The 70,572-nt window shown below is 45.8% G+C and overlaps 2 protein-coding genes across 4 annotated transcripts; both read left to right on the top strand.

The window, feature by feature from the left end:
• Window positions 1-17,235: 17,235 nt before the first annotated feature.
• DDX3X (DEAD-box helicase 3 X-linked) lies at window positions 17,236-36,111 on the top strand. Of its 3 annotated transcripts, none has more exons than XM_075714128.1 (17): window positions 17,236-17,394; window positions 19,977-20,031; window positions 21,068-21,118; window positions 26,394-26,517; window positions 27,697-27,837; window positions 27,922-28,021; window positions 28,589-28,724; window positions 29,147-29,232; window positions 29,868-29,966; window positions 30,042-30,202; window positions 30,458-30,602; window positions 30,712-30,856; window positions 31,173-31,354; window positions 31,445-31,562; window positions 32,008-32,164; window positions 33,115-33,239; window positions 33,588-36,111. In XM_075714128.1, the coding sequence occupies exons 1-17, from the start codon at window positions 17,350-17,352 to the stop codon at window positions 33,668-33,670; spliced, it is 1,953 nt and encodes a 650-aa protein (XP_075570243.1). In that variant the 5' UTR covers window positions 17,236-17,349; the 3' UTR covers window positions 33,671-36,111. The 3 variants fall into 3 exon arrangements, with proteins under 3 accessions (XP_075570243.1, XP_075570236.1, XP_075570228.1); XM_075714121.1 differs by having other exon boundaries at window positions 19,977-20,034; XM_075714113.1 differs by having other exon boundaries at window positions 19,977-20,034; window positions 33,112-33,239.
• A 28,954-nt stretch (window positions 36,112-65,065) lies between these two features.
• Window positions 65,066-69,948, top strand: NYX (nyctalopin). The gene is made up of 2 exons (XM_009488822.2): window positions 65,066-65,087; window positions 68,482-69,948. The coding sequence occupies exons 1-2, from the start codon at window positions 65,066-65,068 to the stop codon at window positions 69,876-69,878; spliced, it is 1,419 nt and encodes a 472-aa protein (XP_009487097.1). The 3' UTR covers window positions 69,879-69,948.
• The last annotated feature ends 624 nt before the right edge of the window (window positions 69,949-70,572 follow it).

The following is a 70,572-nucleotide window of genomic DNA, read 5'->3' as shown; positions in this document are numbered from 1 at the left end:
CTCACAGGGCATGCAGCCTTCATTTGATGATGCCAAAGATGGCAAATTCACCTTTCATCCTGATGGTCTTTTAGCTTTTGTCTCTCATCCCACTGTTTCTTGATCTCTTCCCATTTTCCCCTGGCTCCTATCGCTTCCCGGTGGTAGCAGCAGACTTCAGTTTCTGCTCCAGAATTGGCAGAGGCTTTTAACTCTGCATATTAGTCTGGTTTTGCAGAGGCTGCAGTTTGTAATACCTTGACTCCTCATTCACTGGTTGTTGGAGTTGAATTTTGTCCTTTCCTGTCTTCTGGACCAGCGCAAGGCTCCTTAGTGCAGCTCACTCTGCAGTAATGAAGTTATGGGCAAATGTTACAAATCTTTTGATTAATCTAAGTATTGTTATTCCATAATAAATGCATTATGAGTTTACACATTTATAGGGATTATCTTTACTTATGTTGTATGTTCAAAATAGAAAAGTACAAATATTACAAACATAAAATACGCTGAACTTGGCAATAAAGTATTTCTCAGCTTTGCTAACTTCTGATGGAAAAGAGATTAAATAGACTGAGAATTTAGCAACCTCATCTACAAATTTAAGACTGATTTGGTGGTAGGAGATCACATAGATACTGATGGTTTCTATGCGATCACTTGGATTAGGTGGCATCTTGAGTATTTTTTCAGGCTGTACTAGAAACCAGTATAGCATGGTTGTATTTGTTCTTGAGCTTATACTCGAAGTTTAACATGTATACGTCTCAATCTTGAAATGATTTTCAATGTTTCTATTGAAAACATACGCAAGTTAGGCACGGTCAACCGTGGTATGATTTCTCTGAGACATATCTTAAGCGCTGGGATTCCTGAAAAGCTTTCAGGCTGTTCTGAAGGGAAACACACAGCTCCTCTCTACAGCGCACGTCCCCCCTGGCTTCTGCACATGCATGTGGGTCTGGAAGGCCAAGTTCATAAAATGCAATAACTCTTGTCCTCCCAATTTGTGTCTGCTCAGTGCTTCAAAACAGTTAACTAGTGTGGATTTTCTTCACATCGCTAATTCTATGTTGGCTTTCACAGGCTTGGGCATCCCCTCTGTAGCAGCCAGAGTAACTTTCCAGCCCTTGGTATTTTCAGCACACGTCTAAAAGTCTGGAATGGGGCAGTGAATTTAAGCCCTAATGGTTCCTGCATGCTGTAATTGTTGATTTGGACGTATTCGCTACTTTTCTTTTCTACCCCAATTTTGTATTTTGTATAAAAATTAAGAATCCTGGCAGATCTTTTTAGTGCAGTTTCCAGGGACTTTGTCTTTTTCTCAAGGGTTTAGATGGGGGACTCTGAGTTCTTTGTTAGCCAGTGCATTGTCGGTACTGTTGCCATACGTTAAAGGAGCTGGAATAAAATTGGCGCACTATCCAGTTTCACCCAAATGAGGTTGTTGAGCAGGATCCAGAAGATCTGTATCCACGGAGGGCAAGCACAGTATTTAAACAGAAACCAAGGCTGTGATTTTTTTCATTATTTACTAAGTGCTGTCATGGTACTCAGTACTATATAAACATTCTCTGCCCCGGGTTATTAATACTACAAGGCACAAGCAGGTTCAAGACTCAAAACACTTTACATGAAATATTCCCAGAATAAAAGCTTTAAGGACAAGTTAAAAGGACAAGTTATCCATAGAGGAATCATGTTAATGAAACTTCAGACTTCAAAAATAGCTACGTGTTCCAATAAGAAGAAATCTGCACTTGAGGACCTAACTCTCTACCTATCCTCGTATAACCACCCCTCACTGACTATTGCTATAATACATTTCTGCCCTGTTGAGTGTGTGAGTGATGCCAGTCTGGTCTTGTTGTTTAATAAGGAACATCCACCCCTCCAACGAATATGGAGAACTAGTAGGAGATCAGATTTTGGGGGTTACACTACATCATCATCCCATATTTAAGAAGAACAAGAAGGTTTTGGTCTTTAGACTGCTCAGCTCTGGTAATGCTAGGGAGTCACTGCAGGGTCCCCAGCCTGTGTCGTGAGTGAGTGGACAGTAAAATGGAAAATGTCGTGCTGGAAGAAAGATGGTATGAAAGGACTGTTAAAGAGCATGTCTTTAACTCTTAGAGAAGGACTAAAAGAGACAAGCCTTTTGGAGGCATACTGGCAGAAGAAAACTAAAGAGTGTTTTACTTACAGGTAACTTACACACATTATAAAATCTTGAGAAAGGCTGGGAAAATTGTACTTTTACCTAAATACATCAGGTTGAAATAACCCCAAAGGTATATGATTCCTTGATGAAAAAATCAGTGAGTATAAAAAAATGTGTCTGCATGCCTAGGTCAATGAAGATTATATCTCATGTAAGGCCACTTAAAGATAGAGCTCTCTATAAGATTTACAAATTATTCTGGGCCCATGAAAATCATCCTGGGTTTGATTACAGCATTAAAGACAAATCCACAAAGTTATAAGTTCTGCTGGCATGGCAAGCAATCATTATAAATCTGGACAAGACATTGCACAGAAATTGTAAATAATGACTGTGAGAGATTTCAGTATTAGCTATTTTTATCTTTAGAAATGTTTTTCATTTCAAAAAAGTCATTAGCACTTGTGCTCAGCCAAAACTTGCTCATAAGACTAACCAGGAGTTCTTAACATAAACTGTTCTTAAAAGGATACTGCCAAATCCCAACTACTCAGTTTTTCAGAAGAATTTTAAAGATGTTTCAGTACATGAATCCCTGGGCAATGCCTGTCCTTTTGTCACAGTACTATACCTTTTTTTTCAGTGCTTTACCTTGCCCTGTTGCAGCATCAAAGGCTCCACACAAGCTCAGGGAACCAGAAAATAGGGAGGAAGCAGTGAAACTGCCTGGAAAGCACTGTCAAAAGCTGAAAATGAGCCAGGGGAGCTAAACAAAGAACTGAAAATGTATATCTCCTTTTATTAATTTTCAGTTCCAGGAATTGTTTGGAAAATAGAGAAAAATGTCAGGTAATGATGTCCCTGTAATTTAATGTTTAATTACAGCCAATACTGCAATAAAAAGAGGAAAGACAGACAAAATGAAAATTCTCTTCTGATATTAAGATGACTTTTAAAAAAGAAAAAGATGTTTTAAAAGACAAAAAAACCCAACCAAAGCAAGAGTGCAGCATGTTGTGGAACAGTCATACAATACAGTTCCTCTGCCTTGGCACTTTAAAACAAAAGTTTGTTATGAATATCATGATCCAATGCCAGCATGAGTTGCTGGAGATGATAGTTACACTGACTTCAGTGGGTACTGTGGGCCAAACTGGGAGAGGAGTCCCTCAGATCATCAGACGAGTTGTACAAGTCTGTAATGCATTTTATTATATTACATTTGTTTCAGCAGCCCTATGCTGCCAGTGGGATATGTGTAGGCGGGTCCTTCTTCTTGCAGGGACCCTAAATGATAGCAACAGAAATCTTTCAGTAAGGATGACACTACGAGGTTTTGGCCTGGATGGTGGAACAAGGTAGTAGCTGAACAGGTTGGAAAGTCTTCTAAAGCTAAAGCTGCTAGAGTTTAAACTACACTGCTTCTGCCAGGTTTATCTCAGTACTAGTGTCGTGGTTTAATCCCAGTCAGCAACTACGCACCACACAGCCACTTGCTTACCCTCCCTGCCCTGGTGGGATTGGGGAGAGAATCGGAAAAAAAAAAAGTAAAACACGTGGGTTGAGATAAAGGCAGTTTAATAGGACAGCAGAGGAAGAGAAAGTAATAATAAGAATGATGATAAAAGAATACACAAAACGAGTGATGCACAATGCAGTTTCTCACTACCTACTGACTGATGCCCAGCCAGTCCCTGAGCAGCGATCGCTGCCCCCCGGCCAACTCCCCCCAGCTTCTATACTGAGCATGACGTCACATGGTATGGAATAGCCCTTTGGCCAGTTTGGGTCAGCTGTCCTGGCTGTGCCCCCTCCCAGTTTCTTGTGCACCTGGCAGAGCGTGGGCAGCTGAACAGTCCTTGAGTGGTATAAGCAGTACTTAGCAACAACTAAACCATCAGTGTGTTATCAGCATTATTCTCATACTAAATCCAAAACACAGCACTATAACAGCTCCTAGGAAGAAAATTAACTCTATCCCAGCTGAAACCAGGACAATTAGTCATATAATTAATACCACATCAGGAAAAAAAACCCTCTGACTTTCTGATTCTAGCTACATAGCCATTTTGCCTGGAGTGTGACAAGGATAGATGTGTGTTTATCCAATTTCTGGTGATGACTTCTTGGAAAGTTATTTGCAAAGATGGAAAAACCCTAACTCTTCCTGTTTGTTGGAACAGAGTCTAGATGCCTGGAAATTTGTGACTGACTAGACAGACACTTGTACAGCGAGACCTGTGTAAATAAGGAGCATTAACTGATAAGTGAGAATTCACACCATTAAGAATCAGTTCCTATGCAAGTGGAAGGCAGAGGTGGGTGAAGAGGTAGAACTGCTGACGGTGGGGTGGATACATCTGCTGTGTAATCCTTTCCCTTCTCTTAGCCCCTTTTTAGCAACTTCCTTGTCAGAATTCAAACACTGCTGCCCCGCTTCTGGTGCTAGGTTTGCATGAACATGAATCCTACTGGGACCTTCATTTGGCCTTTTCTCACCTTCTGCATTTGTTGAGAAGGGCTGCAAGGACAGCCCTAAAAAACAGCCACTACAAGCCCCTGCCCAGTCCAACACCAGCTTTACTCTAGATGCAGAGATTTGGATCTGGTACTCCAGATCATCCATGTAAGATGAATTTCATACATAAATGAGCATGCATATGAGTCTGTCATTATAGGCTCATACCACGTAACTTTAGCTGTCTAACGTTAGATGACAAGTAGGCAGAAGCACCCTTTGGAGGTGCTTGTGTCTCCTGTTGACTCAGCAGGATGACTAACCTCCTCACTGGTGCCTACAGTCAGGCTGGGCATGTTCCCCCTCCCACTGTGCCAGACCCTCAGTAGGCAGTTTTCCATATACAGCAGGCAACTCACGTGCTCCACAGACGTCACTTGTGGTGTCTGCTGATATCTTAAGGTACAATTATAAAACAGTTATTTGGAAATGGCAGAGTTTCTTAAAAAGACAGCCTAAGTTTAAAGCTTGGGATGCAACTCTTCTCCTCTGCTTTCTTCTTTCTGTTTGTTTTCTCAGCTGCTCTCATTGCTGTCTAGCATTTGGCACTGCTGTAAAAGTTGTTGTGCCAGAGTGTTTCAAAAAATAAGATAACCTTCTGCTGTGTTTTATACTGGGTGTATTCATGAAGACCAGAACTTTCTCTCCTGCAATGGCAAAGAGTTAATATCCCTGAGATATTCTACTATTCTACAGCTGTAAAAAAGAAGCCAAATCAAACCTAAAAGAATTTAGTATGGCAAACATATTCCAGCTTTAATGACACACTGGGATTTTGTATAGGTTTCTTTATTATGATGATTCACAGTATGTAAACTTCACATGCAGTTACCGAAGTCATGTGTCTGCCTTACTTTAGCTTTGGAAACAGCAGCAATGCCAACATCCTTTGCTGCCTTTGAGAGGGGACTTGAGAAGTCCTGAAAAACAACAAAGTTATGGTACCCTAATGTGTTGCTTTTTCACCTTTTGGCTAGAAAATAAAGGGGTAGCTTCTCTAGACGAGTCCTCTCCGCATTAAGTCTTCCTATAAACACCTTGGCATTGCTAATGCTGGCTCAACTCCGCTGGTGTCAGCAACGATGGGATGCCCGTTTGGGATGGTCTGACCAAAGCATGTCTCGTTCTGTATCTATCTGGCCCGCCTTAAACAGAAGTGAGCCATACACAAGTAAAATTAGCAGAGCTCTGTTAGTACTGGTAGTTCCACTGCTACTTTTATTACTGGAGCTGTGCCAATGAGAAATTCCTTCAGAAGGGCTAGGGTGAACGGAGTCCAAAACCACCTCCCCGACCCTCTCATTACCTCTCAGCTAGGCCCTACAGGGGACTTAAACTAAGCAGAGAGATTTCCACTGTTCTCATTCATCAGGTGAGTTTCCTGCAGAGCGCCTCTGCAGTCCTGCAAACAGACTCACAGAGAGGGGTAGAAAGGAGACAGAAGACTTCCTTGGTTCAGTAAGTGCAATGCCCATTCTTGCAGGTATAAAAGGGCAGCATGCAGTCATCTATATAAAGAATGTTCTTCAGATGGGTTATGTATAACTCCCTGATGGCAAGGGTATCAAATGAAGGTTGAACATCAGAGACCTTTAGGCTATTACGAAATATGACTCATGGATTAGTTAACTGTCTGTCAGATTTTCCATTACGAAACCTTAACCACAGCCCATATCTGCACAGCACCAACACCTGTAGAAGTATAAACAAACAAGTGGTTATGTATGCATTTGCACTGAAGTGGGTCAGGAGATGTGCTATGGTATCAAGAGAACCTTTTTCCTTAATTACAAACTATTAACAAAGGAATAAAAATTAGGGGAGGGGGAGAAAATTCTATGGTAGTAAAAAACATTGTTTTGAAGCACATATTTTCCAAAGATTCTGCAAGATAAATCTTTACAGTTCAACTGTATCAGATGAATCCAACCTAAAAATCCCTCTTTGCAGAATATCATTATTTTAGCCATGATGAACATCAGTGCTTCCTAATGCAAGCATCTGCTTTTCCAACTCCACATGCTGGCATGAGCAGAAGTGAAAAAGCAACTATTCCTGTTCTGAAAAATGATTATTTAAATACTAAACTAAAACAGAAGGATGGATTTTTTTTTATTATTTTGAAAATCAGTAAGAAGATTCAGCCATTTGGTGGAAGACCCTCATATGTCTCTCAGCAGCCATAACATCTGGCTGTTTTGAGGTGGCTGTAAATTCAAAAAGGCAGAAAGTGTGCTCTGAAAATTCACCACAGGAAGTGGGGCTTTTGACCTGTGCGTCACCAGTTTAATGGACTCCACAGGTGAGATTCAGCTCACCTAATTTTATGTCTAATTAGATGTCTACAGTGTTTATCTCTACATCTGAGCCTGTTGCCCCATAGGCACTTTAAAGATATGTCTTATCTGGCCTGTTTTAAATATCTACCTTAGGATGAGATGATTCATGACCTCAGAGTGTCTTTTTCTCCGCTGAGGCTGTAATAGGGGCTTGAGGTGAGTAGCTTGGCTGGAGAGCCTTCCATGTAGCCATCTACAGATGATTAGATGAACCCTGCCTGAATGCTCTGCCTCCACAAGGCTGGCAATTTATGTGGAATGAGTTGGTTAACACTCTTCATTGCTATTGCAGTGTTTTGTCTGTATCACAAAAACACAACCACATCTGGCACAGATGAATCCTAGCAGGCTGAAACAGCCTGGAGGCTATTGATTAAAGAGGAAATCTGAATCACTTAGATAAATTTCATTGCTACATTATCTTCTTGCCTCTAGAGATGTTCCAGATCACAAGTTAGGTATGGAGTTCTCACTACACCTACCACTGTGGTATCTAATCTGTGAAGACAGAAGTCTCTGTTTCCATGCCTGTTAGTCCACCTCATTTCAAAAACACTGTATTCATTTAAATGTTAAACCACTGCTGTACTGGAAGTTCAGAAGATATGAACTGTAAGGCACAATGAAAAACAATTTAGTCTCAAGAAGAGAAGTCTGAAGAGGTGGAAAATAGCCATACACAAATATATAAAAAGTAACTGCAAAGAGGAAGGAAATAAACTAATCTTCCTGTTTACTATGAATAGGCTAAAAAGCAATGAGCTTGTAGTACAAGGAGACTTAAGTTATTCCAAAGTGAGGTGGCATGCAACAACAAGCCATGCAGCCACTTCTTGGAGCTGAACAGCAGCATTGTGCCATCTTTTAGACAAAGGGGAACTCAACAGGAGCTGCTGTCTCACACAGAGGCAGCAGCAGCTCCCGCTTCCCTGCAGGCACTGAGGCGGCTGCCTCTGAAAGGGGTGGGAGGGTTACAGCTCCACCGTGCCCGTGGGCCTCTGAAAGGAGCTGGGAGCCCTTGGCTCGCTAAGCAGCTTTTCAGTCTCAGCATGAAGCAGGGGTTCCTGGCTCGCAGCTGAGGAGCGGTGGCTGTGGTGACATGATGACAGCCTGGTACCCTGCTCTTAGGAAAGGCCAGTTGCTACTGGGGTTGGGAACCCTCCCCCAGTTTGGGGATGCAGTTGATGTTCTGGAGATCCAGTCTGGTGAGCATCCATCCAGAGGGTACGGATACATTTAGTCTTAAAGCAGTGTGATGGACTAGATGTCTCAAAACCCCTTTGCCTTCTTATGATTTGTTAAGCTGTAAGGGTGCAACATGCAAAGTGAAGCCTGAGCTAACCCTCCTACAATGGCATGGGCCAGAGCTCCAGCTGTGTGACCTGCAGTGCTGACCAAAGCCAGCAAAAGGGACAGGGTGGTCTTTGAAGAACCCATCTAGAAAAAAGACTCTTTTCTCCTGACATAAATTTTTTTATGGTTCTTTCTCTGCTACCATCACAAGAGATACAACTGAAAGACTACCCAGCTGGGTGCTCCTATTTACTACTCCTTGTTCCTCTGTAGGAAATACTGTTGTGACACTGTATGAACAATACAGAAAACATCTCGGGGGGGGGGGGGGGGAGGGGGAGCAGACCTTAAGGAGGGGAAAGTTATTTTCTTTAAAATAAAAACCGAAACAAAAGAGGTTTCACTCACCCACATTCACAGTCTCCCACTCACAAGTGCAGCCACCAGGCACCCGGTCAGCATGTTCAAGTCATCCAGGCAACATGAAGACTGTGCTCAGATAATAGGTCCAGGATCTGTTGTGATGCCAATGGAGAACAAGGGATGCCATCTATCAAGTCGTCCTCATGTCTCCTGGGTTATTCTTGGGTTGGTGACCATGCACAGGGTTTGGATATCTTTTTATATCTTTTTGGAGCTGGCAGTAGCTCCATCCTGTCCCAAGTCTGGCAGTCATCAGGACTACTCACTTTGTCTCTAGATCTGAGCCTCTTGTGAAACAGCAGGTAGATGCCCTGTGGTCTTGATGACCTGCTAATCCAGGTGTCATTAACACAGGCCATTCAGAGAGCCCTTCCCCTGCTGAGTGCTCCTGCTGGTGCCTCCACACCTAGGCCCTCCCACTCCTCTGTTCACACCTATACGAAACTTTGTATTACAAGTCTCTACACTGCTTCCATTCCCTTGCGGTTGCTGGAGATCCTTCACTGGCCGAGGGACAGACCTAATCAATACTCAACAGCAACAGTGAGGGAACTAGGAAGGTGGGCCTTTCTCTTGAAGACCACTATTGTGTTTGGTTCATTTGCCCCTCAGGCTTCATGACTTAGGTATTTTAGTTCCTGGCAGGGCACAGCAAAGGCAGCGAGGGCAGTGGCTGTAGCCACTGTGGCATTGCTGGGGAGGGGCTGATGGCCCTCGGGGGCTGACATGGGGCCCTGGGCTGTTGGCAGGGTGGGGGGTGCCCCGGGGGGCTGACATGGGGTCCTGGGCCACGGGCAGGTGGGGGGAACAGTCAGGGCTGGTGGTGTCTTCAGGACCCTGACAATCCCATGGGCATTTTTGAGCTGTCATCACCCTAGTATTTGGTCAATGATCCTCTAGAGGTTTTTCAAAGGCTCCTCTAAGGTGATATAAAAGTTACATTTGGTATTTAGAAATGGTAACTGGAAGAGAAAAGGTTTACAGAAACCAAAGTGAGAAGCAGTAGTGCCTTCTTCAAATTATAATATTAATGCTGCTTAATATCTTGACTAGGTGCCTATTTGGATTTAGGCAATTACTAGCTTACCAGTTCAAACCAGTGCGCAATGAGAATATACAGCACCCAAGACCTACCGACGTGCCTCTTTCATTTTTTCTTGCTGCTATAAGTCTCTCTTCTTTTGTCTTCACCTTCTGTTACTTTGAGCTTGCCTACAAGAGAAAGACACATTCATAAAATTGCAGTCCACTTGTAAACCAATGCAGCTAACTCCAGGCATTCATGCAGTGTTCAAAGAGGGGCAGTAGATGGGTAGGCATAACTTTTTCCTATTGAGCAAGATCATACTATTTTTTTTTTTTTTTTGGCAAAGGGCTATAACTTTAACACCTGTAGGAATGCAGTGGTAGCAAACACCTTGCACAGAGGCAGCAGTCCCTACTCCTGGTCTATGAGTGCTGCGGACCAGGCTGCCTTGGGTACGAAAAAGGCAGTTGCTGCAGTGTGAAGCAGCCTGCCTCACAGCACGTGCCAGAACTTAATGGCAGCGGAGGCTTCTGCTTTGGTGGGACTAGCTGACTGGCGGTATGTTACCTCTGTCCAGCAGACTGTGGCTCCTGCTGAGCTCAAGACCATGCCCCCAACCTTTCTTCCCATTTGGAGGACACAATCTGCAGGAGAAGCTTCTGGACTCTCTTTGTTCTGGCGTAGGAAAATTTATTGCCTTGCAAGTTCTTCCTGTTCCTAATTGACCTGATCTAACCTGAAATAAGCCATTTGTATTCCTGCAAAGGAATACCAGGGTATCCACATGGCCTTTTGCCCAGGTTTAATATAATTTCTTTAAAGCAAACTGCAAATTAATAGTAGCACAACTTTCCTGTGCAGGCAAGCCCTTAATCTAATTGGAACATGGAAAAGAGCATTTGGGAAGACACGGCAGTGCATAAGCTTGGGGAGTGAGAGAGGGAGGCAATATAATTTGGAGTCCAGTGGGGAGGACGGAGAGATCTGAATGCAGAGAGATAAAAGTTATGAAGGTTTTAAAAATCCAAGCTAGCAAGGAATCTAGGGATATGAAAAATAGAGCCTGACACAGAACTTTTCAATGTTCACTGAACTGCCATGTTCCTTCAGTTTGTTCTTCCACTTGGGAAAACAACCCTTGCCATTTTAGTCAAAAGCCACTCTCCCTTCCATCCTCTACAACCCCGAGCCACGGAAAAAGCCCAACATGGTTCTGACAGTGCACAAACTGAAGCATACAGTTAGTGCTGCCTCTAAGTAACAATATTTACTCCTTCAAAATCTCTCTCTCACTTAATAAGGAGTACTAGCAACTTTGGGCATTCCTCAGACAGCTGAGGCTACTGCTGCTTAACCTGAACGCTCCTGGCAGTTGCACCATGTTGCACAACCACCACCTGCAAAGGTCAAAGCTTGCCAGGTGTTCACCCCTGGCAGCAGGAGTCAAACCCATTCGCACAAGAGGGGAGAGCGCTGGCAAGGCCCTTCCTTGAAACCCCAGGACATACCTGCCCCGTCCCTTACGTGCAGTGAGGCCAGGGCAAATCCTCCACTGCCAAGAGAGGTGCACGGCAGAGTGAGGGACTCACTGGCATGACAGAGATATTTAGCTGGGACGTGGGCCAGAGGCTGGGAGTGAGGGGCTGGATATTTCATCAGGCTCTGCTCTGGGTAGTCGCTAGGAGCAGCAATCCCTGCTAGGCTGGGCTGAGGACAGCTTTCTTCAGACCACAGGACAGTGACTTCAGCAGCCTGTTGGCTGTGCACACGGGGCGAAGGGGCGAGTGAGGCAAGCCTCTCCGCTGCAGTACTACACTCGCGCTGGAGCCAGGCAAGCGAGGCAGCCCCAGTAAGACACCAGGCCAGTTCCTTCTTGGGTCAGGCACATAACACTGTAGGCTCACAGCAAGCAGCATGGGTCTATCTTTGCTAGTCCGCTTCCTCTTGCCTCGAAAGGGGACTTACTCCAAGACCCAAGCAAGAGACACATAGGAAGGGAGTGCCATTAGAAGCTATTCACCTACAGCAGACAGCTAAAACTAAGTTGTCTTGTCTCCCATCCCTTTGCCCATATTCTTGTTCCCCCCACCGCCATTTCAGTGGCAGCCTTGGGCGGCACTCAGGTCGCTGGCTCCTGGGCCCTGACCCCAGCTCAAGAAGTATCTCCTGTGTAAAATTTGTGGACTCATTCTTCCCTGTGTCTGATCCTAGTGTTACACAAAGAATAAGGACAAAACTACACTTGTACTTCCTCAGTTCCCACAGAAGCCTGTGACTACTCAATCTTGTCACTAAACCTTTATAGAAAAGAAAAAGAGGACTTCATTAAAGAAAAAAAAAAAAAAGAGAAGCCTTGAGTGCTGCCTCAGGTACGGACTAGCATATGTTTGAAATGGCCAAATCCTCTCTGTATATCCCTATTCTAGAGTCATAGCTTATAAAACTTCCAGGTTCTCTCTCTCCTTTCTGTAGAAGTCTCTGCTTACTGTAAACAGTCTTTTGTGGCTTTTCAGGAGAAGACGTGAATGTCTTTGAAGTTTGCAAATACGCTCCAGGCATCTTTTCAGAGAATCATCATGAATCTGCTCTTCATCAAGGCCTCCCCAATCAATTACGTACATTCTATCAGCCTCTACCAGTCTGGGAGCATGGAGAAACAAGAGGAGGGGAACCAGCAAGGCTTGGGTGGCAATACACTAGCCAAAGAACAGAGGAGCTTTTAATCAGATTGCCTTTTAATTCTTCATGTAAGTTAAAGGCATAATGTCCTCACTAAGACTTAGGGTAGAGGTGTACTCAGCATAGGCAATGATAGAACAAGGTGTTGCTGCATAGTGGAAAATTTTGTAAATATTCTGTTGAATACTGTCCAGGCACAGTTTAATAGTCATATTTTTATTATTAGCAACTTCCTTTATTCCTTAGAGTAAGGCTTTGTATCAAAACAGAGACAAAAACCAGAAAACCAACTGTGCACATTTTGGCTAAAACACCTAATGTAATTCTACCGGCAACAGAAATCTCTGCCCAGATTTTCCTGAGATTCCCCGCTGACTCCCATGGTTTGTGTAATGAGCACCCCAGTGCACTCCCTCCCGGAGAAAATGTGGGTGCGCATCCTGTGCTCTCCTGTTCTGCCCCTGCCTACCCAGAGCAGGGGGCTGCGGCTCTGCACAGGCTTCTTCAGCAGCAGTGCTGGCTGCAGCCTCTCCGGGCCCCTGTCTTCCCTGCCTGGGGCTCGTTACCCTTGCTCTTGTTGGATTGGCATAGGTGTTTGTGTAGCCACCCCAAACAGACTAAAGGACTTACCTGGGTGAAAAATAACACCCTCTCCCCACCGGTTTAGTTGAGAGGCTGAAATGCGCTGGGGGTGCAGACTGAGGTAGGGACTATGTAAGCTGGCAATGCCAGTGAAAGAAATGCCTGGCTTAAGTGCACTGGCTTTGCCCTGCACACTGAGATAAAGCACGTGTGGTGGGAAACATTCACTAAATTGAAGAAACTCATTGACTATGAACCAATATCCCACAGGCATTTCTCTGGGCAAAGAGTTGACTTAGGCAGGTTTTTTTTCTTCCCCTACAAACAGGCAGAGTTATTTTAAACTCAGATCAGTTCCTTCATTCACTGCATGGACTGGCATCACTTAACAGCTATATGGGGACAGCCAAGGGGACACCTTGAGGACAGGAACAAATGGCAAGTGCTGGGAACTGCCTACACCAGTACTGCCGCTGAGAGAAATGTCTGAAGAACGACAGCCTCCCAAATGTGAGGAACCTGGGAAGGCCACCCAGTGCAACAGGCCTGGTTTTGTTTTGAATTTAGAGGAAGGGTGCCAGCTTTAAAAATGCTTTTTAGTTTTATTCTGCCACATAAGTTGCTTTTACATACATTATTTTAAAACTTATCCATTGGTCCAAAGAGTTTTGTAGCTGCTGCTGTAGGGAAATGCAGACTTTGCAGTGAGGGCTTCACTAACAGTATATCAATGGTTGCACGTGGTTCTTCTTTTCATGTTACTCCTCCAAATCAGTAAGACTCTGTCTTTTGATGCCTAAAAATGTCCTCCAAAATTTGGGAACTGATCAGATGCCGCATTTAAAAATTATGCTGTTAAAGACAGATGTCTGATATTACTGAGAGATATACACTGTTGACTAAAGACTGTTTCTCAGTCCCTTTGCTAATTTGTGGCTGGAAAACATTATGTTTTTTATTGCCCTGCCAGCTTGCAATATGAAAGACTCACAAAAATATGGTATAAGGTCTTAGTCTCATAGCTAGCTCTGAAGAACAAGAAGCAAGTTTTCAGTACTGCATCCTGAGAATTATATCCATGGTAGGATTTATTTTTTATCATACTCTTGATTTCAGGGCTTAAGTCTGAGTTGTCTTACCATTAGTAAAACACCTCCTTCCCTTATAAGTGAGCCCATAGTTCTGTAAGATGGGAAACCTGCTTGTTAAGATGTCTAGTACCGTATGGCCTGTTGATAGTCTCAAAACAGATAAGGAAACTCGTGTACGCAAGGCCAGCATCTATCAGCTTTGGGTGAAATATTCTAAAAGGCAACTACAACTTCACAAACAGTGTTGACTTCGCAACCCACACTGCTTGGTGACAATTGGGGATATGGCTTTCCTAATGCACAGCAATGATCTCAATGCTCAGAAAGCTGTACCTCTAGCTATTTTGAGACTAACAGTGTAGCCTTTCAGAACGCCTAGCAGATGAGGCTCTGCAGGTGAGGGAATAGCAAATTTGGGAATCCTGCTAGGATTTAAGAACTGAGTGTCCAAGCACCCAGCAGTGTCAGGTTTTAAGCAGTTTTGTTTGAGTCCATCAGCAAAAACTTACTGAGTGAGCAGGATTTGCGAGGACTCCAGTGCTAGCTTAACGCTTGACTCAAGTAGTCATTAGCTGCTCAGCTTCCTCCAGCAAATTGTCTCTGAGTCAGCTGCAGGATAATAAAAAGTGAAACTGAGAAAATGTAGTCCTGCCTAATGCAGATGGAAACTTAATAACAAAGGGAAAACTGACTTCCCTAAGCAATGGGAGCACTTGCGTGCCTGCAGCAGAATACTCCAACCTTCTGATTTGCTCTGCCTTGGGTGGACTGCGTGGAAGCACACTGCCAGCGTGACGCAATGTGACACACACAGGCCCCTCTACTAACCTGTCACGGAGGTAAGCGGGCCCACCTGCTTTCCTGACTGCAGGGCCAGGAATTAAATTACTGTGATACTTCTAAAACCTGTACAGTGAGGAGGGATTAATGAATGTAATTTTCTAGTGCATATGTATTATATCAAACAATGCTCTTGTTTACAAAAGCGTTGCAGACATTGTAGGGATGTAAACATTACAGAATTGTTTAGAATTTAGAATTGTTCGCGAAGTTGTAAGAAGAAAATGAATTAAAAGATTTATTTCAAAATTGCTTTTAAAAAACTCACAATTTGGGCCTAAGTCCAATAACTGCTTTTTCAAAAACAGAGAAGCTTTTTTTTAACTGCCAGGCAGCCTTGGTGAACACACCTGCAAGCATTTAAATGATACAAATAGGTGCACCTGGGGAAGAAGTACAAGTATAAAACTTTAACTCTGGAGCTGTAGCTGGCTAAAGAAGCATTATGGAAGACCAAAGCAGAAGAATGGTAAATGTTTTGTTTAAGGATAGACCCTGTCCTGAACAGAAGTAGCTGGTTTGGCTGTGAGGAGGAGTATGTGTTGCTCATTTAAGGATTGGTTTGTGGGTGTTTAAATCTCATAGGGCTTAATTTCTGGAATGGAAGGACTTTGGCTCTGGATGTTCAACCTTAAGGGCAGCTATATGAAAGAACTCTGTGTTCAGGAAAAGTTAGGTAAAGATAGGGGGTTTTTATGTGTGAGTACTGTGGAAAAGTTTTGTCTTGCTTTAAATCTCACAGTGAATCTAGCCATCCTTCTGGAGTATGAATCTTTCTTCTGCTTTCCTGTTGGAAGAGGCAGGAGCCCAAGGAGGAGGGAAATGGAAGAATAATTGCTATGTGTGGGTCAAGGACAACCAAACCCCATGTCCTTTTCCTTGTGACTTAATAGCCTCAGAGGTATCCTGATCCTGTAAGCATGTTTGTCAGTACTTTTACTGACCCAAATTCAAGGAAATGGCTCTAGTATTTTCTGTGTCAGCAGGCTGTGATGTGATGGAAGGGTATGGGGCTGCTTCTGTCTTTTGAAAAGTGACAGGTAGCTTAATGCTTATTATTATTTGACTGGCATCTTACAGGCTAACAGTAAACATGAGACCTAATGAGTCCAAGGTGGGGCTTTTTGTGGTTATAATGGGATAGTTTGGTAAAACTGTCGCTACAGGGAAAACAGGGGTGACTCTTGGCATCGCAATAGATTTAATGGTTAAAGAAGGCTTTGGGAAAAGGATGATGCCTGTCATAACTAGCATTGACCACCAACACCAATGTGTTGCTGTAAGTGGCTCACAGGGTTGTGCCATTGGACAGTAGGCACAGTGGGTCACTTCCTAGCCCTGTAGGCACAGCCAGAGCTGCAAGTTAAAAGTATCTGCATCCCTGTTGAGCGCAGCTGAGCTGTGATGGTCCAGAGCCGGTGAGATGGGCTGCCTGGAAAAGGCTGAGACAGAACTTCTCAGGAAGCAATACCATGATGCACGGTGGGGCCTCTAAAGGGAAGGAGCCCAAGTTTCTGCCCTACAAAGGCACCCGGGGGGGAGCGGGAGCGGGGCGGGTGTGTGAAGCAGGACGCCGGTGTGTTTGTGGGTTAAGCAGCCCCTCCCCCGCTGACCGCAGTCCCAGCTCCCGCTCTAGGGGACACTCAAGCCCGGCGGGCCCCTCGCCGCACCACAACTACCGCCCTCCTCCTTCCCGCGCCGCGCTCGAACCCCGCGCCGCGGCCTCGCCGAGCCTCCATTAGCACCTGCGCCACTCCGCCGGGGTGCAGCGCACAAGATGGCGGCGGGCGCCGGCCGGGCCGCCCACGTGACCTACAATCCGACTCCTTCTAGAGACATCGCAGCCGCGCGCGCGCCGGGGCGCTCTCGCGAGCACGCCGAACAAAAGGAGAGGGCGGCGGGGGGGGGGGGCAGGGGGCTCGTGATCTCGCGAGACCTCGGTGCCGTTTCCCCCCCCTCCCCACGCGGAGGGCCGCCGCGGGGAAGCCTCGCGGTAGCTCCGGCAACGGCCGGGAGAGCCGGCGGGTGCCGCGCGGGCCCGGCGCGCGAAGTCTCGCGACAGCTCCGGAGCGCCCTTCAGCGGGGGCTGAGCTGCGGAGGCCGGCGCAGGTCTCGCGATAGCGCTTCCCCGCCGGCGCAGCGCCGTCGGTTTCTCTCGCGATAGCGCTGGGCGGGTAGGAGGAGGGTGGGGGAGGGAGCGCTCAGGCAGGGGCGGTAGCGTGCGCGCTGAAGTCAGCGCGCGCCGCCGGGCAGGCGGGGGGGGGGGGCGGGGACTATATAAAGGCCGGGGCCGAGGCGGGGGGGGCTCAGTCAGGAAAGCGATTCGTGGTGGACGAGCGGCAGCAGCGGCGAGTTCCCAGCCCGGCGAATCTGAATTTCTCGAGGCGGAGCGGGACACCCCGAGACGATCTCTCGTTATGAGTCATGTGGCGGTGGAAAATGCCCTCAGTCTAGACCAGCAGGTGAGGGAAGGGCCCGGGAATGCGGCGGGGGGGGGGGGGGGGGGCGGCAGGCCGCTCCGTTAACCAGAGTGCGGCGGACGGGGCGGGAGGGGAGGCGCGGCGGAGGCGCTGAGTGCGTGGGGCAGGGGTGGTGGGGATGCCTAGCGTGGGGCTTGCTTCGCTCTTCGGTCCCCGACGGTTGCGTCGTGATTTCTCCCCCCTGCGTGTTTTCGCCGGCACCCCCCCCCCCCCCCCAACGTGGCCCGTTTGTGGCGTATTCGGTTGTTGCGCAGTTCCCGTCGTGCGGCGGCTCCGCACCGGGTGTCCTCCCGCGGGGACGCGCCATCGCCGCGGCGGGGAGGGGGTTTGGGGGGGGTGGGGGGAGGCGGCGCGGAAAGGACGAGACCGCCGGTGCCGGCCGAGCCGGGATCTGCGCCTGCCCCCGCGGCCTGCTCGCCACGCTCCAGGCCCGGCTTTTGTGTGGCGGCGAGCGACGATGGTAACGCCAGCGGCCGGGCCCCCTGGCGGCGGGGCGGGGAACGGCCGCGCGCGGGCGGCGGCGGGGGGGGGAGGAGGAGGAGGAGGAGGAGGGAGCCCGGGGCGGGGGGGGAGGGGGGGCAGGGAGAAAGACGCGCTAAATGGCGGCCATTGTGCCTTGCCGGGGCGAGGCGGGGGCGGGGGAGGACGGCCCTGTGTGTTGGCGTCCCCGGGGAAGGGGCAGGGGGAGGGGGCGCTGGCGGCTGCCTTTGTTCCAGCTGCCTCCGCAGAGGCCGGCAGCAGCCTTTCCCGCTCTTCCCTCCGGTGCCGGTGGGCCCCGGTGACGCAGTTGGGCCTGGACGAGGAGCGCCTCAGCCGGCATGTGCCGGGGCACCTCCCGGGCCCGCGATGTTGTTGTTTTCTCCTCCCTTTTTTTTTTTCGTTCTCCCTCCCCCCTCCCTTCTTCCTGCTCCCTACGTCTTCCACCCCCCCACCGCCCCCCGCCGTTGCTGGGCGGAGTCAGGCGCAGGCCCCTGCCCAGTGTGGAGGGGATAGATGGTTATCTAATCCCTGGAGAAAGGGGGAGGGGGGGCGGGAAGAGGCCCCTATGTTGTAGCGAGACCCAGGGCGGGCAGCTGGCGTGGCACGGCAGCGCTAGGCCTCGGTGGCTTGTAGGCTTCGGGCGGCCGCTGCGCCGGAGTCTTCGGCGAAGTAGGTCAGGGAGCCGGTCCCCCCCCTCCCCCCCAGCTTCTCCTCCCCCCCCCCCCCCCCTTCCCCCCCCCCCCCCCCCCCGAGATAGCACGTGACGGGTGCCGGCTGCCGGATTAGCTGGGCGGCTGCGGCTGCTCCCTGCTGCGCCGAAAATCCCAACCCGCAGTGCCGGCTGCACCGCCGCACTGAGATGGCGGCCGCGCCGGGCTTCGTCGCTGCGCCATCTCCGAGATCGGATTTTGGCAAGTGTTGCCCCAACGGTGGAGATGGTGGGGGTCCAGTGCGAGAAGATTTCTGCATCACTTCTGTTGACTGCTCCTGGAGAGCCAGTTTTACCTAGCAGAAAGCCTTTGTTTACTGTTGAAATAAGAATAATTTCTTAGTCTCATGATGATGCTTGGGTCAGCTGAAAAGATCAGATTTTAAGTAGCAGCTTTATAGAGGATGATACGAGGCCTGCCATGGGAGGGTTTTTCAAGAATCTGAATGTCCTAAATGGCAGCACACACAACATCTAGAAGGACAGTGCATTGGGATCTTCGCTTTAGATTGATTCAGGTCATATTGGAAAAGGCTTTTGTGCAATTGGTCTTTCATAAAATTTAATTGTATTTACCCATGTCCTGTTATTCCCAAATAAGTTTTTAATCCTGCCGTGCAGGCAAACAACTGTAATAAGCTGGTGTTCAAGCTTTGTGAGTTTCCTGCTGCCTTCTGCTGAAATAAGTCCATATTGTATTTGACCTAAAATGTTTGTGTTACATGCTAGTAGTGCCTGAACTGAAATACCTTTTGGTAGACTTTATTGGGAAACTGAAGGTTGTACATGAAGTTTTAGAAAAGTAAACTAAAAATTGTATTTGCTGAAGCACTCATAGGAAGAAGTCACCTGATGTTTTGTGAACAGTAGCTGTTTCAAACATGAAGGCTATAATGTCGCAGTAGTGTTAACACAGTGTAAAGAAATAGCTGTCTGCAAGTGAAGTGCCCAACTGAATTGGTATTACTTGGGCTGTAGTCTCTGTAGGCTTAAAAAAAAAAATGTCGTTTATCTTGGTTAGAATGCATTTGAGTGGACTGAAAGACTATTTTAAATGGCTGTTTAGCCTGCATATAGTGTGTGAAGCAGAAGGCAGTGCTGTTTGATTTGGTGGCTCTAAGATACTTTTCTGGCCTTGCCCATGTGGTGCATGTTTATTTGTGGATATGAAGACACTTGAAGATGGTATAGTCTTGAGTACTAGCTGTAGTTTTGGTTCTTTTCCTTTATAGGAGGGGTAGCTGGCACTATAAACAAATTTCTTTGCAGCAATAACTTGTTGGAATGCTGCTTGGCCTTGATCAGCAAAAGAGCTTTTTCTATCTTAGCATAAATTCATGGTATAACGTGTTGATACTTGTTTTCTTTCTTCTAGTTTTCTGGTCTAGACTTGAATTCCTCAGACTCTCAGAGTGAAGGAAGCTCTTCAAGCAGTAAGTACATGCAAGTTCTCAAGCTTACAAACACAGTTTTAGAAATATGGGGTTTGTAGCTGTGAAAAGTAATGTCTGAAGCAAAGATTCACTGAGGCTGATGGGGAAATTGAGGGGGTTGCTAGTTATGCCTGCTTTGAAAATGCTGTATACTTTAGGTAGGTGCACATAATTTAGCAGTGATATGACATGTGTAAATTTCTTAAGAACTAACTTGAGAGAACTTAGTGTTCTGATTTTGTCCCAGATTTTCTGTTGCCTCTAGTCAAACAGTTGAGGCCGCTGATTGTAGTAGTAATGTGATGATCTGTCTTTTCAAAACATCCAGCTAGAGTTGGGATGTTTGAAGGTGAAAGTTTTGATAGTTAACTGTACTAATCCTAATTAATTGAGTAGAAATTGTATTCTCTGACACACAAGGGTTATGTATGTTAAGAAGAGAGGGGAATCTTCCAGGAATTCATATTCAGCTTGTGCCTGGTACATTCTGATTCATGTTGCTTAGCAGACAGATGCTTCTGGATTGTAAATGAAGAATGCTATTCAGAGGCAATTATGTGTGCCTTCTGGTTTGATCTGAGCTGAACTGATAGGGATGGTTGAATTTAAGGGGAAGGAAAAATACTGGTAGTAATAATACTGGGAATGACATGGTGAAAAATCTTGGGCTGCTCAAATATCTGGCACCAGGTGAAGCCTTAATGAGTTCTAGGAAGGCAGGCTTTCATCACAGGCACTGTAACATCCATAAAGGGCATGTATGACTGGGTCAAAGAAATAGCAAGGCATCTGTGCCTTAAAAAAGCGGGTACCTAAATGAGTATGCAAGAACTTAATCTTCACTGCGTTGGTCCTCTGAGAGAAGGATATTAAGTGCTGTATTAAAGGACTCTTACTTAAAGATGCTGTAAAAGGCCTTAAAGCTTGTGAGGCAGACAACTTTTTTTAACCAAAAGCTGTTGTTGGAAAGGCTAGTATCTCAAAAGGTGCTAATGCTGCAATCTTGTAACACTGACTTTCTTTTGTCCTTTAGAAGGCCGATACATTCCTCCTCACTTGCGGAACAGGGAAGCTTCAAAACAGGGTATGTATCAGAAATACAGTGGTGATGCTTGTAACTGGTTCTTGGCCTACTTCTGAATCTCTAGGAACAGACTGTTAAAGGCTTTGATAGCACTGTTAAAGGTGACTGTACAGACTGTTTGACTATTCTGTATAAAACACTGCAAATTAATCTGCTTTTAGTGTGCTGTTCTTGGTTCCTTCACCAGATTATATTCTAAGTGCAAGTTCAGTATCTGACTGGCAAAATATGTTCCATATCTCATCAAGCAATTAACTGTGACTGAAGCAAGAGGGAGTCTCCCATCTTGACTAGCTCTGTAATCTTGAGTATCAATTTTAACGGCTTTTGGGAGTACCAGTTTTTCTGCTAGTGACCATGATGTGGCATTTGTAGTAACCGGTTGTTTTAATATGAACAAATCACACAGTTTCATTTTGTAAATGGATGTTTTGCACAACTTGCTTTTAACTAGGGAGCATGAGAAGCAAAACAGGGATGTTGTCCTTGTTTAGCTGCTTGTAGTTTTTATGGAAGCCCACACGAGTACTTGCAGCAGAAATGGGGGATGCTGGTGCATGAAATGTGAGATACATGACCAGTGTTGGTCTGTGTTTACACAGAGGGGTTCCTGCTGAGAAGTGGCCTTTGTATCTTGCACTTGATTTCCTAAACAAAACATGGTAAACAGGAAAAATTTTATAGAGTTCTTCAGGGAAGTAGGTCATGACATTTATTTGTAAGATACAAAGATTGAAGATGGTGCAGCATGCATTATCATCATGTCTAATGACTTGCATAGATACAGAGAAACAAGAGACATTAACACCTGCTGAAATCCTGGAATGGAGGAATTAAAATACTGGCTGCTATGCTACAACTTCAGGAAGACTTAAATCTCATCTGTTTCTAAAGCAGTGGACTTTCACAGATTCTCTTTTCAATGCTGCAAGAGGACTCCTTCCATTAGGAGTGGGTGGGAGGAAGATACTGAAGTATGTGCCAATACATCTTGCAGTACTTGTGGAGCTATGTAATTTTGAATTTGACTGGATGAGAAAGGCTCCACTCCAGTTCTATGCCATTTGAAAAAAACAGATCAGTCTGGTTTTTGTCTTACATTTGCATGTGTTCAAGCTAGCGTGGTTTGGCTTTTTTTCTATTTAAAAGCAGCATGGCCTAAAGCACCAAATGATGAACAGTCTCTTAGCTGAATGTTTTGGGAAAAGGAGAGGGACTGTTTGGCAGCTCAGTGCTCTTGAAGTTCCTGATCACATTAACCCCAAATGTGAACAGTTTTTCAAGAAATTGACTAGCTAAACCTGAGAAGAATGTGCAGAGTTTCTCAAAAGCAGGAAATACAGTTGGCTTGCAGACATTTCCTGTTTATAGATTTCCTTTCCCTATATGGTAATCTGTACCAAACTCCAGTTTAATCTCTTGGGATATTGGATTGGGATATCTCTTGAATTCATATCATGGCCTGTTACATACAGGGCTGTCACTGTCGTCTTTTCTGTGCAAGGCCAGAGTTTAAACATTGCAATGTATGTGTGATCACTTGTGGCTTTTCTGGGGGCTTCAGGCTTCACCTTGCAAAAAGGTAAACAAGTCATGAAACTTGTTTGACACATGGCTTGTTCAATTAATAGAACATTGGCTGCCAACTTTCCTATGTTTCAACCTAACGTTTCAAAACTTTCTTTAAACCTGTGAGTACTGCATCGCTAGATTCCTTGTGGCTCCCTGTGACAAGGTTCATGATGGCTAAACAGAAAAGCTACAATTCCAGTTCAGGCCCCTTACTGAGAAGCAAAGTGGATATCATCAGTACAGTGATGTAAAGCTGAGCTATTTTATAGGATGATTTGCAGTCTGTTACACAGTCATACTTTCATAAAAGTAATGTTTGTTTCTGTTAATTGCAGCTAAATTAACGAGTGCTTCTTTGGCTGTGTTGAAGCTGTTCTGTATATCAGTTGATCCTTGGAATCTTTAGCTCAAGGTGTAGACATTAGCAAGCAACATGCAAAAGAGACCTTGGATAATAGTGGTATTCAGCCATGTGACAAAACTTGATGCAGCCTTACAAGTGTAGTAACCTGATAAAATTTTTATTGATGTAAAAATGAGTTAAACTGCTTGCTAGAACTGTATTTCAGTAATCCAGTAGAATTGTCTTCCATGGCCTTACGGACTTCTGTGAAAGTGTTAATTAACTACTGGTACATTCAAAAACTTGAAAAAAGAAAGGAAGAGTTTTTTCTTCTGTTTGTTGTTGTCTTAGACATGCTCTAGAAACAAATAGTATGTAGTTTCCAGCTTGGGGTTCTTGCTTTCCTCTGTAGCTGATGATGGTATAGTAATTCATAGACACTCTTGAAGTTGCACAATGGGCTTACTTGCAGCTAAGTAAGAAATTGCTTAAGGCAGTGGATTTAATACTTTAAAAATAGCTGTTCTTCGTGTTCATGAAGAGCTGAGCATCTTTGTTATTTCAGGAGGTATTGACAAGGGAAGCACACCAAGGGATCTAGAGTATTTGTTTAAAACTCCCACAGTGCTTTCTTCAACTTACTCTTCCCATACACCTGCAGATCTGTCGCTATTGTAATACTAACCTGTTAGCTTTGTACATGGGAACAAAGCAGTACAGAACTGCAGGAAATAAGAGCATGCATAAAAATATGTCCTTAGGTTGCTTAATGGCAGTTCTGTGTCTTTGACTGTTGAAGCTACAGTATATGGAGGTCAGTATGCAGGGCTGCCTGGTCTAAAGCATCGTGCTACCATGAGCTTGATGTGATAACACTAAAGCTTGTTGTCGTGTTGCTTTTATGTTAAGCTTCCTGGAAGCTGCTCTTGGATATTTAATCTGATCTATAGTAGATCAAGGAGCAGATGTTAGAATTTATCTTCGGGGCCTTTTCCAACCTGAAGGATTCTATTCTAAGATTTTTCCCATCTTTTAAAAAAAACTGATCATGGCTGCTGCAAGTGGCAGCTTTTCAAGTAAGCTAACAATGATTGGTGTTAGAGTATTATAAAATGTGCATTAAAATGCTGATTGAGGAGAAGCATTGACAATTCTACTGCTCTTCAGGTGCAAGAATTACAAAATTGGTCTGGAAGTTCATTAACTTAGTGAACTCCAAACTTAGCCCTTTAAGAAATATGTGCTGGATGGAATCTATACAGGTTTTTACTTTAAAAAAAAAAAAAAAGCCTTGATTTTAATTTGCCATGTGTTGCTCTAAATAATGAGGATGTCATAGAATCGTTTAGGTTGGAAAAGACCTTTAAGATCATCAACCATTAACCTACACAACCAAATCCACACTAAACCAATCAAGGGTAGACTAGACTAAACCATGTCTTCTGCTAGCTGGTTACTTAGAATTTACTTGTATGGCCTGGACCTCTGTTGTTCTGTGCTGATCCACAAGTAAAATCAAACTAGGAATGCCAAACTGAAAGTGGAATTAATGGCCCTAATTGTCAAGCTGTGTGTGTGTATATATATATTTATTTGTTAAAGACTGGGTCTAGAAGTTGCTGCATACCTTGAAGAAAAATATAGCAAGGTACCAGCTTCAGAAACTAGCGTAGTAACAAGGTGGATGAGTAAGCTTACTTTGTATGCTAATTGGAGTATAAAACTTGGAGTCCTTTCTGGAACTCTTCACATTTGGTAGAAGACCTTAATGTAGTACAGAGTCAGCCCAGTTTTTTCACTAATGAGAAACTATGTCTATATCTTCCTGAAGATTGTCAGTACCACTGCTGTTGCATCTCTTGGCTGGATGACATACCCCAGTGTTTTTCAGTGTGGTTTGAAAGTTACTCATACTAAAATACAGATTTAGATGCCTTCTAAACAAGCAACAAATAACTTTCTCATGCGTTAATGAAGTGATTATGGTATTCCTGATCTCCTGTCAGCAGTCTCTCTGTGTGAAGTTAATTTATCCTTGGGGACTAAAGTTACTACTTAAAGCATTTTGGAGGGCTTGAAGCATTCCATGATTGTGTGCTAATAAACTTCATGCATGGATTATTTCTGCTTCTTGCTTCGGTTAGCCAGACCAAATGAGTTACAGCGATCACACTAGTTCTTAAAGGTCCCTTGTGACTAGTGCATGTCTAGATTCTGAGGTGTAGAACTCCTTACTTTAGAGGGGGGGAAGTAGGGGGGAAGTGGAATGGCACTCTCCAGAGACCATCTAACAAGGTAGGGTAATTGTTGTAGCAAAGCTTTTTCAGAGAGATTGGGCCTAGAACAACCCCTTTGTTTGGAGTAATTTTGTTTTGTGGTTGCTTTTATTGTCTGGTGCATAGGCCTTGACTGGTTTTGTGCTGTGGAGCTGGCAAAAGCATGCTCACTAAAAGATTGACATGATTTGTTTATCTGTCTGATTATTTTACTTACTCTCTGCTGGAATCCCATAGCCAAGAGCCTGGTTGGGTCATGTTTTCAAACTTGAGAAGGTTGGAGCTCCAAATCAGAATTCATAGTCTGGTACCAAAGCACTGCTTAATGCTCTATGTTTCTGCCTACCTCCCCCACACCTGGTAGCTGAATAAAAATGAGGCTTTCTACTCCATGGTGTTGGCAAGCTGATGTACTTTCTATTCTGCTTGGTTCTTTTTCTTTTAGTTAATGTACTTAGGTAGGTACCTACTGTAGGTAGGTATAAAAGTGCTGTGGAAAAATTCAGCGTGGTAATTCATTGTGAAGAATTCTGTATTCCTTATTTCTGCATGGTGCAGTTAATTTGTCTTAGTCTGTGTAGATCAGATTGTTCTGTGTACTTGGCAGTATGACAAAACATTGAAACTTCCATATGGTTTTCTAATGCAAGGGCTAATATCACTTGCTGATCTCCACCAGAGGCCTTGTTAACCTCACAAAAATTAAATGGATCATCAAGGGTTTGTGTTGAAGTTGGAGAGATGATGTAGGCTTGGCAAGACTTGGTGTCTTAATGTTTCTTCTGATACCCATCTTTCCAGAGTGGGCCACTTTAATATTAGCACTAAGGCAAGTGCAGTGTTTTAAAAAATAACATGCTTGTACATGAGCGGAGGGATTTCGGCAAGTTCTGATAGGCAATGAGAAATGCTTAGTCCCTATTTGAGTAACTCTGGACATCTGTGTGCCTTCCATTCTTGAAGAACTGCCTGTCTTTCAATCTTGTAGACCTTCCAGTGAAGACTTACTGTACAGAACTTAGTTTTTTTTTCTTGTAAAAGCCTAGACCATGTAATGTATGGCTAAAATATCTTTCTCTACTAGGTTTTGATAGTGGTGGCTGGAGTTCTAGCAGAGACAAGGATGCATACAGCAGCTTTGGTGCACGGTCTGACCGTGGAGCAAAATCAAGCTTCTTTGACCGTGGAAATGGATCAAGAGGAGGAAGGCAAGTACTTGTCTGGCTGGTGCATATGAAGTCTGTCTCGGTTCTAGTAGTGCACCTGTAATCTTGATGTTAGAGTTCTAGGTGTGAGCAATAGGATAAGGTAGGAGGAACCTGGGAGGGGAGGAGAGAGTGAGAGAACCTTGCTTTTAAAGCTACATGAGTTCAAGGATGGGAAACTTGCATGTGTTGATGTGTCCTGTAGTCCACCACCAGCCACTAATGGCAGCTACGGTGACTTGCTGATTTAACCATTTCACCAAAAAAGTTCTAGGTGGGTGGCTACTTCCAGAAAAATCACAAAGAACTGTTGGGAGCACATAATACATCAAAACAGATTTTTTCAATTTTTTTTTCCTTGTTTAAAAAGTGTAGTTAATAAAACTGGGTGAGACTCTTGCAGGTTCTCTGCCTTACTTGATCAGTCTTACACACATCATGCGTTGTATGCACAAGTGTGGTGAGAGTGACCTTTATCAACTAGTAAAGCTGACGCTAGTCCTGTATCCAGACTTTTCTCAAATATGATTTACCAGACCAAAAACTAAACAGTTGAGGTAAGGACTTTTTCCACCTTCTTTCCGAGTCAGTAATACAGGTGAGCTCCCTTTTTATAAAAATAATGTGACATGTAATTCAGGTATTTAGTTTGGTCACATGTGTGGTGGGGGAATAAAGGAACAAATTACAGCACTTGAGGGTTGTCTGGATGTGGGAGACCTATGTAAAATGAGGCGCGGGGCGGGGGGGGGGGGGGGGGGGGGGAGTACCAATGTCTCCTAAGAGGTTTAAGCAGAGCTCCCTACAAAAAATGGCAAAGACTTAAGCAATTTGAATTGCAGCTGTACTGGCAAATGACTTGATTCTTTACATTTGTTACACCTAACCAAATAAAAATTCTGCTACAAGGCTTAGTGTGTTAAGCTAAACTGAGCTGTTGAAATGATGACACTCTCCTGTCTATGACATAGAATAACATGACCTAGTCTGATGGCTGGGACTAAACTCGTTTTGGTTTGTAGGTCAAGAAGCAAGTGCAGATAATCTGATGACTTGGAATTGTTCTACAGTTGTATATCTAATACACAGAGTATACACTATTAGATTATTATAGCTTTCATTTTGCATGTCAAAAAATCCTGTTGCCCAGGAAGGTGTTCTGATAATTCTTGCTGTATTTAGATATGAAGAGCGTGGAAGAGGCGGTGACTATGATAGGAGTGGCTTTGGTAGATTTGACCGTGGTGGGAATAGCCGCTGGTGTGACAAATCAGATGAAGATGACTGGTCAAAGCCTCTTCCCCCGAGTGAACGCCTGGAACAGTAAGTAATGGGATAGCATAAATTCACATGACGGGGTCAGTTGATATGTCTTAGCAAGTAAAATAATTTCTCTTCTGTTTTTAGGGAGCTCTTTTCAGGAAGCAATACTGGCATTAACTTTGAGAAATATGATGACATTCCTGTTGAAGCAACAGGCAGCAACTGTCCTCCACATATTGAAAGTGTAAGTTTTTTTTTTAAGAAAAATCTGGTTTGCTGATGCATCTAATAGTGACTATTTTGCATGTGAAATGATGTCATGCTGCCTTAAGTTTAGGGAGGGAAGGAAACACTGTCTTGCCTTCCTACAGCTAAGCTGTTTTGCAGAGGGGGGTTGCATATGATGAACTAAGACATGGGAGAAGTTGTGTAAGCTTGTTCAGTCGATACTTGTAGCTCACTTCTAACTATGTGACTTGCCTTTAAACAGTAAACCTGTCAAGTAGAAGTGCTTGGAGGTGCTGGTTTGTTGGAGCAGCTGCTTAAGCATAGGCATTTCATGCTAAGCATAGTATGCTAGTGTAGTCTGCACTTCCGGTTTGGCTGGCTTTTTAAGAATACTTAAGTGATGGGACTAAGTAGACACCAGACTCTCAGTAACTAGCTCCTGAGTGTAAACTTAATAGGCAAGTTCTATAGGAAGAAATGAATCAAAAGCTGCTGTACAAATTACTTAGACTGAATAATGTATTTGTTCCATGGTGGCTGAAGGGAAGGTTCCCTATCTTACTCGTTTCAAATTATCTTACAGTTCAGCGATGTTGACATGGGAGAAATTATTATGGGAAACATTGAACTCACACGCTACACCCGTCCTACTCCAGTCCAGAAACATGCAATACCTATTATTAAAGAAAAGAGAGACTTGATGGCCTGTGCTCAGACAGGTAAGTTAGTAACTCTTTACTACTTAGTCTCTCTCAATAGGAGTAGGGTCTTGTATTCCTCAAGCTGCAGGTAAGAGGTCCGTAAGGTAGTACAACTTTCCATTCAGAGTATACTGAAATACCTGCAGTGTTGCAAATTGATTAGCTTTAGAGTCTTGCAACTGCTTTAGATGTGGCTTGACTGGATTTACTGTCCTGAGAAGTGTTCATGGCTTAAATCACATTCACTTCAAGGTTTGTGGTGCTGAGTGATAAGTGTTTTGTAGATAACTTGGCTAAGGAGTGCACTCCAATGGCATAGGTAGTATCCACATACTAATGGAGATGTTACTGGGAATATGCTAGTGATACGGCATAAATGCTGTAGTTGACAGTACAGTACCTTTTGAATAACTTAATAACACTGAACTGTGTCCTAATAGGGTCTGGGAAAACGGCTGCATTTCTTCTACCAATATTGAGCCAGATCTATGCAGATGGCCCTGGTGATGCCTTGAGAGCTATGAAGGCAAGTATTTAAATACCCAGTCCTGGAAAAGCTATGACCAATGTGTATTTTTGCCCTGTATGCTGATGTCTGCTACTGAACACAGTAGGTGGGCCTAAATGTCATTATTTTGGGTATGACAGGCAGGCTTCTCAACCTCTAGAAGACTTTGGCTATTTCCCTTGAAAAAATACAGGCTGTGGAACACTTTTTTTCCTACCTAAAGAGTTGATATGCATAACTGTCTAGAGAAAAGACTGAGTGTTTTTGTTATTGCGTAAGTTTTGAAGATGCTTCCCTTGCTACAAAAAAGCTACTTGGTAACATGTTCCATGTTGTAGTGACTTTAGGAGGGAACGGGTTTTATGGCTATTATTTTTCTGCTGCTTAAGTTACAGATCACAGTGCAGGTTGTAGAGACCAAGCTTGTGCAGCTATGTTGCTGTTTAACATATTAACCAACAGCTGAATCTTGGGTACTGTAGTAGGGCAGAGTCTTCAGATGCAGTGCTTAAAACAAGTTGGCTCTCGGCCATGCTTTTTCTTTCTTGTTAAGACAAGCTTGGTTACCTGTCTTCAATATTGCCTATAGTAGCTGTTTTAATTCCCCTCATATTTGGGGTACTCATTCCAAGTTTTTTTTTTTTTTTTCTTAGGAGAATGGAAGGTATGGGCGCCGTAAGCAATATCCAATCTCACTGGTCTTGGCTCCCACTAGAGAATTGGCTGTGCAGATCTATGAGGAAGCCAGAAAGGTATATCTAAGAGTTCATCATTGTAAAATAGCTTAGGTATAGTTTTTCTTAGAGCTAATTTACTTTGTTTTATAGTTTGCATACCGTTCCAGAGTTCGTCCCTGTGTTGTATACGGTGGTGCAGACATTGGTCAGCAGATTCGTGACTTAGAACGTGGATGTCACTTGCTTGTAGCAACTCCAGGACGACTGGTTGATATGATGGAGAGGGGAAAGATTGGATTGGATTTCTGCAAGTAAGTCAAGTGTTCTTGTCCATATGCTAATGATGACTTGACAGCTAGAAACTGTACCTTTTAAAGTGAGATCTAGAGTTAATGACTCTTAAGTTCTGGCTTTCAAACTACGTAAACATCTAGTTAATGACTCTTAAGTTCTGGCTTTCAAACTATGTAAACATCTAGTTGAGAACTTGTAGCCCAGTGTCTCTGCTGGGTTATTGCTTAAAGAAAAAAAAGCTCTGAAGAACCACCTCTTTTATTACTATTTAGGTACTTGGTGCTTGATGAAGCTGACAGAATGCTTGATATGGGGTTTGAACCTCAAATTCGTCGAATTGTTGAACAAGATACTATGCCACCAAAGGGGGTTCGTCATACCATGATGTTCAGTGCTACTTTCCCCAAGGAAATCCAGGTACTTTACAAAAGTTCAAATATTTTAACAGGTCATAGGCCCAAATTGCATCTGTGGAAGGGGGTGGGGAAAGAAAATGCCATTTTGACTTTTTTCTTCCCTTTTTTAGATGCTTGCTCGTGACTTCCTTGATGAATATATCTTTCTGGCTGTTGGCAGAGTAGGTTCTACATCTGAGAATATCACACAAAAAGTAGTATGGGTTGAAGAGTCAGACAAACGATCATTTCTGCTTGACTTGCTAAATGCCACAGGTAACAACCACTTTTGGGTAAGCAAATAAGGCAAAATTCAGATAAGGCAAATCTGATGACTCAAGTAATAAGAACTTCTATTGAGTAGGTGAATGAAAGGATATTTCCTTAACATGCATTGAATGTATTCTACTGACTGTCAGTTTAAGTTGATGTAAGCTCTTCTGGTGCTATATAAAATGGGAGGGAGGTCTCCAGTGTCTTCAGTTTAGAGTAATAAGAGCAGAGAACTGAAACTGCCTTTTACCAGGTGGTAGAGCCAAGTATTTGTCTGTGTAGCTTTTCTTCTGCTAACCTGTGCTTTAATTATTGTTAGGCAAGGATTCCTTGACTCTGGTGTTTGTGGAAACTAAAAAGGGTGCAGATGCTCTTGAGGACTTTTTGTACCATGAAGGATATGCCTGTACAAGTATACATGGAGATCGTTCTCAAAGAGACAGAGAGGAAGCACTGCACCAATTCCGTTCGGGCAAGAGCCCAATTCTTGTTGCCACAGCAGTAAGTGAAATCTATGAAGTCTGAGCCAGTAAGCATATTACTTGGCCTGTGGAATTTGGCTAAGATTTGATTTCTTCCTTTGATCACTAGGTAGCAGCAAGAGGACTGGATATCTCAAATGTAAAGCATGTCATAAACTTTGACTTGCCAAGTGACATTGAAGAGTATGTACATCGTATTGGTCGTACAGGCCGAGTAGGAAACCTTGGTAAGTATGATCTAGAATTTTCATATACAGCGCTTCATACCTGAGTTGCTAGGTGTAGTAATGCTGACTAAGTAGCAAATTGCAACTCAGTACAAGAAGCCCATGTGCTGCCTTCTGTGACCAGAAGATGGTCACTGCTCTCTAGCCAGCATGGAAGGGAACTAGTTCCTTTAGCTAGTGCTTTTGTTGATATTAAAAAGCTGCGATGCCACATGAAAGCTTGGTATCTTCTGTGTCTATCAGTAAATAGCCAGGGGTTTTGTGACTAGCTGTGGTGGAATAATGGTCTTAAATGACTTTGTCTTCAGGTAATTCTAGCGTTGTCAAGCTTGGCTATAAGGAATCTGATGCTGTACTTGTCACAGCTGTGAGTGGTGTGCAGAATGGGTTTAAGTGCTGTGGTGTATTTGCTTTGTGTGGGAATAAAACTAAATTTTTACTTTAGGTCTTGCCACCTCTTTCTTCAATGAGAGGAACATAAACATCACCAAGGACTTGCTTGATCTTCTTGTTGAGGCTAAGCAAGAAGTACCATCTTGGCTGGAAAACATGGCTTATGAACAGCATCACAAAGGAGGTGGCAGTCGTGGGCGATCCAAGAGGTAATGGTTACAACTTAAGCCATTGTGAGAGGCAGTTCTGTGACTTGTTTTCATTCTAAAAATACAATTGGAGGAAGACAAACCAGTGCCATATAAACTGAGTTAAGTGCGTTGGAAGGTGACAGCTTAATGTCTGGTTTTGTTCTATCTTATCATAAGGCAATTATTAACCCATAAGACTTTTCTCCTCTTAAGCAGACAACTAGATATGGCTGAGGTAGAATGGCACTAGTAAAAATGGCTTTAGAACTCTGTGAAAGCACTTAAACACTTGCTTAGAAATGCATACCTGCATGTGCCAGAGATGTACCCTAAGCAGCTATTTTGATCTTTAAGAGAAGGTAACGCATGCCTCCTGATGTAAAACAGGAAAGGTATGGGAGTTAGACTGCAGGGGTGAGGCCACTTGTAAAATAGTTCTGCTGTGGAAACCTAAAATGCTTTATAAGCTGGTAATACAAAGTTACATTTAATGGCTTTAAGGGGTGGGAGGAGAAACATCCCTTCCTCTTAATGTAGTTCACATGATATGACCACACGAATTCTAGGTTTTTTTTTCCTTCAGAAGCATGCTTGTAAAATGGTCATCCTTTTCTACAATGTCATAAATGCATCAGTTAACACTAAGATAGGTTTGGAAATTCTGTGGAGCAGGGGGTTGCACTGAATCAAATCTTACCAGGATCTGAGAAAGTAATTGTTAATGTAACATGGCAAGTTCAATGTGACCCTGCTTGAATAGTAAATTTTCCTTTGCTATCTTGAATGCCCTTTTCAGACAGCACTGGGATGCTTATAAAGCATGCCGAACTCAATGCCTATACTGCTTGTTGGCTGGCTGTAGTTGGTAACGAGAGTTGAAGAAATTTAGTACTTGAATCTCAATGTCTGCAGTTCTTAAAATAGCACTGACTTTACTAAAGTGTGTGTGTTCTTCCTTTATACAGCAGTAGGTTCAGTGGAGGATTTGGTGCCAGAGACTATCGAACAAGTAGCGGTTCTGGCAGCAGTAGCTTTAGTAGCAGTCGATCAACCAGCAGCCGCAGTGGAGGAAGTGGCAGCAGAGGATTTGGAGGTAAGAAAAACTGGGCACGCAGTGCTGGCAAATAGAAACCAGATGTAAAATGCTTGCTACAGTAAAACTTCTGGAGGTAATGTTTAAATATGAGGTCAGCCAGTGCTTGTTATGCAAAGTCTTGGCATCCTTCTTGGATCTAGGCTAGCACACAAGTTACCTGTCTTTTGTTTGATGCTACCTATCTTTCCAGCATTTTAGTTTAGTGTGTGCATTTGCCAGTACTTCTGGGTGGGTTTCCTTTAATAGACAGTAGACATCTTGTCTGTGCCCTGGGCTATTTTCTTGTTGTGAAGGCGCAAGTCTTTAGCAGGTTAATTAAGCATCACTTTCTCTTGCCTTTCATAGGTGGTGGCTATGGAGGCTTCTACAACAGTGATGGATATGGAGGAAACTATAACTCCCAGGGGGTTGACTGGTGGGGCAACTGAATCTGCTTGCAGCAGATATCCTACCAAACAAGCTAATATGGAAACCACATGTAACTTAGCCAGACTATACCTTGTGTAGCTTCAAGAACTCGCAGTACATTACCAGCTGTGATTCTCCACTGAAATTTTTTTTAAGGGAGCTCAAGGTCACAAGATGGAAACAAAGGAACAAGTAGCCCTATCTTGAAGGTGGTTTTGAAGACTCTATTGCTGTAGTCAGGATTAACTCCCCTCCCACCCATCCCCACCCAGAAACTGCATTTATAATTTTGTGACTGAGGATCATTTGTTTGTTAATGTACTGTGCCTTTAACTTTAGACAACTTTTATTTTGATGTCCTGTTGGCTCAGTAATGCTCAAGATATCAATTGTTTTGACAAAATAAAAATTACTGAACTTGGGCTAAAATCAAACCTTGGCACACAGGTGTGATACAACTTAAACAGGAATCACTGATTCATCCATAATATTACAAAGAAAAACTTATGCGGTAGCCTGCATTAGGGCTTTTGGTATTTGCAGATCTGAAAAATAAAACATCTTGAAGCATATCAATGCAATTAGTTTCTAATGTGGCAAAACTGTACTAAGTTAAAGTTCTGATTTGCTCACTCTATCCTGGATAGGTACTTAGAACCTGATAGCCTTTAATAAGCCATTCCAGTCATGATGAGATGATGTATGGATACATGCATACATTAAAAGCACTGTTTTTGAAGTTAATGCAAGTAAATACAGCAATTCCTTTTTCAATATTTAGGCAGATCATTAATGTGAGCTAGCCAAATGTGGGCAGAACATTACAGGGAACGTTTAAAGGTCTGATAACTTGAAATAGTTTTTAGGAGAATTCATCTATTTAGACTTTTTAAAAATGCCTGCCATATGAAATTGAAATGGTAGAATGGCTGACCATGGCAGTGATTGGTCCTCCTTAAGGGCCTGACTGAATTTTTGGTCTAATAACGCATGCTAGTGTTGATGTTTTTTGGTCAAGAGGGTATGAACAGGAAGAATTATGCAGCAGGCTTTATTTTAATGCAGATTCACATTACTCTGTTCAAGCTGCGTGGAGATGTTAAACTGGCTTACTGTAGACTTTGTAAAATGGCTCCAGAAGAGTAACATACAAACCTGAGATCACAGAGGTTGGAAATGTACATAAACTGCACAAGGTTTCAATTCTGCTATTCAAGTGCAGTTTTAGTCAGTTTTAGTTGCATAGGTTTCCATTGTATTTATAGTCTGTTTATGCTAAATCTGGCCAAAGATAAGTATTGTCCACCAGAAAAATGCCTCTGCCACTTGGAATTTCTGTGCTAACTTTGTGGCCAGAGCAGTTAACAACTAATCTACAGTGGCATAGGAAAATGGCAAAAATCTCCTAAAGTGCAATAGATTTTTTCAAGTGTATTGTGCCTTGTTCTAAAACTTTTATTAAGTAGGTGCACTTGACAGTATTGAGGTCATTTGTTATGGTGCTATTTCAAGTCTAGGTTTAGGCCCTTGTACATTTTGCCCATAACTTTTTACAAAATACTTCTTTTATTGCACATTCAGAGAATTTTATATATGTCTTGTGTGCGTGTCCTTAACCTTCCAATCTTATTTTGTCTCTTGGAGATTGAACGCAGCTTGTTTAGGGAGAAGGAAATAGATTCTAAAACTTATTTGGGACCATGGGAATGATAGCTGGGAAGAAAACTATTTGCACACGACAGATTTCTAGATACTTTTTGCTGCTAGTTTTGTGTAATATTTATTGAACATTTTTGACAAATATTTATTTTTGTAAGCCTAAAAGTGATTCTTTGAAAGTTTAAAGAAACTTGACCAAAAGACAGTACAAAAACACTGGCACTTGAATGTTGAATGTCACCGTATGCGTGAAATTATATATTTCGGGGTAGTGTGAGCTTTTAATGTTTAAGTCATATTAAACTCTTAAGTCAAATTAAGCAGACCCGGCATTGGCAGTGTAGCCATAACTTTCTGATAGTAAAACAAAAATTGGCAACTTAAAATTAAACATGCCAAGGTTTTGATACACTTGTCTTAAGATATTAATGAAACACTTCTAAACACTGATGTGAAGTGTCCAGATTCTCAGATGTTTGTTGCGTGAGTTTTGTTTAGTTGTGTGTTTTTTTTTTTTCAGTGAATGTCTGGCACATTGCAATCCTCAAACATGTGGTTATCTTTGTTGTATTGGCATAATCAGTGACTTGTGCATTTTAGCAAGTTTTTTCAGCCAGCAATATTTTCAGTTCAGTTACAAGGATTCAAAACAATATGCAAGAATGGATTTAAACTTGCTGAATGTGAAAATTGAACTTCAAGTCACTGTAGGTTAGAACTGCTTATTGTATTAGTTTAGATGCTAGCACTGCATGTGCTGTGCATATTCTTGATTTTATTAAAATAAAAAAGTTGAACTGCACAGTCTACTCATTTGTGAAGCGTCACTCTTCTGGTTTACAAGACCTGTAGCCCAAGTAGTCTCATTCACGTGCAACTCTGGAAGCAGGTGAATCTAGTGTGGTACACATCAGTGTGACTATAAATGGCAGCGAGGCTTAGGGTTATAGTTGTAGCAACCTTAAAATAACCTGTGCCCCACAATTTTGGATATGTGTACAAGTTTTCTAGAGAAGCTAACAAAGCAGATGTGGGACAGGTGAGGAGACAACCTTTTAAATTTTTTCCTCATGGGTACTAAGTTTGGCTGTAACAATGTAATTAATTACACTTAATTCCTCAGCCGTTTAATGTTAAGGACTTCATCTCACACTTGTGCCTCTGAACTTAGAAAGGGTGCCTTGTAGTAGACAACTTGAATTCTGACATGTTACCTGTTGACTTGTTGTGAGGCAGTGTCATTGAAAACAAGCACGTGCAATTCTGTGGGAAAAGTGCAGATATACCCTCTTCCCTCTCCTTCTCCCAAAAAGTGTGCCCCTTCTCCCCCCACCCCCAGTTAGCAAGTGTATACCCACACTCCAGTTTTGAATTAGTTTTAGAAAACTAAGCTATGGGATTGGGCTGTAGTAAAGCTTGAAAGAGGTTAACTAACTACTGGAATATTCAAGGGGATACAGTGGAAGGAATAGGTTCAGATGTTTCTACTCTATCTTTGAAGCTAGGCAGAAGTCTTACTTCATTTAGAAGAATGTGATATAGGAAGAACCTGGGTTTAAGGTTCTGTGCCGAAATGACTGGAGCAACTGGTGAATTCCCAGTGAGTAAGGGAGAGGGGAGAAAGTAATGCCTGGGAACTATGATCCACAAAAGTGTGCTGCAGATGCATGGTAAGGGTTGAGGACCAGTAAAAATGTGATGTGGACTTGCAATGTGGGATCTGTATAGTGCACATCTGTAAAAGGAATCTTCCCTACTTGGTACACCCCCAGTCAGTAATGTGTATGGGCTTTGAAGAGCCATGGGAAGGAGGAAATTGGCATGCTTACCAGGATAGCTTGCTGGATGATCTGCTTAGAGCACACTGACTGTGGACCACACTAAATTTACCTGCTTTAGACTTGTACTAATTGCCACCCTCACCATGCAGGGCTTTGTGTTGTCATGCTATGTCCCTGGATGTGCAACACGCACTTAGTATCTTCTAAAAGCTCTAACCTTGCAGTTCCCCCTCTGCCGCCCCCTGTATTACGTAGCTAGTGTCGTAGAAATGCAGAACCACAGTTAGGGGAGAGTGAAGTGCCGTGCACTGTGGAGGTGGCCCATGGGATCTGGAAGTCAAGCCTCAAGTGTAAAGGTCTGCACTCAAATGCTTGAGCATGAGGTTTGTTCCTGGCAAAGGCTGTTGCAGAGAGTGGAGGCGGGGCAGAAGTCATCAGGCAGCTGAAACTGCATGAGCATAGTGACGCAGCTCTAGGCCAGACCTGTGAGTAATGCGCTCCAGACCAGGCATTGTGAAAGTAGTGGAATGGTTAGCGTAAAGCAAGGGGAGCTCCGAGTAGAGTGAGTGAAAACTGAAGGAGGAAGTCTGGTACTAATGTGTGGCAGAAACACCTAGGAAGATTCTCTTTAATCGAGGCTGGAGGAAGCAATTTAGTTCTGGTGGTGTGAGGTTGAAACTAGGCTACTGGGGAAATTGGAGGTACGAGGAGCGTTAGGATGCTTCAGGTACTGTGGTAAGAGAAGCACACAGCATGCTCCCACAGAGGTGGGAGTTTGTACTTTAGTAGTTTGTGGCATACAGGGCAGCATAATTTTTCCCATGATAAATAGGAAAAAACTTGAGAATGAGTGGAGGAAACTAATCCTAAAATGTAAGGTAAAGAAAAGGGCTGTGAAGTTAAATGGTGAAAGCGATCACTGATTTGTCTTTGACTGTGAAGCTGCATTGTAACCAGGCCTTCAAAATGGGCAGTAAAGCCAGTCTTTATGCAGTAAATGGCTGCATATGCCAATAGTGGCAGAGGTTATAATAAAAAGGCTGTAGTAAAACCTACTCTTGTTTCTGCCAGTGGATTACTGTGACCTGTGCAGATAAGCAGTGGTCTTGAAACAACATCCATGTGACTACGGTGACAAGGGGAGAGAGGGATTTAAATTAACGCCCTGTTGTGGATTTCCATAAAGGTTGGAAGAGCAGTGGGGTTATTGGAGGGATTTGGTTACTGTTTTGGTAGGTGCAAGCATGAAATCTAGGCAACGATTGAGTACAGGAAGGACGACTTGCGCAAGCAGGATACTGCTGAGGCTTTCACCATGGCAATCAATCAAAAGTTGCACTGTATACCTCATTAAAACTGTGTGTCTGTAGCCTTCTGAGTTTGTGAATCCTCATCAAGTGCAGTGTTCACTGTTGCTCATACTGATCAATGTGCTTATGAAAATAACCTGCAGTTACTTATTGAACTACATTGGATAGATTGAATTACAAATCTTAAGCATTAGCTCTCATTCTTTGGAGGAGGGGAAAGGAGAGGTCCACTTTAGTGAACGTGGCTAGATCTGTTGCACTAGCACACAAGCCAACCTCACAGGACAGTCCTAACTAGATTGTTTTTGAGAGGAAGAAGGTTGCCAAGGCTATAGAGATGACATAAAATACTGCATGAAACTATCTTGGTTACCACTTTGTGTCAGAAAACATAACCCACACAGATTCTATCTGTGGTTCTGCTGGCCTCCCAGTTGGTTGGTTGCTGCATTGAAACGTTTGCCTTGTATGTAACATTGCTCATATGTAGCACTTACCTAAGTAGTCCCTGGACAGTGATCTGTATAATTATCCCCCATTCACAGAAACATTACTTACCAAGCTGAAGCAACTTCCTGACAGTTCACAAAGCCGGCCTGGACCAGAGCCAAGACTAGGAAAAGCGTAAATGGTGGTAGGGCCTGTGTCCACTCATTGATCAACCATAATGTGGTCCTCTACTGCTACCCTTAGTTCTTTCTTGGCATTATTTAGGGAAGGTCTGGAAAGGCTGTCAGTGCTACAGATCTCTTAAGTCTAGGCTGTCCATTTTGCGTAAGGGTGGAAGGAAACTGTTGTATATTCAGTTGTGAGGGGTGCTGCATCTCTGCAGAGAGTTTTTGTAAGCAGTTGAAATGCTGCTTGAAACTGTTTGCATTTTATCAAGAATAGGTTCACTCAGTCCTGCCACTTCAGGGGAAATTTACCGTGCATATCATCTGATTTCTTAGCAAAAAATACTGCTGCTAAAGGAATTACTTTGTTCAAATAGATGTGCAATATGTTCAGAGCACAGATTACACAGTGCTGAATCTGATTAATGATCTGTACAGGTTTCAGTACGGTGACAGTGTCAAATTACATATTCGCTGTGATGAAAACTTTGTTCCTACAGTTTTATATAAACTAGATTTCTCAGGTGAAGTTTTTATCATCAAGGGGCATATTCTGACAGGCTAGGACTATAGGCTTTGCAGGGAAGGCTGAAGTACAATCTGGAGTAAATTGACAGAAATCTGTTGGTATTAGGTACTTAGCTATTCGGTGCAGAAAACGCAACAGTGTTGCTTCAAGGAGGGACCTGAGTACCAGAGTTTTTTCAGTGGCTAAGGAGTTTATCTAATCGCCTTCAGTTGATGACTCAGTGGGAAAGAAGTAGTAGCAATAAATTGGAAGAGGAAACAGAATAAAGGGTTAGGCAAAGACACAAGGCATCTGTTCCCAGCTGTGCTGCTGATCTGAGTTACCTGGCGCCAGTCACGTCATCGTGCTGCAACTGTTCTTGTCTCATGTTCATCCTGTCAGTGTAAGACATCAGCTTTTTTTGAAGCAAGGACTGCAGCGCCCTATCCTAGCTCATCTGTCATCTCACCTGGGACTTCTAGTTTCTATTTAAAAACAATAATTTGCAGGTAGATCCAGCTTAAAAAAATCACTGCCTACTAAGAGCATTGGACACATTAGCATATTCCTTAATTATTCTACTATAACAGGACCGGTAAATGACATTTCTGATAGCATTTCTCAAATAATTACTTTTGTGGTTCTTTCTAATCCAACTTCCATTGTTTACTTTGTTTGCTGTCTTTTTTTTTTGGTAAACACTTGTTTCTTCTTGCAGTCAAAACAAGCATTGCTTCTCATGGTGTTTGAGATCTCAGAGGTTCATGTGATTGAAAGCATTTCTTGTGAAGCAAGAGGAACGGATACTTAGGGCTATTTACAAAGAAGGAATGGCCAGTAATTAAGTGGACCAAGAGTCATAATTGAAGTTGTTTGTTAAAAACCACTTGTGTGCTGAGCTTAGTCAGAGATTGGATTCAGGTTATGGGAAGTGTTGTCTGAAGAAATGTGAAAACACTTGAAAGCTGAGGACTGGCTTATGGAAACAGATTACCTCATTGGTGATCTTTTGCAGCTCTCCTCTTTATCTGTGTATGGAGAAGATATGCTAGGGACTCTCTGGGTGAGAAGACTATTACGTACTTTATTATGTTAAGTTGTGTGGGTCTAAGAATATAATGGGATCATGTACTTGAAAGCTTGCCTGAGTTTTCTGTATCAGTTGGTCCAAGGAAGGATATATCCTCTCCTCACTCCTTGAATAGCTGAGGGATCTGATAATTAGACCACTGTCAAATCACAGTGTACTTTATGGACAAAATGGATTAACTCCTACAGGGACTTAAGTACTTGCCTATTTCATGTGGATAAATTAATATGATAGGCCCACCACAACCACTAGTGCTTCTGCAGTACTTCGCATGAGTAAGTCTCGGCATGCTTTAAGAAGGAGGTCAGCCTTGACAGGAAACTGAGACACAAAGCAGCCAAGCAAGAGGCCAGTGGCCGAGCTAAGAATCCAGAAGCCCAGCTCTTCTCTAAGAGAGTGACCCCATGTTGTTCTTGTCGTGCAAATGTCAACTTCCTTTCACAATGAGCTGGGAGCAGTGTGAGGCACTCTGTCTTAGCATGGGAACTAACAGTCAGACTGCAGCCATTGCACTTGCCTTGGAAGTCCTTACTCTTTTAGTAGTAGCTCCCTGGGAAACAAAGTTCCCCATGCAAGATAAGTCTTATGGTAGTCATCGGGGTTTTAGGAGGTGTTTTCTGCTACTGCTGGTCTGGTCTTCAGTTCAGCACCAGAGGTGATGCACCCTTGCTTCCCTTGCTGTAAAACTCTGAGGTATTCTTAAAGGAGTTAATTGTGACTTTGAAATACACTTCACAGGAACCACTCATGAAATGGAGGCAGGTTTCAGTGTATACTGCAGTACAAGACAGCATTCCCATAACTAGTAGCAAATAAAGGGTTGAACCCTGCAGTGCACTGCTGAATTTTCTGACATGGGCTATGCCATAGGATTATGAATGTCTTAACAAGATGGAAGTATCAGGACACCTCTGGGTCCTTGCTGATGTCTGCTTGAGCAAGTGTGCTCAGAGAATGTCTACCTGATAACCACATCACCAGTCACTTTTCTGGGGCTTTTGCTGACTCAGTGGACATGCCCTAGGATGCACTAGAGGTCAAATTACTTTACGCTTTTTAGTTGCCGTACCAGAATCTCACTGCCATGTAAGGAAAGAATCATACAGGTTTGACCAATTCTTTGTTGTACAACTTTGTTTTAGGAATCTGATCATGTTTCTCAATTCAAGCTCACATGGACAGGCTGTAGGCACCACATACAGGTTCACCCCGACCTCAGGTTCTGTTCTTCAGCTGAAGGCATTGGATCAGAGGTAGAACTTGCAGCAATGGAAACCTTTAAGAGCAGGTTAGGTGAAGACTTGTCAATAATTACATTAATGTTGTAGATAATGCTTTAGGGACAAGGAATGAGTTTTCACGTGGATGGTTCAATTGGAAATCCAGATTTTTTTTTTTGTGGTGCATAGTTTCCTAGTTACCCTGCTGTTGAGTGGTTTTTCTTTTGCAATCACCAGATGCTCTGTGATGAGGGATTACTTCTGTGCTAGGTTTTGCCTCAGTGTTTAGGTGAGGTGTTAAATTGCCAGCCATGAAGTCAGGGACCAGCAGCCATTTATTGCCACATGTTTGTGCCATTTGTCCCACTGGCTTAAAATCCTTTTGTTTTCCTTCTGTCTTCCCTGACTCTTCCTACTAAGCCCAGAAACCTATACCTTCCTCTGAGTCCCAAAGATCTGCCCTCATCCTTCTGAACCAGGTAGCCCTTCCTTTTTCCCTGAGCTCTTCAGCTACCATCTGCAACCTCTACTTGGTCTGGGTACTTTCAGAGATCCACCTGCTTTCTCAAAAGAAGAGAAACTTCCTACTCTTGTTTCCCTTGATGTTCCTGCTCCCAGAGGCCTGTTTCTACTGTACAACGTTTTGCCTCATGTAGACTCTTCAGAGTGTGAAGGTCTCCTTTTAGGGGCAGGTGAGACTACAGCTGCAGTGCCATTCAGGGTGGCAAATCCATGCCTCCAGGTGAAGAGTTTGCAGGGCTGCTTAGGCAGGACCTCAAAAGTAATAGGTCCTGTCTGAGCCACAGGAAGATAGCTGTTCAAGGTTCTTCTCGACAGAATTATTACTGTAGGTTATTTAAACATAGCTCCTCCAGGTCATTGAATTCTTTTAACCCAGAGCAGTAGCTGGCAGAAATGTAAATGGATATGGCTCTCAAATTTGCATGTAGTCCTCAAAAATTGCTTTATGAACTACTTGGTATCTGAATTCTCATCAGTTCAGAAGATACAGCTGTATGCTGAGATGGGTTTTTTTACCTATTATTTTTTTAGTAGTATAAAAATACCAGCATGCAGTGACTGAATAACCTCCAAAATGAGGAAAAAGCTAGTTTATATTTGCATGCTATGTTTAATTTTGTTTACTGGAGCATGCTATATTATTAAAATGAGACCTGGATGGGATGATTTTTCCTTTTCCATGGAATCTTTCAACTTTAAAATTAAAACATTTTCCTCCCTACCAATACAGAGCATAGGATTAAAATAGCAGTGTCTTTGATGTAATGTTAACTCTGGGTTGTTAGATAACTTCAGGCTATTTGTTGTACCACTCCCTTTATTAAAAAATTACATTAAAATTACTTCAGTTTCTAAATCCAATTCTCAAAATACACTTTTTTAAAATAATTGCCCAAGATTGACATTATGACAGTTCTGAACGACTTTTCACAATGGCTTCACCTTACAAATGTTTTTTTGAACTACCAGCATTTTCTAACAGCCACAAAACAGTTTTGTTGAAGAGTTTCTGACTGGCTCTATCATCATTTCATATCAGTGTGCGACACCATTTTCTTTTGTCACAGCGTGATTCAAAATTTTACCACGTGTCGCCAATTCAGCCTTTGGTGCTCAAGGCTCAAGGCTCATGCGTGGGTGCCATCTGACAATAAAAACGTGGGGGTGAGCTCCTTCACTCCAGGAAGCAGCAGGGGCACCTGGGCTGCCAGTGGTTTTGCCTTGTTATTCGCTGTCTTATTTCGTATGTTCATTTTACAGCTGGCACCAATTTATGAAAGTATAGCCTCAGCAGCCTACGTATTCAGCATATGGATTGTAGAGTATGTTTGATTTATAGCCCCATCCTGCTCTCAGAAATGTTGTAGAGAAAATGTCTATTGGATTTTTGAGAACAAAAGCGGACCTTTAAAACTCCAGGTTCATTTGTCTTCTTTTGTGTAGTATACAGGGCTGATTCTGCTGAGGCCTACACTAGGGTGACATCATCTCGATTAATGCTCTTGCAAAGCACTTTTCCAGGCTCGGAGGAGACAGTCGAGGCAGTATTTCCAAAGCATCCTGGCTCTTGGCATACTTTCACAGCTGTTTTCTTGAAAGGAAAGTTTCCTGCTGTTGCTAAGTGGGAAGAAAGTTAGTTCAGCAGCTCTCACCTCCTCCGCTTTGGTGTTCCCGTTGGGCTGTTGAGGACAGTCCTTCCTCCGCTGCTTCATGGGGCTTAGCTGAAGGACAGGTCTTTTTTAAGCCTTGAAGGCAGCGGGTGGTTAGTAGTAGTATTGTTACTTGCTACCGTAAATGAGGCTTTTAGCGGATCTACCACCAGTAAACCGGGAACTATGGTTTACTGACTGAAAAACAGGGCAACTCAGCCTTGCTGCAGTTAAGCTGTGGCGTAGGCTTTGCCCTCCGACGTCAACAGCCAAGTGGGAATGGGATCAAAGCTTTGGATCTTCCTGCTTTGAAGACGTGGGAAGAGCGTAACAGACCACAGTCTGCATCCCGGTCTGCGAGGCTGTGTGCTGTTGGGGGGCTAGGCTGGGAACGGCGGGAACGCTGGCTGGTGGGGGAGGCAGGAGAGATGGCAGCTGTGTGCGTTGGCACTGGTGCAGGCTGGCTGCTGACGCTCGCAGGCTGGCAGGAGGATATGCTCGATCAGCTTTGCGGGTAGAGAGAATGTCCTGGATTAGTTAGTGCTGGCAAAAGCCAAAGTGAGAAAAATACTGTGAGACTGAAGCGATGGATGTGAGTCTTTCCTGGGCTTTCCATGCAGAGCTTCCCAGAGCCCCCCCTGCCGACAAGCTACATACCACATTTTTCCTTTGAACATCTTTATATATCACTGAATTGATCCTCTCTCACTACAGAAATATCTCCGTTTCCTTCCCAATATGGAGGTTATTCAGCCGTTTAACTTGTGGGTGGCTGGTGTTACCCTTCATTCCTGTTGCCCCTCCTGAATGTCAGATTTGTGTTCCCTTATCTTGGGAGGTGAGGGAAGGCTTGTGGCTGTGGGGTGACACCTCCCACCCAGCTTGATTTAACCTTCGGTGCTGCCCTCAGAAATAGGTCTGGGGCAGGTTGTGCTTTTCCCTTTCTCCCAGCGGAAAGTTCCCACCATGTCACTGTTTTGCTGGGATCACTGAGAGGTCCTTGGAGTGCTGGCCTGGAATAGCGCTGGGCACAGGAGGGCAAGCAAAGCAGCAGCTAAAATCAAGGTGCTGATGGGTTTTATTTCTGTTCCTCTTGTATGTTGTGTCACCAGTGACTTTCAGAGCATGTTTTCAAGTATGTTGAGCAGCTTGCCTGTAGGACAATATTACCGTATTAATAAAGGAGCAGGCAGGAAGGAAAAATGTCCAGGTTTTTCCAGATCAAACTGGAAAAGAAGCAGATGGGGAGTAAGGAAATAGTGATTTCAGTGCAGCAGAGAAGGCTGTCAGGCTTAGCAGTGCGATTGCTGATTGGCAAGAGCCACTAATTGCGGAGCACATTAGCGTCAGAACATTTCCATCCCATGTTGCTTCAAGTCTCTGTAGCCCAACTGGTACAGGATGCACGTTTGCATTGTGAAGTGCCAGTAAACCAGGCTAGAGAGGAGCCAGGCTCATCCTAGCTGACTTAAATAATGTAAAACTACTGTCTTTAGTGGGAAACACTAAAAATCCCAGAGTTAGTGCTCAAGCCCCTTTCATGTGATGAGAAATTAATTCAATTTCTAACCCAGTATAGCCAATAGTGAGATTAATTTATGCTTCAAGTTCTAACATTAATCTTTAATTTAGCTCAATGCCTCTTCATCTAGCTCAGAGAGCTCAGTATGTCCTGACTGTGCTGTTTTGATCAAAGATGCTATTCCTCAAGAATTGTGACACCCCCTCCCGCCCCACAATCCAGTGTAGCAGTCCTAGATACAGACCTGTACTTATTTGCATGACCAGGCCTGCTAGTAAAGATATTTGCTGTGAGTAGCCCTTCTTCCTTTTAAAGGCAGGGCATGTGTGCGGGAGGGTTGGGAAGCATTTACCTACCCTCTCTTTCAGGCACTTGGCTCCCACGTGCGGTCCGTCCCTTGGGCAGCACCTGCTGCCGGTCACATGAAAGCTCCTGCAGAGCCCCCCGCCGCGGCTGGGGCCGCAGACAGCCCTCGGGTATTTCTGTTCAGCCCACTGCTCGGAGAGCTGAGCCTGTTCGATCCTGACAACTTGCAGATGGGAAAGTGCATATGCTCTTAGTTTTGGAACTGGGTACTTAAACAGTGTAGGAGTCTTTCCCTTTTAACTGGTGATAATTCAGTTTGCCTTGGACAAGTATTTTGCAGGTTCAAATATAACCTTTCACTCTTCCGTTCCAGCTTTCATGTTTTGGTGTATAGTCATGTGTCATGTGTATTGCGGCTGCTCATGTGTTCCTGTGTATTTTGATGGACTGAAGCAAGTTCAGAGGAAATCTGAGGCCCCTGAATGCACAGGGGTGTAAGGCAGAGGACTGGACAGGTCCCAGACTCCCAACTTCTTCCATCTGTTTCGTCATCTCTCACTTACCTTGTTCGCAGGTGCTTTGAATTTAAAACCACAGGACTCTGGCCTAATCTCTTTCTGGACCGTCACTTTATACCTTGTCCCACCTTGTCAGTTGTGGGATATATCTCCTTTCCGTTATTTATTTCCTTTACCCAAATGGATCGTCCCTCCTGAGGGTGTCACAGTGTGGCAGTGCACATGCCAGCCACCTCTAGCAATGGACTTGTGGGATGACAGGAAACCTGTGTGGGAACACAGATCCCATCTGTGATGTCCCATAGCGGTTTGTTCCGCGTTTGTATAGCATCTAGCGGAGTAGTGTCTTATCTCAATTGCTGTGCAAATATGTAGGATTACTTATGAGAGTAGGGAGGATTAACTCCATAATTCATACAGATTGATGCTAACGAGAGTTTCTTAGGGAGGATGCTTCATAGTGGTCTCTTAGGTCTGCTTTTCTTCTGATCTCCCCAAAGTATCACCTGTGGGCTTTGAGAGCGTGGTTGGCAAACTGTAGTCAGATGTTACAGACCCCATCTGATGAAATTCCTGTCTGGGGGGAATAAACAAGCAGCATTTTATGTTTTGCTTTAGGAAATACAGAGGTTAGCTAAGTCTGTGTTTTAAACCTCCATAAACAGACTCCAGCTGTGACAGTCCTGGGATCTGTACCTTCCTGCTCCAAGCTGCAGTGCCAAAATAGAAACAGGCTTCTTCCTGGACAGGCTTCGTCCTGAGATGATCTCTCGGTTTGTGAATGTGTTCTGACTTGGCAAAAAAACAGCGGTTTAAAATATTCAGCATGACAGCTGTGAAACTGTGCACACCATTGTCTGGTGACTGACCAGAGGAGTAAGAAGTGCCCTCTGCAGAATGACACAGTCAACACTGGCATTAGTTCTGACAGCTCCAGCCTCACTGGTTTGTGAACACATCACCCCTCATCTTTCGTAGCTGAGAGATGGAGGTGCAGCTTTTGCCATGAGTTAGAGAAGCGGGAGATGCAAGACAAAAAGCAGAGGTCATAAAATCCATCAGCAGCCTGGGAATGCATTGGTGTTTGCATTGCAGCCTTCTATGTGCAAGGCTAAAATAGGATATGTCTATGTGTAGCTTTATGGGGGCAGAGTGCTCCAGTGACCCTCCTAGGCTGTAAACTTCAGATTTGATCATGGTGTCTATTTACAGGTGAACAACCAAATATTTGGGCTGCAAAGGTTTGTTATCAATTTGCCGTGCAGCCCATTTGTATAAATCTCAATATAAGACATTCCTTTCAATGGGAAAGAAAGGCCAGCACTTACAACAAACCCCGTGATAGTGCATTTATGACAGTACAAGTTAGACAAATGAGTAACAGTATTTGGAGGAAATTCCTGGAAGTTTCTTGGTGGTTACTGTAGACACTACTGCACTGTAGAATCACACGTATTGTTTGTCCATGTGGAAGTCACTGCTGTGCCCCCAGTTTAAGCCTATATACAGCACTACAGATATTATGCTAGGATGGTTGGGTACTAACGATGCCCCTTCTCTTCCTTAGAGATGCTTACCTGCAACTTTCACTTATCCTTTCATGTGGACATGTAAGTCCCAGGTGAAAGCATTGAGTTTTCCAGGGTTATCAGTGGATTAAAGTCAGCAAGAAAGTTGAAAACCCAGTATAGGGACGTTGCCCAGTTGTGTAGGGATGGGGTCAGGAAGGCCAAGGCACAGATGGAACTGAAGTTGGCAAAGCATGCAAAGAATAATACGGCAGCCTTCTACCGGTATGTCAACCAGAAAAGGAAGGTCAAAGAAAGCAAATCCCCCCCAATGAGCAAGACTGGCAAACTGGTTAACAACGGACGAGGAGAAGGCTGAGGTACTCAACAACTTTTTTGCCTCAGTTTTCACTGGCAACCTCTCTTCCCAAACCTCTTGAGTAGATGGACTGCAAGACGGGGACTGGGGGAGCAAAGCCCCTCCCACTGTAAAAGATCAGGTTCGTGACTGCCTGAGGAACCTGAACATACACAAGTTTATGGGACCTGACGAGATGCATCCCAGAGTCCTGAGGGAATTGGCTGATGCAGTTGCCAAGCCATTCGCCATAATATTTGAAAAGTTCTGTCAGTCAGGTGAAGTCCCTGGTGTCTGGAAAAAGGGAAACATTGCACCCATTTTTAAAAAGGGTAGAAAGGAGAACCCTGGGAACTACCAACCTGTCAGCCTTACCTCTGTGCCTGGGAAGATCATGGAACAGATCCTTCTAGAAGCTGTGCTGAAGCACATGGAGGACAAGGAGGTGATTTGAGACAGCCAGCACGGATTCACCAAGGGCAAGTCCTGCCTGACCAACCTAGTGGCCTTCTATGATGGAGTGATGACATCAGTGGACAAGGGAAGAGCTACAAATGTCATCTACCTGGGCTTCTGTAAGGCCTTTGACATGGTCCCCCACAACATCCTCTCTAAATTGGAGAGATATGGATTTGATGGGTGGACTGTTTGGTGGATAAGGAATTGGTTGGATGGTCGCATCCAGAGGGTTGTGGTCAACAGCTCCATGTCCAGATGGAGACCAGTGACAAGTGGTGTCCCCTCAGGGGTCTGTACTGGGACCAGTGCTGTTTTATATCTTCATCAATCACACAGACAGTGGGATCGAGTGCACCCTCAGCAAGCTTGCAGACGACACCAAGCTGAGTGGTGCAGCTGACATGCCAGAAGGGCGAGATGTCATCCAAAGGGACCTGGACAAGCTTGAGAAGTGGGCCCATGTGAACCTCATGAAGTTCAACAAGACCAAGTGCAGGGTCCTGCACCTGGGTCAAGGCAACCCCCGATATCAATACAGGCTGAGGGATGAAGGGATTGAGAGCAGCCCTGCAGAGAAGGACTTGGGGGTACTGGTGGATGAAAAGCTGGACATGAGCTGACAACGTGTGCTTGCAGCCCAGAAGGCCAACCGAATCCTGGGCTGCATCAAAAGCAGCGTGGCCAGCAGGTCAAGGGAGGTGATTCTGCCCCTCTACTCTGCTCTGGTGAGACCCCACCTGGAGCACTGCGTCCAGCTCTGGAGCCCTCAGCACAAGAAGGACATGGACCTGTTGGAGCGGGTCCAGAGGAGGGCCACAAAAATGATCAGAGGGCTGGAGCACCTCTCCTATGAAGAAAGGCTGAGAGAGTTGGGGTTGTTCAGCCTGGAGAAGAAAAGGCGCTGGGGACATCTTATTGCCACCTTTCAGTACTTAAAGGGGACTTACAAGAAAGATGGGGACAAACTTTTTAGCAGGGCCTGTTGTGACAGGACAAGGGGTAATGGTTTTAAACTAAAGGAGGACAGATTTAGGCTGGATATAGAGAAGAATTGTTTTATGATGAGGGTGGTGAAGCACTGGAACAGGTTGCCCAGAGGTGGTAGATGCCCCATCCCTGGAAACATTCAAGGTCAGGTTGGATGGGGCTCTGAGCAACCTGATCTGGTTGAAGACGTCCCTGCTCATTGCAGGGGGGTTGGACTAGGTGACCTTTAAAGGTCCCTTCCAACCCAAACCTTTCTATGGTTCTATGATATAAAGGAACTCTGAAGTGTTTCTTTTTCTCCCCAAGTGAGGAATGTCAGATAGACTATTTCCTGCCTTTCCTCTCTTAAGAGTACGGCGTGGGAGGTCCCAGAAGTATAAAATTGCTTTTCCTTAATCAAAAAGACAAGAGTCTTGGAGCTTTAATAGAGACATATTTTCTTCTCAACAGTTCTCAAACATTTGCGCCACACTGGATTTAATGATATAGGAGTTTTAAAGGGGCTGAATAAATCACTTCTTTTGCTGTTCATCAAGCGATACGCTGGTGATACAGCCTCCGTTAAAGATCTGGTAGACCTTTCAGGAAAAAACAGCATTAAAAACAGACTGAACTTACTGTGTTTAAAAAACAGCAGTAGAAAAACATGCCTCAAATACATAAATGTTACTGTTAAACACAAAAATGTGCATGAGGTCTCTTTTATTCTTGGAGCCCTCGGTTATACTCAGTAAATATATTCAGTTACTAGTGGTAACTTGGAAGACGCTGAAGTGCGGGGAAGAGAAGGAGGGATAGCTAAACAGAAGGCTGACAAGGGGGTGCAGCTGTGCAAGCATGCATTAGCTGGCTGAAGCTGCAGCACAGCAGCCGAGGGATGAGTTAAAGCTCTGGTAGGTCACAGCACAGTTTGTTCTTGCTGATTTATGAATCCCACACTTGGACTATATCTTTGCTTTGCTATGTTAACGGCTTCAGTACCCAGGAGTGTGTGTGTATCTTAATAAGGCATCGGTATATTGTATATGTCAATCATTAGGCAGCAACACTATGCAACACTGCTACATTCTCACCCGCTTGAGGAGGCTTTTGCTTTGCAAAATGTAAAGTCAGGGGTATATCACTGCATCTTCCCAACAGGACCCTAAGAGATGCAATTGTTAGTAACTAGTAAGGACACAAATAGCTCTTACTTGCCTTACGGTGCATTACCGTTTGAACATTACAACCCTCATTCCCAGCACAATCACTCAGCTCTCGTGCATAGATGCCATCAAGCCAGGGAGAAGGAAAATCAATGATGCCGAACACAAACAATGTGCTTGCATGCCCTGCAAATACGTCACATCTTGTTTATTACATACAGTTCTTTTGCAACTCCTCCCACTCTATTAATAAAATGTCCTCAAGGTTTCAAAGTGGAAAGCTCAGCAGTTGCTGATGCGAAATGACAGCAGTAGAGTGATGATGATTTACACCACCTACAGATCAAGTCTGAAGGCTTTATTTACATGCTGCAAGACTGTTTGCACAACTGTTTGCATTTGGTGCATGGGAAATCTGGCAGTGAAACAATTCAGTTGCATTATGAAATTAAAAAGCGTTCTAACTACTTAAGGCATTAAATGCTCTTTGCGTGCTGCTGTATTACATTCATAAAATACCCAAGCCTGGCTCTAATGGGCTGTAAATGAACTCTTGGTGAAAAATATATCAAAATAAAACTACAGACAGCCTGGGAGAATGCCTTCCAGGTTTCCCATAAAGACTTCATACAAATTAGCAAAGCTGGTTCCAGAGAGCACATAACAGGCTTTACGCTAGACCTTGCAGATGCCAGGACAGGACTTTGTTTTTTACAATACCAGTATTTACACTGACTATGGGCTTGAGTGATAGGAAATGCAAGACTTGCAGTGAGAGCAAGGCAAATGGTATCATTTAGAAGGGAAGATAAACAAAATTGGTGCTACCAAGAAGGTGGGAAGTCAGAGCTGCGTGGGCTGAGTTCTGTCCTTATTTGGCTTCAGGGAATTATGTGATTTTATTCTATGACTCAGAGTTGTTTTTACAGCATTTGCGTCACCCAGAAAAGTTGAATCTGCATAAGACCCAGCATGTTCCAGGAGAGAATATTTTGTTCTGTAATGTGAACTCACAAACAGACACCGACAGCTTTCATGTTTTGCTTTTTTTATTATTATTGTCATTCAGGCATAAACTGCAAAATGTCTCAGAGCTATCAGGTTGTGTTACCACAGCAGTATCAGGGAAAATCCTAACACTTGGAGAATCATTTTACAAATCAGCAGCAGTGAATTTCACTTCCTGAGAGAGCCATAAGCTTTTAGTTTGCTTCCTTCAGCCTCTGTTCACATGTGGAAAAACACAGCCTGTGTATGAATTAGATAATGTAACTGCCCCTCTTAGTTCCACCCAGGTCTGACCGTATTATTTCACTTGCAGAGCCTCACCCATTATAGGTGCCACAGATCAGGCACTGCCCTGAAGTGTAAATGCTTGTGTTTCTTCATGCAGAAGGGTTGTCAGAGGATTTGGCGCATAACGCTGTAAGGAGATGGCAGAACTGAAAACAGGTGAGCTTGGGCATTGGCTTGAAGATGCAGCAAATCCAAGCAAATCCAAATTTAAGGCTTTGAAGGCTGGATCGCAAATGCTGCAGCCCTGTGATGCAAAGTGCTGATCCAATATTGGCTCACTCTGCTTGTTCAGACGTGTTCAAGTGTTTCTGAGAAGTTATTTTTGTGCTGGCAGGCTTTATGAGAGATCAGGTGGTGTCTGCCCATGTGGCTCTGCATTTTTACAAGGCTGGAGATCACTTCTCTTCCTGCAGCTGGCACGGAGCTGTCGTAAAAGTATGACACTGACATAAACGCCGCTCTGGCTAATTAGACAGAAATGAGGTTGCATGCCCCGCACCCAGCCTGGAGCGTCTCGGTAGCACCGTACGGATTGGGTTTTATTAACAGCCGTGGAAGAGCCTCAACCTCCCATCCATTGCTCGGGACCGAGTAACAGCTCGGACGTAACTGAAATCCTGAGCAAAATGACTTTTATCTTGTTCCAAGTGCCTCGCATGTGGCTAGGGAGGGACGCTCACCTTTTACCCCCCTCTCTTTGCCCGAGAGCGCTGGCACCGGACTTTGACTCCAGTTCTCTGCATTGCTTGTTTGGCACTGAGCTCAGGCAGCAGGTTACGTCATGACCCTGCGAGCCATTTATGTAAAGGAAACTGCCCTCTCTCTCTCACCTACTAATTTTTTTTTTTTAAATTTTTGTTTAACAACTGCATTTTGCCAGTGGTCTACTTTTGGCTTTTGCCTTTCATTCCCTCAATCTTTGCCAAGAAAAAAGGCTGAGGCTGAGTAAGGTGCGGTCATCTCAGGCTGCAGCCTGGAAGGGGGAGGCACTGCACTAATCTCCTGCTTTCTGTCTCTTCTCTTGTGTCCAGAGGAGAAGAAAATGAAGCCGACACAATTATCAGATAGCTCATTAACTGAATCCCATCAGAACTGGTCACTCTGCAAGTTCTTGGTGATTTAATTCCCCCATTTAATTAATTCCTCCTCTAGAAATGATTAGCTCACATTAGAGACAAATTACCTGTTAATTTTCCATTTGATAATTAGTGCTCCTCTAGGCCCTGGTTAAGCTTTCCTGTCCGATTTGTTCAGAAGCAGACACTTAAGTCTTTTAATTTGGGTTTCTGTTAATCTTGCCATTTCCCATTTTATGTACGGGAAGACAGGCTGCTTTGTAGTCAAGGCAGGGGTCTGGTAATGCCAAAGGGGCCTCCTGGGGAGGTTGTTCCCTCCCCATCTATGCTGTGGACTTCCCATGTTCCCGGGGGAGATGAAAGACAAAAAAAAAAAACAACCCCCAAAATTAATTACAGTGCAAAACTTTGACCTTTGCAGCTTCTGCTTGCTGATTCTCAAAGTCTCTGGGCCTTGTATTTTTTATTTGCGTGAGTGTTTGTCAGGCACAGGGCCAGGGGCATAGTGTCCTCAAGAGGGGTTGCAGCAGTGAGGGCTGCCTGCGAGGGCTTTCATGGTGGATGGGGGAATTTTCTTGGGGTCTGGTCTCTGCTCCCGAGACTGCTTCTGCATTTTATCTACAGACTGCTTCAATGCAAAATGCAGAAGCTGTCCAGGAAACAGAAGGCAATGCTTCCCCTCTGCCACCCCCCCGGATGTGTTTGCAAATCCTGGTCTCCTCTTTCAGTATGCTTCTGCCAGATAAAAGCCTGCTGGCATTACTTATTAATTTTGCTGCACAGTGTCATGGTTTCGACAGGAGGGGGGGATAGTCCCCTTTTGATCAATGCTGGCCTGTCGCTTCTGTTGGTAGGGCACTTCTTTAGGGGAAAGGGTGCTGTGGGTTTGGCTTTCCCCATATGGTGGAAAGCAGAGAGCTCAGATCTACCATTTGTCAGGCAGGCACTCAAAAACCTGCTGATTGTACAAACCTTGGGAGATGTTCTTCGGGTTAAGTATTGCTGTATGCCGCGGAGCGCAGTTTGTCCCTGCATGCTCCCAGGGGAATGGGTGGCAAATGCTTTCTTCAGCCTCACCTGGGACAGAGGTTGGAGCACTTGCCAGAGAGACTGCCCTCCTCGTGAGCGGCTGCGGGGCTGGGCTCCTTACGAGCAATAACGTGGAGGAGTGCAAGGTCTGTGAGCAGTGCCCCAGTGACACCTGATGGAGTATATTTGGATGGGGCTGGCTGGTCATGCACAGGCGTGATGGAGGAAAGGCAAACATGCAGCTGACTTTTTTATGGAAAGGTAGGCACATTTGATGCTTAAATAAAAATTGAAATTGCTACTCTACCCTTAATTGGTTTAGTGATGGACTTGGTAATGTTAGGTTAATGGTTGGACTGGATGATCTTAAAGGTCTTTTCCAACCTAAACGATTCTATGATTCTATAAATACAATATTTAGAGCTCCCTCAGTTGCTGCCTAAACCTCAAGACTCCCAAAGCACTTCTGCTGCTAGGTGGACCAAACATTCAGGCCTGGAGCCTCAAGGGTATTTCAGCATCTATGCTGCTGACATTCCTTGGCTAGCGCCTAATCCTTTTTAGGTCTCTCAAGTGTGAACAGAGCCACCTAAATGCTGGTGGTACTGCCCAACACAGCCCCAGAGCTGCAGGGATTCTGAGACAAGGTGTGTTTGGATCTGGGCTTTGCTGGCATAAGCCAACCTTGCTGTACCATGTCACTGCCCTGGCTGCCCGTCCTGTTCCCCTGCGGATGCTACTGCCCCTCGAGTGGAGAAGGATGCACATGTGCTCTTTTTCATACCCTGTGGTGAGGCTCGATGGCGTTGCCCTTCAGCTGGAGACCCTTGAGCAACATGCAGCCAACCTGTAGCACTAGTAGGGGCTCTCAGGCCCGATGGGATGCTCTGTCAAAAGCATTTACCAAGCATCTACCCAAAATAATGGACTGAGGGTGTCCCAGCTTGGTGCTTTAACTCATCACTTCCACAGTCTGCTCTTTGTTTTGCAATTTTTAAATTGCACTGCTAAAAATCATAGCAGTGGCCCCAAGCAGCGAAATTTCTCTATCCCATTTAAGGGCAAGGCAATAATTTCTGTTACACTAGTGAGCCCATTGCTCTGGTAGGAGAGAGAGATTGTGGACAGGCTGCCACTGAATGTGCCTGAGCGGCTGCTGTGAACAATCACTGAGCGCCAAGAAGGGAGAGGATGTGTTTTGGATGCCCAGAGGTGCTGCTGGGCACCAGGGTGAAAGGAAGTGCAGCCTCTCACACCCTCACATGCCAAATGTACATCCCCAGCAGAACACGGTAAGTCTCAGAGGACAAGTGTGAAAGCTCTGCCTAAATCAAAAGGAAATAATAACCAGAGTGAGAAATTCTGGCTAGAACACAGGTTTATTTGAGGGCTGTGGTGTCTTGCAGAGCCCTGGTGTGATTTATTTTTAATGCTGAATATCTAGCCCTCCTTCGCATTTCCCACAGCTCGGCTTGATCAATGTACTTCTGCAGCATCTGCCTCCCCCTGCACGTGGTGTTTACCTCCTCGTTTATTTTCTGTTTCCTACCATACACGCAGAGCAGATGTTCCTGACTCTGTTATAACTCAAACCGGGCTTGCTAGCTCAACCTGTTGCAACACACTTGTTGCTAAAGCACAGCTGTTGTAGCACAGCTTTTCTGACAAGTGCAAAGAGGGCTCCCCGCCACCTTCTGCAGGGTCCCATGAACCCGATGCAACCTGCATGGCATCCCTAGATGCAACCTAGAAATGGTTAAGGGATTTCCAGGCTGCAGCTTTGCTGCTACCAAGCAGGAGTAGAGCTTTCTCCTCGCATTGCCAGTTGCTAGGCTTGGGGCTCAGCGCCAATCCTATCCGAGAGCGTAGTATTCGCCCTGCTGCAGAGGAGCTATTTCCACCGTCACTGTTGATTCAATATGTCAGAAAAAGCTGTTTGTGCCCCTTCTCCCTCAGGTACCGTGGTCTTCTGCAGCTGGCAGGAAACAAAGCCTTTTGCATGAGCAGAAGTGCTGTACTTCTGTGATCCATAAATACACCCCAGCGTGGGGGATTTGCAGTGTTGGCCAGTAACATGGCCATGGGGGCTTTTTTGGTGACAGCCAGGGTTGGCACGGAAGAGGTGTCAGCAGCCCATAAAATCACAGGCAGGGAATGAGTGGGAAGCAGCGTATGCGGGCATAAATGTGTATTTATCTACCGCAGTGGCCGTTCCCCTCCCTCCCCAAGCTCTGTTGGCTTTAATTGTCTTAGACCTGTGCAAAAACTCTGCATACATCAGGTGGTGGATGTTTGAGTAGCTGCATTACTGTAGCTGGAGCATCTAACCCCCTTGCAGATGAACTCGGTTGAGGCTTGGAGAAAGCAACGGGGCAGACGGCTGCCGTGGGCAGTGCCGGCTACTCCCAGGGCCACTCCTGGCCCCAGCAGCTGTTCCCTCTCCCCTCCAGTGCGCCCTAGAGCGATGCTCCATTTCTTACCAGAGTTTCATGTGCTCCGTGTTTGGGCTCCCTGAGTTTCTTTGTCCTTTACCCATGACACATCCTTTCTTCGTGGTCCAACACACGCCGTTCAGGTGCGCTGTACCTTGGGGGGAAGCTTTTACTCATGCAGCTGCAGGGAGCAGCACTGGAGACTTTCTTATGCCCCTTTCCTTTGCTAGGAGGGGGCCTGGGTGAAAGGCGTGTATATGGCTATTAGTACTGTAACATAAGCTGGAAGGGGGACTTGGCCATAACGAACAGATTTAGTAAGTTCTCTTGCTGTGTTTTCAGCCCAGTCCTTTAACTGCTCTGGGCTTGATTATGCAGTGAATGCATTGCCATTACGTGCTCAGGAAGGCATGATAATTTCATTTAACAAATCTTCCAGATCATCTGTAACTGTATACTGCTCTAACCTTCTGCTTAGTGTGCTGGTTATTATGTTATTGAAGTTTATTTCTGATTTGATGATTGGCTTCTTTCTTATCTGCCAACATCTTTCACAGGCAACAGAATTATTCTCGTAGATCTATTACCAGGTAATCACGGCTGCTTGGCACGACAGAGTGCTCCTCGTTACTTGGCGTTCAGAAGCATTAGGCAGGCAGGGGAAAGTGCCACGACAGGTAGAGCAAAAATCACATTGCAGCACAGTTATAGCCCCCTAGATCCCTCTATCCAAGAGTCCCAGGGCTTCTGGCTCATTCTCCCTGAGTATCTGACCTGGCTACAGAGTAGGCTCCTGACAGAAGTGCCTGAGTTAACCAGAGACAGGTAAGTGATAAACCTGCCCCAAAAGTTGACGCTCTGCAGTGGGGAGAAGGTGGCACTGATCGTGTTGTGGAAGTGGGAGAGATGAATCACCAGGAGGTAAATAAACTGTCTGGCGAGGCCTGGGAGGGCTGTTGGCTTGGATAATGTATTGCCTGTTGTGTGTCTAGTGCAGAAACACTGTTTCAAAAGGTGTTTGCAGTGCTGTGTTTAAGTTGATTGTGCATTGCCCGTACATAGCTGTGGAGGCAGCTTTATTAAGACTAATGGCCTCAGTAGCCACTAAGGGGGAATTAAGCAGAGCTCACTGCGATGTGTCCTTGCCTTCATGTGTGTACTGCGCAGCCTTCCCATTAGATAACAAGGAACTGCAAGTAGTCACTGCCTGGGGCGGCAGTCTGTGGAAAGCGTGGTGTGAGGACTTAAGCAGGGGACAAGCAGCTCTCTGTTTATTACACAGGATAGAAACGACCCCGCAGATGCCAAAGGGCTGGGGCAGAGCAGCTCCCCAGCTGCTAGTAAAAGTGGCATGAGCCCGAACCCGCCCGGGGCTCTCCGGCTGTGCATGGCCCTTGGCACCCTTGGACCGGCTTCAGCAGGGAGGGCAGGTTGGCTGGTACGGGTGCTGCCAGCCTTTGACTTTCCCTGTCTGCTAGTGGGACATGTGAGCAGCTGCTGCCTGCTCGGCCGCGCGCCGGGCACGAGCGGTGATGCAGTGCAGCACGCTGAGCCGAGGGCTGCTCGACGGCAGAAGTGAGAGCAGGGCTCCCTACACCCCACAGAGAAAGATGGGTGATGCAGCCCCTGTTCAGGCTTCACCAGCAGCGGTTCGTCCCTAAAATGAGACATCTGAGCGTGGCTGGCCAGCTTTAGTTGAGGCCAAGAGTCACAGCACAGATGTGGGGGGATGTAGATTCCAGTCCATCTTCAGCTTTAGTTAATAGAGATCTGAACCCAGCTTCCCTCTCCCTCCCCATGGCGGCTCTGGGTATAGTGGGGAGTCAGCCAGTAACCCCAATGATGCTGTTTTTCAGCACTGCGTCCATACACACGTATTGCAATGGGAGGCAGGAATTTGCTTCCCAGGTGAGTGCCCGGCCCCTAGCTGCAGAACAGCCCATGCTGCTCCTTTCTTGCTGGAAATGTTGCTGTTTGATTAGCACGAGTGAGACGTGAAACCACATCTGCAGGATGGGCTGTAAGAGACCTCGTGAGCTGGTGTAAAAGCCAGTGGCCCGGACAGTCTTGGAGAGGGTCTCTGTCCTGCTGTCACCAGGCAGTGGGAGGATTTGACCTTGATGGAGCTACACTCCATCCCCTGAGCTCCTTGTCCCCTTTGCATGGGGTCTGCGTGATGTCTTAACTGGGCCGTCGGCAGAGGTTTGGGCTGACAAACAAAAAGCCCGTGGTTTGCTGTGCACTGCATCTGCTTCAGTCTCCCTACCCTAGAGTGTGCTGTTTGCTTTCAGAAGATGCTTCTGCGGCAGCCGCGCGCTCCTGGGCCTCCGCTCCTGCTGCAGGGCTTGGCCATCACGCAGCGGCTGGGCTGGGGCTTCAAATCTGGTGTCCACCTCAACCCTCTCCTCCTGCTGCTGCTTCACTGGCTTTGCTTCCTTACCCTCCCCACGGGTAAGCGGCTTTTTGGTGGCTATTTCTTGCCAAGCACTGCTGCTGGCTGTTTTGTCTCGTCCCTGCTTCTTCCTGCCATGGGCCAGGCGGTGAAGAGTCCCCCAGAGTTACTCCTGCAGGTAGCCCGCAGCCAGCCGAGCTCCGCTGCGAGGAGGCTGCAGGGCTGCTTCGCCCTCGGGCTGGGTTTGGGCATTGCGACGTGCCCAGCACTGTCCGTGCTCTCAGTCTGTGGGCAAGTGTCCGTCAGGAAACTGTCCCCGCTCAGACCAACTCTGCGATGGCAGCCCGCTGCTGGGCGGCACGCGTGCGTGCCTGCACCGCCGTGGCACACGGCGCGGGCTGGGAGGGAAAGCGGGGCAGCTGCTGCTGGTGTGAAGCGGCTGCGGGGCTGCAGCAGTCCACACACAAACCCAGGCCAGCACGGTGAACATAAAAACCAGGCGGTGGGCTTGTTCTCCAGTCTCTTGTGTCTTGCCAGGGAAGCTGGTCAACGCTTGGACAGTTTTATGTACACCCAGCAGAACAAACACAGACACTTGGCAGAGGCTGCTGAGGGGAATTAGGGGCCAAACTCAGTCTTTGGGGTGAGATGGGTTTATTTCTTAAGGACAGGAGCCATTTTGACAGCCCAGAGGCGCCATCTCTGGTGGCAGCCCTCCTTGCTGAGAACACATGGGGAGGACATCGTGAGGGGGCACCACAGCAACTCTCCATTCGCAGGGGTTTCTTGAGGCAGTGTGGGTCTTCTCCGGCTGGGATGGGACCAGCTGAAGGCAGCCCGATGAGGGCACGGCACAGCCGCCCGAGGTGGGTGGGCAGGCTGCGAGGGGGCTGCAACACGGGGCAGAGGGCCAGCAACAACGTGCAACCTGCAGCACCCAGGCTGGGCAGGGACCGATGGCCCTGAGCTGGGATGAAATGGGACTGCTGGGCCCTTGGGCAGAGGTGAGGGGTGGCCTCAGGGGAGACGCCTCCCTAAGATGCCTATTGCAAAGTCTGGGGGCCTGAGCCTCAGTCCAGACAAAAACTTAGCCTCCACCTGCAGATGAAAAGCTGTCCTCTCTTCTGAGCAAGGGGAAGGCTCTTAACTCCTTGCTCTTGAACTTTGGTTGGCTTCTCAGCTGCTTCTGCATCTCCCGTAAGCAGCAACATCATTTCTGGCAGTGGCGCTGGCTGTGCTGAAGTTGCAAAGCCCAGCACGGCCACGCTGGTCTGTCCTGTCTGCTCACAGCACAGCAGCCCTCACCGCAGAGGACTCCTCCTCCCCGCCCCAAACCTATGCCGTCCGGAGCTGTGCATGCAGCGGCGTGGCTGTCTGGGTGACCACCCTGCACGCAACCCAGGTCGCACGGGGCAGAGGCGACAACACGAGCTCCGCTGAGAAATGCTGAGGCAGCTACTTCAAAGGTTACCCCAGTGATTATGTGTGCAGGAAAGGCTCACATGTACAACACAGCTGCTGCTGTGAGAAGAGGGGAAGTATGTACCGAGCTGCGGCTGCTATTACAGAAGCTCAGGAAACCAAAACCCAGGGTGGGCGGAGGGGCTCGGGCACTCTGAGGCGCCGGGACCTCAGCCCCCTGCACTAGTCCCATGCACTTAGAGATAAGCTGCTCTTAGAGATAACGAACAGCGAAGCAAAAATGTTTGGCCACTGGAGTCTGGCAAGCAGCTCTGCCTCTTCACTGCTCTAAGGAGGGCAGTGTTTGGCTGGAAGCATCTGGACGTGCGATGCCTGGGATTCAGCTAACCTAGTGCTGGTGTCTAACGGCGTGGAGGTGTCCCCAAAGCTGCACGCCCTCCGCTGTCTTGTCACCCTCCATTGGTGAAAATGGGCCCTGCCGAGACCCATGATGGTGCCCACAGGTAGGTGGCTAAAGTGGGTGAGACAAGACCTCTCTCACCTTCAGTTAGGTGAGATGAGCCCCACCAGCTGTTTTTAGCCAGCCTTTGAAAATAAAGGGAATATTTTAACCTGCAGCTGAACCACTGCAAGCAGTGGTCTCCAGTGATCATTTTAAATCATATCAATGTGTATCAGAGATAGGAGCTACGTTCAGATCCTTAACACACTGTCACATGAAATGCCCCCAGCCATGAAGAACTGGGTTGTTAGAATCAATCTTGCATTGAGTCTGCGCAGGCTTGCCCTGCAAGGTGGGCTTGTCCTCGCTGCCAGCTCGTGAAGCTGTGCCAAGGCTTATGTCTCCAGCACACACTGCCAGAGCAGAGCAGGCTCCTCTGGTCAGGGCTGAATTCACCAATTCTTTTGGTGAAAGATCAGATATAAACATCTATGTATTTTTTTTCTTCAGTGGCAGTATAGCTCTGCTGCTTTCTGGGCTCAGCTCCACCGCTGTGTTGATCTCTGGCTTCTCTGAGTTCCCAGAGATTAAAAAGGGCAGGACAGGTCATGACAAAGAGCCCTTGGTGGCAAAAAAATTAAGAGCGCAGAGCCGCAGTAGCAAGGTCTGTAGCTTCCGAGTCTGCTTCCAGCCTGGCAGCCACAGCAGCTTCCCAGCACTGAGCATCTGCAAGTGTGCTCAACCCTCAGCATTAACCAGCCATGAGTCAAGCTCTGAAAAACGTTGAGGTGTGGTTTAAAGCCCAAATTTGTTTCTTTTAAGAATAAATGCAAGTCGCCTTTATGTACCCTCTGGTACTTAAGTTTTGCTAACCAAGATGATTAAAAACCTCTGCTTACCAGGCCTCTTTCTCACATTGTCATGCCCTTTCATGAACGAGGGTTATCAGGAAATGAATCAGGATATGCAAGAGCTGGCAGAAGTTCGTGGGAGGCACTGGGTGGTGAGCTTGGTCATCCTGCAAGCGCTCTGCTGAAGCCGCTCGCAGGGCGATGCTCTCCGCCTGGCTGGCTGCCTGCAGTGGGAGACTTTCCTAGAAACTGTGACCTCAGCGTGTCTCGCACCCGCAGCTTCCCCCTATGCATATGCTCAGATGTTCATACCTTCTCTGTGCTGTGGTCCGGAGGCGCGTGAGGCTCTTGCCCGTAGATGATGCACGGAAATACACTGCTGTGAGCCTTGGAGCTGCTGCTGCTGGCCAGGCAGGAGCTCCAGGTGTGCCAGCACAGGGTGGCTGGTGAGGCTGTGGGTGGGAGGGCTCACGATGGAGCACAACATGGGCTGTTTCAAGCCGTCCCTACCCACAGCCGCAGCAGAAAAGGCTGGAGTGGGGCTGGGCTCCATCGCCAGGCCACCTGCAGCCACTGAGCTATGTTTGGGGGACACTGACGGCAGAGCTGCTGTCATAAGCTCCTGCAGGAGATTATAATACCTGCGCTGGTCTATGGCGAGGCTGCCTGTTGCAGCAGCTCTCTGAGAGGTGTTCCCTGCCAGACTTCCTCCAGCTTCTGCTGGAGCCTGCTTCAGCAGCATTGCTAACGACAGCGCAGTGGCTGATTTTGCAATAGGCACCTACTGCCACCATCCCCCCACCCCCAAAAGTGGCTGCTGAGGTGCATACAGCTCCCAGTTTAACAAGCCCCCCCCAGTCCCCAACCTAGCAGCTCCCGCCCATCCGTTGTACATAGTGGAGGCTCCCAGTGCCCTCCTTAGGGGCTGTGTTTTGCTGAGTCCCACAAACTGCCCCTTTGGAGGAGGTGGTTCTGCAGATCACAAAAGCACTGTCTGGGGCTCAGTGGTCCTTCATTCCCCATCGGTCCCTTACTGTGCACACAGAAGAAGAGCAGCGAGGCGCAGGAGAGCCCCAGAGTCTCATCAGCAATCTGGTGCCTTGGTGCAGATCAGCCCCTCCTCGTTTCTGATGAGCAGATTTAGTATTGCTGCGCAAACCGAGCAGCAGGTCTAGTCCCTGGGGAGCTGCCAACTGATCACATCCCAAATTGTCCCCGAGTCCCACATACCCTCCTTGGCCACTGTCTCCACCCCTCATCCTACAGCATGTGTGCTCCAGGGGAGAGACAAGATTTCTGGTACCACCTTTAGAGCTCTGGTAGATTTTGGGGGAAAAGGAGCTGGGAATAGCACTTTCCCTTCCTCCCCCCCCAGTTTTCTCCATGGCCGAAAGGCCAATGATCTGCCTTCTGCAATCACACAGGTTGTAGTTTCCTGGTATTCCCATGGGAAATGGGACCTTCAGGGGAAACACCATCTGCTCCAGTGCTGGCGAGCACCCAGCCGGTGCCAATTCTGTCCCCACAAGATCTCCAAGCAGCTTCAGCTCTGTAGCGGAGGCTGCAATGTGCCTGTGTGTGGCTTTGCTAATCTCTTTCCTCTTCTGTGAAAAGCAGCGTGGTGCAAAGCTAGGGGGTTGGTACAACAACGTGGTGGGGAAAGGTATCCTTCAGATAAAATCGGTGCTATATGGGTCACCCCTTTCCCCCCAGCCTGCCCCCCAGCACTAGCCTGCTTACACGCTGTTTAGACAGACACACATTTCCTGAGTGCCAGCCAGATGCCTTAAGACTGAGGGAAAGCCAAACCAAAATAAACCCGATGTAGCTGGGTGCTTTAATTTGCAGGAAGAGCCGAGCAGCAGCAGGCTGGTTCCCAGCTGAATCTTTCCTGCTGTATTAAGCATAAATTCATCAGGTATTCTATGTCCTGAAAAAAAAGCAGAATAATTCACTTCTTAGAAATAAAGAGTAGAGCTATTTTCCGCTCTGACATGGTGAACACAATTACCTAAGGCATGGGAGGCTGAGATAACTCACTTATTCAGCCCCCATTCTCCAAAGAAACCATCATCATTCTGTCAGAAGAGGCTTTAAGAACCAATTCATATCCTGAATGCTAAAACATCACCACATACAGAACCTGTCCTTATGATTTCCACGCACCAGCTGCCACATCACAAGCAAAACACACTCATAGGCAGGGCAGAGTTCATTATCAGCAAGGCCATATATACTGTGCCAAGCTCCTGTGTTTGCTGACCCTTCTCCCAGTGCTGTTGGTGTCTCCTTGTCCTTCAGGAGCAATGCCCAGCAGAGCAAAGCACACCGACGTCCTGTTAGCAACGTGTGAGCCATGCTGGAGCTGGGAAAGTGTGCATGGGGGAAGACAGTCCCAAGCTGTGTCTGTTTGGAGAGCTCAACAAAGGCAAACCATAAGCCTGTGCCTGCCCCCAAATATAATCCCACTTAGGCTGCACCCTCCACTCCCACCTTCTCTGCCATTATATAATGGGGAGTGGAATAATGACTTTCAGCAATGTTGTTTGAATGGCAGCTGTCCAATTCTGGACTGCATTTTTTTTTTTTTTTTTAATGGTGGGGGGAGAGTAGGTTGGCAGAGGGGAGAAAGCATCAGTTTGGTTTGTCTGCAATCCCTGTTTTGCTTTGGGAGCTTTAGAGGACAGACACATTCTTCCATCTCCGCTAATCCTCCTCTGATACAGAGGATTTTCCTGCCATTAAATGATAGCTTGTGAGAAAAAAATGCCAACTTTTCGGAGACTGACTTGTATGGCTAATGGCAGCCTCATGAGCAGGAGGGAGGACCCAGCCACTGCCCAGCTCGGTAAGCAATGTATCTAGATGATTTCTGTTGCGAATTTTAGTTTTGAGTGCTTGATGCTAAGCTGGTTACGCTCCTCTGTACCAGCACCTACTGCCTGGGGAGATGGCCAGTCTCTTACTGTTGGTGATCTCTTCCCATCTCAGATGATAGGAACCTGCCCTGGGCACGGCTGGTGGGAAGGCTGTGGATGAGCTCATGAAAAGGTGTAGCACAAAGCTGCAGGATTCCCTGAGAAGGTCAGTGGTGGAATACAGACACTCACCACGAAGGTGCTGGGCACTTCATCAGTTTGAAAGCGTGTGGGAGAGGAGCTTTTTCCTTCATCTTCCTTTCTAAATGTAGAGCTTATTGTGGGAAAATGATGCAGGGAAACAACAGAGGATGAAACCTGTCTCTGCTCTTCCTGTGTGCTTTTAGATCCCTCAAGTTTGCTTGCCAAACCTGAAATGCCACTAGCGAATAATCAAGGTAATGTTTGCCATCATTTTAAATGGTGAGTATACTCTTACTCTGCATTACCCAGTAGTGGATTAGACAGATCTGTTGGAAAGGCGTAGGTTAAATACTTAATTATTGCAATCATTGCTAAAAACTCTGCAAACATTTTTTCAGTCTTTCACTCTTCCTTTCAAATACTGAATTACCATAGTATTTAAAAGAGCAAAAGAGGTCATCCTTGGGTGGCATTTTGTTTATTCCTTATCTCACAAATAGTTTTGACCTTACTGCTGTATTTCACCCTTTTTCTTAAACACACCTCTTGTTTGAGCCCCCTCTGTCAATGAGTTGGAGGCATCTTCCAGCTGCTGCCCTGTCTGCTGCCACAGTGTAAAAAGCAAAGAACATCCTTTTTGGGGAAGGAGTAAGGAAGGAGAGGCAGGAATGTTTCATGCTGTGTTGGTCAGAGGAGATCTGACCAACAGAGGAGATCTGATCGCCTGTGCTCTGAGCAGCAGCTCGCCTAAGGGCTTGGTAGGGTTCAGATGGAGGATTTTTTTCTGACTTCCATTGCAAGAGAGGCAGAATTGCCACAAACACTGCGGTGTTGAGGGGCTTCTCTGAGCTCCTATTGCCAGGGGATTGTTTTCTAGTTGGAAGGTTCTCAAGTGTTGGTTTTCCACATACTGCACAATGCAGAGAGATACATTTGTAAATAGAGATCTTAGATGTGTGCTGTGAAATGCCACTAGCAGAAGACCCACATTTGGCACTAAAAAACCTTGGGTATAAGGAAAACAGGCTAGATATGGCTTGGGTACAGACGCTTCCTTTATCAAGTGATTAGAGAACAAGCAGGGAGGGTAAGGTGGGGGTTTGGTAATCAGCGTGCTCATTCCTGTGCTGCAGACAGTGTACACAGCTGCTGGGGGGGGGTCTGCTCCGAAGGCCAGAGATGTGACTGAGCTTGGGGTAGCTGTAGCTAAGCATTGAACTTGCTGGGGACAGTCTCATCTACAGGACAGCCTATGCACATACGCCCCTCTGGATATCATCCTGAGCCCATGCAAGGCTGTCGTTTCAGCAGCAACACTTGCGTCCCTTGTTTCCAGACACCTGTGGTCAGACATTTGGGAACAGGCAAATCCTTAATCTGTCTGGCCCTCAGTTTATGTAACTGCCTAACAAAAACAACATAAGCCCCTGTTTGCAAGCAACAGCGTGGACTAGTGCAAAGGGTAGCAAACGAGGCAACCCGTGGGCAGCCTGCACAAAGAGCGATCTGCGGCCGGCGCATTATCCCCCTCTTGTCCTTCGGCGCTTCTCACTACTTGTTTACCCAGGGCCCTGGCTGGAGGGGACTTTCCTTTAGCCGCAGCTGTTAGATAAGGGCTCCGGAAAAAGGAGAAGAGCATATAAACGAGCAAACAAAATGACAATCTGTCTAAAATCCTTTCCACCTCTCAAGAGTCCTTCACTATCATTTATCCTTGAAGTGACACTGTTTTGCTAATTCTCTGGTCACAATAGTGTAGCCAGGCTTGATGGGACCTACACGTCAATAAAGAGGCCACAGCTGAAGTCCTTCTGGATGCTCCCTCCACATATCTATATCCCTCTTCTACGTGCAATGACGAGGTTGGTTGGAACAGAACCAGGCTGGCTGGCTCCTGGGTTGATGTCTTGTCAATGGGGACCTGCCCAGCAGCTCGTTTTGCAAGTCTCCTGCTTGAAGGAGCCACCAGGCAGTGTAAACTCATAAATACAGTAGCGTGAATGTTACCTTTAAAAAGGATGGAGAAAGGGCAGAGCAATTGCACTTCAAACTGTAGTTTGGGCTGTACATTAAAGCCTTAGCGGCTGAAAAAATAAAAGCTTGACGCTTGCTGAAGCTGATGCTTCCTGGCATATCACCTCACAAGTCTGTCTTAATTAAAATGTCCATCGGGAATACAGCTGTAGTGGGCAATTGCCGTGCTGCAAACCAGCGGGGAGGGACAGCCGGGTGGCTGGGAGCTTCCCTGTCCAGACAGTCAGCAGGAGCAGGGGGAAAGCCTGTTCCTTGGCCCTTGGCCCTTGGGGCCAGATATGCACACAGCAGCAGCAACATGATCCCAGCAGTGCTGTAATAAAGGTGGCTGTTGTCAAAGCTGTTGGTGTCTCATGTCTCGTTGGAAAAATATAAAAGGATTATGCTTGTGTGGGAGCCAATGAACTGCAGCAGGAAAACCAGCCAGTAGCAATGCCACCGTTTCTTCCTAGTGACTACACCGAGAGCTTGCTGGTGTGGCTGCTCATTTTGTTGAGCGGCAAGTAGGATGCGCCCGTGAGAGCAATTACTAAATGAGCTCTGCCTTCAGTTCTTCCTCTCTAGTGAATTTATTTTGCAGATTTCTTGTTGACTGGATGTTTTTTTCCCCTAAAAATGCCTGTCCGCGGAGGCTGATGTCTCCTGTTCCTTTTGTTCTTCTCTGATTTCTCTCCGAGAGCATTCTCCTCTTCCTTGTTGTACATTCACCTGCATGGGACTAATTTGAAAAGAAACCACAATGGCCACACACCTCCCATGTCAGGCTGATAAAAGGACAAAGCAGCTGCTCCCATCAAGCATAACGCGCTATGGTGGCTGTCTTGAGATTTGGCAAAACAGTGAAAACTCTGCTGGAGGTGCAGAGTATCTCATCTATGATGAGATGATGAAGAAAACAGTTGAACAATATCCCTTAATTTGTTTTTCCTCATGCTGTTCTACCAAAACACAGTGGGAAGGTGTTTTTAAACACTGCACTGCATCCTTAGCAGCTGATAGTTCCCCTTGCAGCACTCTACCAGCTCACGGCTCTGGTGGAGAACTGTCACATTGAATGAAAAGAAAGAAGCAAAAAGCATGAATTTGACATGTCCCAGGCAACTAATTGATCTCCCCTGCCCACTGCCGGACTAGCATACACTGCCCCCCACTCTTCCCCATGCAGAAATAGTGCAACCCATCCACAGGTGCTGGCCTTCAGAGCATCTCTGCCTGCCCCCCCGGCCAAACCATGTCCCTGTCAGCTTACAGAGAGAACAATCACAGAGACACTGAGAAATACTTAAGTCTAGGTGAGTCCCCCTCTTGGGGAGAGAAATTAATCAGAGATGGTGTTCTAGATGACTTTATATGTGTGTGTGTGCACATGCGTGTGTGTGTGTACATGTGTATATGTATACACACACACACACACAACTTCTCAGAGGGTTTAAAAACCCCAGCAGATTTTTAGGAATCTTTCACAAGAGGTCCTCAGTCAGCACTGGCGTACAAGCAGCGGGTGGCAATTAGCCTGGCTAGAAGGGAGGCAAAGAGAGCATAATTTCTTTTTCCTGGTGTGACTAATGTATTTGCTAACGATGCATCCCAATTCTCTCCTCCCACGCCTCTGTGGGATCGGCGTGTTTCTCTCTGACAGTGATCCTTTGGGTCCCCCATGTCCATGCGGTGTGGGCCTGCGTGCGGTCCTGCCCTGCCAACTGCGTGTGCACCCAGGAGCGGAGCTGCTCCGTCCTCTGTGATCGTGCCGGTCTGGGGCAGATCCCTAGTGAGTTCCCTTGCGAAGCCTCCTCTATCAACCTGGACAAAAACAGTATCAAGTTCCTCTCTGAGAGGGCCTTCGGGACCTTGCCTTCCCTCAAATCCCTGTCGCTCAACCACAACAATATCTCCTTCATCACCCCGGGGGCTTTCAAGGGGCTGCCCAGCTTGACCGAGCTGAAGATGGCCCACAATGAGTACATTCGCTATCTCCACACGCGGACTTTCACTGCCCTCAGACGGCTGGTCAAGCTGGACCTGGCAGACTGCAATCTTTTCAACATCCCGGACAGGATCTTCATCGAGCTGCCTGCTCTGCAGGAGCTCTTCTGCTTCCAGAACAACTTCCGGAGGATCCCGGGTGCCATCAGGGGCATGGAGAACCTGACCCACGTTTACCTGGAGAGAAACAGGATTGAAGCAGTAGCCTATAACTCCCTGCAGGGCCTGGCCAAGCTGAAATACCTGAATCTGCAGGACAACAGGATAAATGTCATTCACGAGCGAGCTTTTCAGGGCTGCCAGAAGATGGAGTATCTGTACCTGAATGATAATTTGATCAGCGAGCTTCCAGAAAACTCCTTCGATGGCCTGAGGTGCCTGAAGATGCTCAACCTGGGGGGGAATTTCCTCAGGAATGTTTCCAACACCTGGTTCAGGGACCTGGGGGAGCTGGAGGTCCTCTACCTGGACCGCAACAGGATCAACTACATTGAGGAAGGGGCTTTTGAAAACCTCACCAGCCTGGTCGTGTTGCACTTGAACAGCAACAACCTGACAACCCTGCCCTTTTCTGTCTTCCAGCCGGTGTACTTCCTGGGGCGGCTGTACCTCTTCCGCAACCCCTGGGAGTGTGACTGCCGCATTGAGTGGCTGAAGGAGTGGATGGAGAATTACAGGCTCGTCAGGGATATTCCTTGTGCCTCCCCCTCCTCAGTAGCCGGGATTGACCTGATGGACGTGCTCTACGAGAGATCACCAGAAGGTTACTGTCTTGACCCATTGGAGCTAAATGTCACGTCCGAAGGCCCAACCCCAAGTGAAGAGCCTTGGTCTACCACGGAGAGCAAGTTCAACAGCCTTATCTCTAAACTCCTGCTCCAGATGGGCCTTCCTGAAGAGGTGTCAAACACCACTGAAGTCTTTGGTAACACCACACAGCTGGATGGACTGACTGATGGGGTTTCTTCTGGGGTGGGGGAAGACAGTATTGAACCTGCCTCCTCTTTTTACCTCCCAGCACTTTTTACAGTAGTTGTTTTGCAGATCAAATAGTCCAAGGGCTGCCTGGAGCATGGGTCCTGCTGAAGCATTTAGTCCCTGTACCTACCTAATCATTAGGGAAAAGTTCATATTGTGGGCCTCAGATACATATCTGGCTCCAAACTCTCCTGGGCAGGTTGGTTTGGTCTGGCTCCAGATCCCCGTGGGAGCTGGTGGAATCTGTTTCAAGGCTGGGTCGCACTCCGGGTGAGAAACCTGCCCTGCGGGGTCTCAGAGCCTCCCGGACACTCGCAGAGCTGTGTGGAAGATGAGCAGTGAAAGAATAGCAGTAAGGTTGACTTTTGCTTAGAGACGTGCTGTGTCCCCTGCTGGGAGCGAAGGGAAGAGGGGTCTGTACAGATGGTGGTGCAGTGCTCTTTATTCCATTGGCCCAACTCCAGTTGACCCAACCATTGACTTTATGAGAGCAAGATGAGGCAGCAAAACTGGACCCTCTCTTCATATCCCAACAGACACCTGCACCTATGGTGAGTGCTGCTGAAAGCTGGCAAGCTATTCCTGATTTCTACCAGCATGTGCGGGGGGAGCAGGGCTGTCCTGGGCAGCGTCCAGGGATGCAGCACTAGCCCTTGTGAACAGAACAGCATCTGGGGAGGGCACAGCGTTTTGGCCATGACTACAGACAGGATTTTGATCCTTTCTCCCCCTGCTATCCTGGCACAGGTGCAGGAGAACCAGGCGGACC

Source organism: Pelecanus crispus, chromosome 1, assembly GCF_030463565.1.
Source record: "Pelecanus crispus isolate bPelCri1 chromosome 1, bPelCri1.pri, whole genome shotgun sequence".
Lineage (NCBI taxonomy): Eukaryota > Metazoa > Chordata > Aves > Pelecaniformes > Pelecanidae > Pelecanus > Pelecanus crispus.
This window is presented reverse-complemented; position numbering and strand designations above follow the sequence as displayed.

What these genes read in the sequence shown, in the direction of transcription:
- DDX3X (XM_075714113.1), top strand. Translation starts at nt 17,350, where the DNA reads ATGAGTCATGTGGCGGTGGAAAATGCCCTCAGTCTAGACCAGCAG. An exon ending in AGTCGTGGGCGATCCAAGAG is followed by an intron (nt 32,165 to 33,111) that starts GTAATGGTTACA and finishes TCCTTTATACAG; the next exon opens with CAGTAGGTTCAGTGGAGGAT. An exon ending in TGGCAGCAGAGGATTTGGAG is followed by an intron (nt 33,240 to 33,587) that starts GTAAGAAAAACT and finishes TGCCTTTCATAG; the next exon opens with GTGGTGGCTATGGAGGCTTC.
- NYX (XM_009488822.2), top strand. Translation starts at nt 65,066, where the DNA reads ATGTTTGCCATCATTTTAAATG. An exon ending in GTTTGCCATCATTTTAAATG is followed by an intron (nt 65,088 to 68,481) that starts GTGAGTATACTC and finishes TCTCTCTGACAG; the next exon opens with TGATCCTTTGGGTCCCCCAT.